This window comes from Cryptomeria japonica, chromosome 3, assembly GCF_030272615.1.
Source record: "Cryptomeria japonica chromosome 3, Sugi_1.0, whole genome shotgun sequence".
NCBI lineage: Eukaryota > Viridiplantae > Streptophyta > Pinopsida > Cupressales > Cupressaceae > Cryptomeria > Cryptomeria japonica.
The window spans coordinates 284109989-284182077 of NC_081407.1; the positions used below are offsets into that span (position 1 = coordinate 284109989).

A 72089-nucleotide genomic window follows, 5' to 3' on the forward strand; every position below is an offset into this window, starting at 1 on the left:
ATGCATATGTGTATGTATTTAAATATATGTATATATACATATATATGTAGATGTATATATTGATTTCACTAGCTTTAAACCTGTGAATTGCATTTGTTTGAAAGTTTCTAAAGCTTTTTCAACAAATCCTTTTTCTACATATCCTGCGATCATTACCAGCCATGAGATCACTTTTTTTTTTTTTCAGAAATACTGTCATGTTTTGTCTATGCTATGATGGATGTCCATCCCTAAAATTTGGATTTACACCTACCAATTGCATTTTCTTTTCTTAATCTTATGACAATTACAGTGTTTAGGCTCATTTTCTTTCCATTACACTTTCTTCGAGTTTTCAGCCATAGTGTCTATTTTTGGACATTATTCATTATAGCAGTAATATTGTGATAATTATTCATTGAGGCTGTAGTATTGTGCAAATCCTATCACAGTATTACTTTGGTCCATTGTTATTGTTGCCGAATTGAAGGAATGTGCAACCATTCTCTTCTATATCACTTTTTAACTATAATTGTTCTTGGGATAGTTGAAGGATTCCTTCTACCCATATGATTAAATAACATTAATTTCTATTTTTTTAGATTGAATGGTGACCTTTTTTCCAATATAGGATTCATGCCACAAATAGATGTACTCTTAGCTAAGTAAAATGCAAAGATGAATTGATTCTGAAACTAGATATTTCATCTACATGCTAGACTGATGTTCCACATTTAATTATATGATTTGTATCAAGCTTTTGTAGGTAAGCTTATTCTCCATCCAAATTTGGGTAAAGCCTTCCTAAATATAGATATGGAATCCACTAGCTTATCTTCAAGATTTAAAACTTCGTCTATGTGTGGGAAACATATCGAACATTTGTTGGAGGCAATGTTTGTTCATTGTCTTCTTTCAATGTGCGAAGACCAACTATTGGACACCTTTGTTAATAAATTATTCGATTTCAATACAAGGAATGCAAGGAGTACTAGGATTAGTCTTCCTGCAACTGTTCTTTTGCTTGATTCATTGGCTTTAATTAAAACTCTGTCCTACAGCTATTCTTTTGCTTGATTCATTAGCTTTAATTAAAGCTCCAAAGAGTTTCCAAGAACACGTTTTGGTTTTAGTTTCTAGAGCTATTGTTGTTGATTCCATACCCACTTATGATGAATTGCCAATAGAATCATCACTAAGCCAATATGTATAAATATTTTTGTTTGTTGTTAAGCTTTACAGAAACCATTCTTCCCTTATGGATGCTATTGATGATTATGATAGACTAGAGGTTCCTGCATTATAATCCTGTCTAATTAAGCATATGAATTTACAAATTGAGCTTGGTGTAAGTTCTGATTCTTTGTTAAATCTAATGTGAAATGAAGATGATTGCATTCGCCAATACAAGTTCTTTGGTTTCCATCTAAGTTTAAGTTCTATAAATGTGAAGGTAAAATTGCTTGCAACCTCTTTGTGTCCCAAGAACAAATCCAATGATTTTGTACTTGCAAGGTATAGAGATACACGTACAGAAATGATGGAGCAACTTTCTCCACCAATTCTAATTCTAGACTAAAAGTTCTGAATTTAGACAAATAAATCAATGGAGAAGATTTAAAACAATATTTTGGATTACATTTGCTTTGGTTACACAAATTTCAATGTTTCTTAGTAATTATATTGTATCTCAATTTGGGCTCCCTTGGCAAGATTTACAACTTTGAGTAAGATATAACCATTATTTTTTCTTTGAATGCGAAGTTCAGATCTCAAGTATAATTTAATGCACATTTTAATTCTGCATCAAAGACTCTTTTATAAAGTTCACATCTTTACATATGGTATAACACATATTTTGATCTACCCTGTTTCTGGATGCTTCTAAATGTAACTTTCAATTCAGTATTAAACACAAAATACCTACTTTTCGAGTAGAATGCAAACATGACACAACATAGGTATCTTTGGTATAGCACTTGGAATTAGAATGAAAACAACATTTTTTTGATGTCTTTTTTTTGTTGTTCATTGGAAGAGTAGTAATATATTCTATGCATGGGCATTAGGTATAGGGGATTTGCTACACTAATAAAGACAATTTATACATTTTGCCATTCTATAGCCTCCAAAATATCATTCAAAATATATAATACTATCAGCATAACCTTTGCACCTCCTTTTGGTGCAAGTGCTAGTAAACTATATTTTCCCAAAAGATCTTTAACTCCAAATCATAAATAGAAAGGAAATATAAAAGATGGAACCATGAAATTTAAATATTTATATCTATACAAGATAACAAATGGAGTACATTAATAAAATGCTAAAATGAGACCAAATGGTCTTGGCTACTAGTTTTGTTTCTAAATGAGCTCTGCCCTTTGTGACCAATTATCCAAAGATGGATTTCCAGGAATCGCAAGTTGAAACACTGCATTCGTTCACAACAAATTGGAAAGAATGCCTTCAACTAGCCACCAGAAACATATTCGTTGCCATCTTATTGTCTTTTATACTGTAGAACTTACAAAAAACTTGCCTGACGACCTTCTTAATAAGGTGAATTATTTTGGCATGCTACATGAGCACCCAATAACCTCTAAATCTCCATTGAATACCTGATTATGTGCAAGATCAAAGCTCTTAAATTCACTAACAAGATGTGTGGTGACCGAACTGCAGTCCTTAGCAATGACATAAAAAACATGCAGGAAATAACCAGCAAGCAAGTAATTAAAGCATTTCCCATAATTGATACATTTTATATTATTGAAAATGGCGAGAGTGAGACACTTACAATATAAAAGATAAAGCATTGTAGATTTTTGACTTCATCATCGCATAAACGGAATTAGCATATATTCTGCATAGAAAAGCTGTCCAAAAAATACAAATAAAGTATATTAATTTTAACTTAAATCATATTGGGAATCATACTGAGACTTATCCTTTTTTATTACTATATTTAGTGAGAAAAATGAGTGCTCGGCAAAGCATACCTTCCAAACAAACATATAAAAAGAGGTTATAGCTGCTTTGCTCTTCAGGTCTAGAGATACTGCTTGAATCCAAAGAACTGTAGCTAGTATAGAGTGACCCAAAACCTATGATGGAAAATTTCAAATTCAGCATAGGCTTTTTGAGAGCCAAGATAACAAAAGAACAAAACAACTTTTTTTTAAACCATAATACATACCATCACAAGTTTGCTCCACATAAATGAAGAAACACCACCCATAACGATAGCAACACCATATGCAGCCTGCAGTAAATATATACAAAGCCAAAAGACCTGTTCCAACACCCAAAGTCCAGGAACCGATCTAAGCAACATACAAGATTAATGTTCTAGATGTGCAAATTTAGCATTCTAAATAAATAAAAATTTACACACCCGCTCCTGACCCAAACGAACACTGAATGATTGAATGCCAAAGATTCTGTCTCCATCCACGTCTGGTATATCCTGTTCAAATAAAAGAGTCACGATTTAATAAACATGTAGAGCCAAAAAATTTAGATATTAGTACCAAAAATTCAAGACTGAATGTTGCGAACTCAAATTGAAAGTAAGACGTCAAAATTCGTACATTCCAAATGTTGAATATCTGTGGCCTAGAAATAATATTTCAGATTTGCCTAGCAACACAAATGCGTAGTCATAGTGACACTTAATTTCTCCTTTATTATTTTAGTGCAGTTGTTGCATTTTCATTTCATTATTTCACATTGATATCAGAAAGTGGTATTTTAGACACTCCAAATGAAATAAAATGGCATTACTAACTGTAGTGTCGCAATTGCACCTAGTGCATTTATTACACTTTTGCATTGACCCCAGTGCATTTATGACGAGAATTCATAATCGGAGTTTTACCATTCCGATATCATGAAACCTAAGGATGGAGTAGCACTAGCCACCCCTGACCTAGATTTGGGTTTAATTTGGTAGGAGGACAGCACGGCGCACAAATGTTCCAAGAATATCTCAAATTTAAACAAGCATATTCTGTATCAAACCTTTGCTGACATGTGTACCTTGGCTTGTGCGCATCCGAAATGGTCGTTCCCGTCCATGCTGAGCAACAAAACCCTTCATTCTTCCTCATTTTTGCAAGAAGGCTCACTCTTGGCTCTCTTCATGATGATGATGTTTAACGCTATATATTAGAGGTTTCCATGAAATTCCAACCATTCATCCAATACAAATCCATCTGCCATCCATTAATATTAATAATGAGTGTCAAAATTCCGAAGCAATTGTGCAAATCAAGCACTAAATGCCGACCTCTCCAAGACCTTTTCAAGCATCAATATTAAGTCGGCTGTGAAGAACAAGGAGTAAAGTGCTCGGCAAGGAGATAAAGAAAAAAAGAAAAGAAAATTTATTTTACCTAAAGCAAGTTGGCCTAAAATGAAGGTGAAGAGACACAACATTCACACGAATGCCTATAAGAGGGAGCTTATTTTTTTATCTCATTTCAAACATCATTCAATAACAATAAGTGAATTTTGCTCCAGACTTCCAGCAGACCAGGGTGAATTTTACCAAGGGCACGATTTTGCAACAACTTTTGATCATTTCATTGATCAAAATATACTTTAAAGAAGGGTGATTCTAATTAAGAGGGGTTTTGAACTCAACTTGGAAGGATTTTCAGTCCATTTTTGAGGATAATCTGGACAGAATTGTGTGAAGATTTACACACCATCAGATCTGTGGCTATAGCTATTCAGGCTCCAAAATGTTATCGTACGTCGTGTTATATGACATTCGCGTGTTATTGACCATCGATAACGCGATTAATGGCTGTGATTTTCACAAATGATTATTAAAAATAAATAACACCAACACAAATTATTTTGAATCTTTGATGAATTATTTTGAATATTTAAAGTGTTATTTATTTGAAACACCCAAACACAAATTACTTGGTTCAAATAAATAACACTTTAAAGATTCAAAATAATCGAACCATATTAAAAATGGGACCCTTAGAATATTCAACCCACAACTTGGCAGGATGATGTGGCATAAGTCTGATTCAACTGCTGACATGGACAGGTAAGCAGCACTAATAGGCACACAGCCAGCTGATGCAGACACCCAGGTAGGTCAAGCTGGTCAAGCTGGTCTAGCACACAAACAAGCAGCTCAAATAAACTTTGAAATTAATCTGACATCAATGACACAAATATCCAACATTCTTCTTACTCTACTCTTGTTTCTACTATTGTTAACCTTTACAAATGAGAAAACTGAGCTTTATATAAAGGTCTCATTACAATGAATGGTCCAGATTGATTCATAATCAAAGAAACGGGACTCGGCAAGGCCAACTCGGACTCGGACTCGGGACTCGGCATCAGACTCGGCTCCAGACTCGGCTGGACTCGGGATAGTGAAAAACTCAAGAAATTTAGAGATTTTTAAATATTTAAAACTTGTTTCAGACACCCTTTATTGAATACACCTTAAAGACACAATAACATCATCAAACTCGGCTCATTTGATTACATACACAAGTATACATCAATCACATTAGCATAAACGCAGATTGTAGCTGAAGAAAATAACAAACATAGATATATAAATATTGTCAAATGTATACAATATTACAAAACTCATGGAATAAAAAATCCATGTCATCATATGATCATCATCAAATGTTTCATACAAATACCAAAGGTAAATACAACTACAAGTCTATGGCTCAGAGGAGCCTGCACTCTCCGGCCCCAACCCCCTGCGAAGGCGTCTGAGGTAGGTCCTGGATGATTCGTCTGCCATAGCCGCTCCCCGTGACACCATGCCATGCTCACCAACATCAGGAACATCCGTGTCACTATCTGCCTCTGAATCTCCTGTCTGTGCTCGTGCTCTCCGCTCCTCCTCTGCCATGGCTACAGTCTCAACCTCTATATCTACCTAGTCGATCCAATCAATGTCAGACTTGGAGGTTAAATTTTCTCTACTTCTATCGACGCAGTTTCCCCCATATTTTTCGATGGGGGTTTGGGGGCAGCGCCCCTTGCGCGCTCCCTGTCGCGATACAGGGCGAGGTCGAGGGGCAGCGCCCCGCGAGGCCAAAAAAACTTATTACAAGTCTGAATTAGGGTTTCTTTGAGAGTCTTCCTTAGGGCCTGGTTTTGCTCTTTTTGCTAATTGGGTCTTGCTTGGTGAGTGAGTATCATTCTTGAAGGTCCAAGCTAGGTCAAGTTGGTGAGTGATAAAGTCTGGAATGTCATCCTGATCTTCAAATGCCCTGAAATTTGGCTAAGTCTGGAATGTCCTGATCCTGAAATTTGACTGAGTCTGGAAAACTGAAGAATCCTCCAAAAACTAGATTTTGCAATATAACTCCTGGAGGCCCGAAACCACTCTCAAACATCCTGACAGTATATATGGAATATAACTTAAAGTATAAGAAATTTCTTCTTTCTTATACTTAAATGTTATATTCCATAAAATAATCCTGACGGAGAGACCAAAATGTCAAATTTCGCCCTTCCAAAAAAACTTATTACTTTTTAAAAAAACTTTTTAAAATGTTTTTTTTTTTGTCATTTTATTAACCCAGCCAGTAGCCGAGTCTGGGGCTCAGGACTCGCCGAGTTTGGCGATTTTGAGCCAAAATCGCCAACTTGGCAAGTCTGGCGAGTTTACTCTCCAGACTCGGCCGAGTCCGAGTCCGAGCCCCTGGGACTCGTTTGGCCTGACTCGGACTCGGACTCGCCGAGTTTGGGCGATTTCGGGCGAGTCTCGTTTCTCTGTGAATCATAATCAATGGCCAAGATTACAAGATGAAAACCATAATTAGGGTTTGTTACAACAACTCCCTTTTGGCCAATGAAATCATTACATGAAATTTGACACGTCACACCGTGAATGTGAGCCAATAGAAAATGAGGTTAGGTATCTCGAAACTTTGTGCCTCCATGGGTGAGTTAGGTACATTGCATCTGAACATGTTGATGTGGAGCCTCTTGATTGGTGGAATGATGACTAGGATGCCACCTCAATTTGCACTTGTAGACTTGATACATCATCATGAAGGAGTGTTGATACCTTGGGTAATTTCTCTTGATACTCAACATCTCCAAGCTAGGTGTGATGATGATGGGAAGCATCAACTTAGTCAAGTCAACCCTTTACCCTTGCTTGCCTATCTTGCTTTGATCAACCATTCTTCCTCATGTCACCATGATTGCAATAAAACTTGGAATGCATTTTGCTCCTCATGTTGTAATGCTAGCTTTAAAAGTCATATTGTTATAAAACTTATCTTCATGTGGTGGTTATTGTTGTATCTTGATCTTGATGTTCTCTTGAAATGGGAATGCTTCTCTTGAATTTGATCTTCTTGAATTCTCCATGTGATTGGTCCTTTGTGCTTCCTTGAATGCTCATCTTTCCTAGCCCTCCATCTTCGTATCAAATCTGGAAGACAAAGAAAACACTTCGATTAAAAATGTGAACAACAACCCTAGGTTAAGGAAATGCGAGATGATTCACGGGATTCACTTCACGAAATCCTTCAACATTTGGAAATAACCAGTGTTCCATGGGGACGCGTCCCCCCCCTTTTTGGGCGCGTCCCCCCGTCAAGGACGTCTCGGGGACGGGGGGACGGGGACGCGATGTCCCCCGCCATCCCGCCACCGCCACCCAATCGCCGCCGGGACGTGGAGACGTCTCTGCGTCTCCCAGGGAGACATGGAGACGTGGAGACGTCTCTTGTCTCCCGCGTTCCCACGCCTAAACAAACCGAAAAAGCCATATTTTAAAAAGCATGTGCCTTTTGGGGGGATTAAGGGGTAACCCTAATTGGACGTGGGCCCCACCCAACCCCCCAAAACAACACAAAAGCATGTTTCTTTTAGATTTAACTCTCATTTTGGTAAACTGATTTTTTTTTCCAGCAAGCTAAAGAGGAGGAAAAACTTGAAGAAGACTGATTGAAGGGGTGAGAAAAGCTGATTGCAAGCGTGATAGGAGCTAGAAGAAGCAAGAAGAAGAGAAAGAAGAAGATTCTTCTACATTTTGGAGAGATTTTTCAAGCACAAGGTAGGGTTTTTCAACTTTTTCTTGTTTTTTTTTTTGTTTTATAAATTTATTTTCTGATTTTCATTGTTCTATGTCATTTTTGGATTTTTTTTCCCTATTCATCTCAAGACTCAAAATGAGATTTGATGTTGAATCTTGAGGGCAAAATGATTCATCATTTTGCCCTCAAGATTCAACATCAAATCTCATTTTGAGATGAATAGGAAAAAAATTTAAAAATATATTGTTAAACTAGGCTAATTTTTTTTTTTTATTATTTTGTGAAATGCAGTGTCAATTTCACAATGAGCTCCCAAGGCATGAGTGAAGTTCATCATTTTGCCCTCAAGATTCAACATCAAATCTCATTTTGAGATGAATAGGAAAAAAATTTAAAAATATATTGTTAAACTAGGCTGATTTTATTTTATTTTTATTTTGTGAAATGCAGTGTCAATTTCACAATGAGCTCCCAAGGCATGAGTGAAGATGACATGGAAATCCATTCTCATAGTGAGAATGATTCAGAATATGAACCTGAAAATGAGGGGGGTGACCATGGGGCTGATCCTGGAGCCCAATCTAGTTCTATGGCAAGTGCACCAGCTAGTACAGGTTGCCCTTCAGAGTTGTTGGCACTATATGCTAGGGGTCATTTTGATCCTAAGTCTCCTCTAAAACAGTTTTCTTTACGAATATCAATACAAGGCACTGCATCACATTCAAGTGGGGGAACAAAGGAAGTGGAAGTGCAATATTTGTGACACAGAATGGTTCAGTAGCATTAGTAGGGTGAATGCACACTTTCTGTTTTGGAGAGGAAAAGGCGTGAAACATTGTAAGTTTTTGGAGGAAGCCAAAAATATACCGTACAGAATTGAGTTTAACAGGCTTTGGGGGGTTCCAGATGACACAAATATTTCAATGCTTACTACTTTGTCTACTAGGGCAGCACTTCAAGGCAACTAGAATGTGCCACATACTTCTCATGCTTCGCAGACGGGAGGAATGATGTTTGGATCTCCATCCACTTCCACTTCTGCCGCCAGGCTGGGAAACGTAAGTTGCAGACACCACAGAGCAACCCCATTGCTGATATGTTTAATGTGCAGCTAAGAGATGAGATAAATGAATCCATTGGCAAGTTCTTCTTTGCCAATGGCATTCCATTTCATGTTACATGGTCTCCTTATTATAGAGAGATGATGGCTATGGTGGCCAAGGGAGGACCATCTTATGTGCCACCAAGGGAGACGAAAATGAGGACCTCGATCTTGGATAAAAGCTATTCCAAGATCAATATTTTGATGGAGAAAATAAAGGCATGTTGGGTGGCATCGGGGTGCAGCATAGTTATGGATGGGTGGACGGACATTAGCCATCGTCCACTCATCAACGTCATGGTCACATGTGCAGAGGACCCATACTTCCTTAGAGCAGTTGATTGTACAGGGCATCGTAAAGATGCTGATTTCCAGTTTCAGGTCCTCAGGGAGGCTATTGAGGAGGTTGGGCCACAAAATGTGGTCCAAGTAGTGACAGATGCAGCCCATGTGTGTAGAGTAGCAGGGAGACTCATTGAGGCAGCCTATAGACACATTTGGTGGACCCCATGTTGTGTGCATGCCATGAACAATGCACTCAAGGACATGGGGAAGATAGACTGGATTAGAGGAGTGGTCACCGATGCGAGAGATGTGCAAATGTTTATCTGCAACCACCACACTTCACATGCACTCTTCAGGACCTTCACGAAGAAGGAGTTTTTGAAACCAGTTGAGACTAGATATGCATCCTATTTCATTCTCTTGGAGAGAATGATTGAGTTGCAAGAGGCATTGCAACTCATGGTTATGACTAATGAGTGGAATAGATGGGCTAAGGCCAAGACAAAGCAAGGGAGAAGGGTGAAGGAGATAGTGAAGAGTGATGTGTTTTGGACTGATGCGAAATACATTGTCTCTATCATTTCTCCAGTATTCCAGGTGATCAGATATGGGGATGGGGATGCACCTAACCTTGGAGAGGTGTATGAGTGCATTGACTCTATGCTTGACCAGATGAGGGTTGCTGTGCGAGTGAAGGACCCCTCTTTAGCATTCTACAATGAGCAAATCCAGCCTATCATTCAGCGTAGATGGGACAAGTTGAACACTCCTTTGCATATGGTTGCCTTTGCCTTGAATCCTAAGTGGTACAAGGCTAGATCGGGTAGACTGACACCGATTCAGGATGATGAGGTGAAGGCGGGTTTCTTTAGGTGCATAGAGAAGATGTCTGATTCCAGAGATGCCGGCACAATGCGCACTGAGTGGGGAAGATTTGCCACTCTTAGAGGTTATTCAGATGCGGCAAAGATGGATATAGAAAACATGGCACAGGAGGACCCACTTTTATGGTGGAATTGTCATGGCCCGAAATCTTTGACCACCACTCTAGCCATCCGTCTGCTATCCCAGGTTTCCAGTTCTTCAGCTGCTGAGAGGAACTGGTCTACATATAGCTTCATCCACTCTCTTAAGAGGAACAGACTTACCTCTAAGAGAGCAGAGAAGCTTGTGGCTGTACACAGTGCTTTGCGTCTCATGGACCGCAAGACACTTGTGTACAAGGAGAGTCCAACGGCACGATGGGATGTAGAGCCAGAGGAGCCTTCACAAATTGATGAGGATGATCCTACCACTTCAGATGCAGGGCTAGTTGGTGTGAGCTTGAGGGACCTTGATCCTCAAGAGTCCAGCAGTTCCAGTGAGGAGGAGTTCGCAGATGATTAGAGGCCTCCATTAGCTACATTTTGAGTTTTCAGTTTTGTCATTCTGTATTTGACTCTAGTCTCTTTTGTAATGCTATTGCTACACGTATTTGTATTTGGCTACTCATTGTAATGATGAATCATGTAATCATCTTTATTATTATAGACTTCGCAATGGCATCAGATATTCGTATTTTACTATTTTCATTTTCCTTTTTCGATATTCATATGATAGAAATGAGAAATCTCCAATTTGAGAATTTCATTTGTCAAATTTTATTTACTTTTAGCAATTAGTTATGTATTACTAATCTATAAGCAATCTTGGCATTTCCTATAGTTTCATTTGAAATCTAATTCTTTTACTGTTATACTGTTATACATCTTTTCAAAACTAGTTTTTCAAGTACTATATGTATATGTATAAGTAGATGAGCACCACCACCCCGCCACCCCCCCGCCGCCGTCCCCACGTCCCCCCGTCCCCGACGCCCGTGGAACACTGGAAATAACAGTAAGGAGCTCTGGACATGATAATTCGAATCTGGAAATGCACTTCGCTGTGTAGAAACTCCTTCATTTCGTAATTGAATTGTTGTCTTGACATCAAAACTGAGCTTAGGGCCTCTTGAATCTGATCCTTATGTTTCTGTTTGTACTTCCCTTTTCAGATCTGATTTACCTTTAATTTCTAATGGAGGGTGTCGGCAATTTCTTCAGCTGTTCGATTCTTTTTTGGCAGGCCACCTGTGGCTTTTTTTTTGTGGTCTTTATTTGTTGGCAGGAGTAATGGGTCTTGTGTCAGTTCGTGGAGTTTTTTTTTAATTCTTTTTCTTCATCCGCATATGGAAGAGACTGCAGTTGATGCCGTTATTCCTGGAGGATAATTTCTTTAAAGATTTCTGTGCATTCTCTTCTAATAAAGGCGTTTATTCGTATCATACTTTCCAAGCTGGTTGGAAGTTTTTTTGGGGAAAAGACGTGCTTGCTGGGCCATATTATGAGACGCGTGAAGAAGCTGGAAGTGTTGTGCATTGAAAAATCCAAACTTGGTAGTCGTATTTCTGAAGATGGGCATTAAATTTCTGAAGCCGTTTTTTTAATGACTATCGTGGGAGCTAAATTTCTGAAGATGTGATGTGAGGAATTGTTTTTGAAGACAAACAGGTCATCGAATTCTATCTTTGCTGAATAAATCTTTGAGAGTCAGTTTCATGGCTGAAATAAATGTAGTTGAAACGGTCTGATGTCATATCGGGCTTTCATTAAAACTATGCAGTGTGTTGTTTCAAATTTAATTCATTTAAAAATGGAGAGGATGTTTTTACCATCGGTTTTGAAAAGAAGGGAATCTATTACTTTACTGCGGATTGGAGTCTCCTGGAGTGGAATTGCTAATTACGGAATACATGTCTTCTATGTTTAAATGCTGAACAGAATAGTGTTGAATTGTGATGGAGTTTTATATAAAAATAGGTTTGTTGTTCAAAAAGCTGCTGCTGGGGAAATCATCTGGAAGAAGATACGTATGTGAAGTCTGAGACAGTTTTTTTTGTTTTTTTAAACTGCATATTCTTCCTGAGTGTGCATACGACTCCTTTTTCATAAGTGAAAAGACTGCAAATATACAAAGGCAGAATTGTGGATATTAAGTGAAAAAAGTTGTAGGTTACAAATAAAAGGGATTTGTTTGAAAGGTCTCACTTAGTAATTTGGTACTGCTTACTGTGTGCTCAGATTTCATAGTAAAATCATACAGCAGAGAGTGGCAAGGATTCAGACAAAGGGCTGAAGCAAATTCCGTTTTCTTTGATATCTTTTTGTAAGAGAGTTGGTGCTCTCAAAAGTGTTTGTTTGGTAATCATTCTCAGTTGGTGCTGAGTAGAGGGTTGGTGCCCTCCTGATTTTCTTGTAATCTGGGTTGGTACCCATTTTAAGTAGGAGACGTGCATACATTGGGAGTGTGTATGTAGGAGAATTTCCACCTTTTATGGTGTGATCTTGTTGTTACTTTATCATATCCACTTATTGTGGGATGATAATTCCACCTTTGGTGGGTGATCCACCTCGTGTGGAATATTTTACCATTTCTCCTACCTACCCTTACATCTCATTGAGCCACATATCATTGTGTGCTCTCGTCTCTTAGCCTTGCCTTTATAAGCAGGCTTATCATACATTTTTTTGTATTGATGATCCAGTTGATCTCTTTTGCATCTTGATAGGAATACAATTTATTCTTGTCATATTTTATTTCTCTTGTCATTGTGCTATCTATTGGTCTCTTTGATCTTGGTTGCTTCAAGCATAATCTCACATGGTATTAGAGCGGTTGGAGCACCATTGCATAGCCTTTGGAGAGATTTTATTGTGTCTTTGAAGGAGGTCAAGAGGCAGATCTGAGGAGCAGCATCTTATAGAGGCGTCCTACACCAGATCTGACCTCTCCATTACGTCTAGGTGGCCATTTCCATAAATTTTGACTATAAATTTGCCTATATTGGGTGAAAATTGCATTTTGGGCTGTGGAGAGAATTTTTAGCCTATTTGGCTGTACAATACGATTTAAAAAATAAAAATAAAAATATTTTCTGCAAAAAAATTTAATTCCATATTTTAGTTTGCAGTTTTTTATTTTTTAAATTGTAAACGTTTTTTTTAATAAAAAATCAAAAATTATATTATTTGGGGGTGGATTTTACCCCACCCCCCGTACCGTACGTAGCCTGCGTGTTTGCACCTCCTGCCACCGCCGATGTGTACTTCCCGGCAGCTCCGTGCACTGTCCGCCAGTGACCACCACCTCCCTGGCACTGCCCCAACGGTTGTTGGCAGTCTTTCGTGCTGCCAGCATTCACCGCTCCGGCAACCTCCGACAACTTCAAATACCGGCCCTCGCCGTTGTTCGGCCAACTTCCTTTTCCGGCCCCCACTTGTTCTCCGACTCAGTTGGACTTCTCACGCCTTGGCCGCAGCTTCTCCCCGACCGACAGCTTCTTGGGGCCCACGTGGCATATGCACATTCCTCCGCATCACGTCCACATGGCAAATTTTTGATAGCTGCATTTGCAGTCACTCAACACGCGGCGGACATGTGGCACACTAGTATTCCTTCAACCTGCAAGCTCAGCGACATGTCATCCTGTCACATCAACGCCCAGTTGGTGCCACATCACCAGCCATGCGGGACTGCCACATCGGGTTCCGTACAGTCCAATCATCGTACGTTTGTCACGTCATCATCCAATCAACGCAATCAACACAACACATCAGCAAACCATACTACCATGCCATCGGTTGTACTTTTGCCACGTCAGCATGCCACGTTGTTAGTCCGTACGGTACGGACAAGCCAGACAAGGGGAACAACTGTTTTGTGACAATCATACGACTGTCAATTTTAAGCTAGTGAAATGATGATGTCAGCCTGCATCATCATTTTTTGAAAAATTTTACCCCTCACCATTGAGCTTTTCAGTTTTGCAGTTCAACTTTGGAAGGCCATAACTTGCTCATTTTGGCTCCTTTTTTAGTGCAAGTTTTTTTAAAATGGGATAATTTTTCATGTACTTTCATGTGGTGGTGTTATTTTCTGATTTGGATGGACAGATTTTTTAGAAATTTAAGGTTTTGGTGACTATACCTGTCCAATCTTCGTTTCTGCAACTTCAGTGGCTTTGTTTGGGCTCATACAAACTCCTTTTCAGGTGCCGTTTTTTTTTAAAGTGCATGATTTTTCGTTTTTTTTCATAATCTGCTATCAGTTTGTAGAGATTTTGAGTGGAGTATTTTCAGCATATGGTCTTTTTTGGCCAATTTGGCACTTGTATTGCATAGATCTATCTTTTTGGTCTTTTGCATTGTAGTTCTAAGCCTATTGGGGCAATTGTAAAACAAAATCATAAGTCCACTTTGCCATTGTTTTCAAGTGGCCTATTGTACACGCACTACATATAAAGTGCCAAAATCATCATTTTTTTTATTTTTTTATTTTTTATTTTTTTTTGGGGGGGGGGGTACTTTGATCATGTTCTTTCATTTTGCTGATATGGGTTCTCCTAAGTCTCTTCTCTTAACTCCACATAATTATGCTACTTGAAAAATTGATGCATGGAGTAAACTAATTGAAAAAGGGTTAACTCATTACATTGATGGAACTATTGTTGCTCCCGCTGATCCTAAGGCTGATCCCAATGGTCACTTGGATTGGCTCACTAAGAACATCATGGCAATTGGTACCTTAAGAAAGTATGTATCAAAGGATCTCATCTTTCATATTGAAAAATGTACTTTAATTAAGGATGCTTGGCAAAAGTTTCAAGACTTGTATGGTCAAGGTGATGAGATAAGGGGATATCAAATTGATAGTAATCTCACCATGTTAGATCCCAAGAATTTTGATACAATACAAGATTATGTCACTAAGCCAAAAGAGTTGAGGGCACAACTCAAGGATTGTGGCATTGATAAGAAGGATACTCAATTGATCTTCAATTTGATGGGCAAGCTTCCACAAGAATATGCAACATTTGTTTCTAGTTTCCAAACCCATAGGATGACAATGGGTTCAAACTACACAATGCCTACATTTGATGCTTTCACCGACATGTTGATGATGGAACAAACTAAGTTGATAAGCATGGGCATTCTTAAGACTTCTAAGTCTCAAGCATATGTGGCAACTCAAGGGATCAAAGGAAATCAAGGAAAGGACAACTCAAACAAGAAGAAAGGGCAATCAAAGCCTAAGGACAAAGCACCACCTTCTCCACAACAAGGAGATTCATCCTCTTCCAAGAGGGAGAGACCAACTTGTGCCTATTGTAAAAAGGTTGGTTATGAGGAGCGTCGTTGCCATTCTAAGAAGATTGATGAGCTCCTACATATCCTCAAAAAGAACAACATTGATTTGCCTAATGCCTACAAGAAGGAGGATTCATCACCTTCCACTTCCTCACAATCAAAGGGGAAAGGGCAAGCATTTATGGTAGCAACAAGTGGGAAGACTCGCTCTTTGGGGACAAGAAAAGGACAAGCTCTTTGTGCTACTACAAGTCATGATTCAGGGAGATGGCTTCTAGATTCAGGGGCTTCTCGTCATATGGCATCTTTGCAGTCTATGTTTTCTACATTTGAGCCTTGCACCATGTCGTAGATTTTGATGGGCAATCATACATACATGGATGTGATTGGGAAAGGATCTATTGCCATTGGGGATAACTCCAATGATGTGTTGTGTGTACCCCATTTGACAAACAATCTTTTTTCCATCTATCAAATCACACATGGGGCAACAAAGAAAACTGTGGAGTTCACACCTGAGTTAGTTATCATTAGAAACTTGGAGAGTAGAGCTATCATTGCGACTGGGGTTGTGGATCATGCATCTCAGTTATATTCCTTTTCAGATTTTGTTCCTATTGATGAGGATGATTTTACATATGATGAACACACTTCTTGTGATGATTCTGATTTTGAGAACTTTGGATACTTGAACTTGGGGATTCTCACATGTGACCCCGTTCTTGAGACTTGCCTTTCATCTCCTCATATTGATATCACATCACCTATTGCACCTAATGATGCGGATAGTGTGACAGTTTTTCCTTCTTGTGATTCAGTGCAACAAGATATACCTTGTCTTCTAGCTTCAGTTCATTGGGATGACTACTTGACAGACATTGCAGGTTTGTTTGTGGAGTCCTACATTGCAGATTTGGGAGACATCATTGATGATATTCATCTTCTCTTTGATGAAGATGATCCTTCTTCGATTGTTGCGAGGGAACACTCTGACCGTCTTGTTCATTCTCTACATGATCATTCTTTCGAGGTTGACATGATTGCGGATTCTTATGTACAACAATTGTAGGAGGTCTCTTTATCCTTAGAGGAGACATGTGAGTCTTTGGAACTTGTTCTAGATTCATCTCCACTAGATCTTGGAATGCCTTTTTCAGCAGTGTGGATCAGTACACCACCCTTGAAGGGGGTGACTTTCAGCATCGACATGGGGACACTTGAGCAATTTTCAGAGACTTCATTCATCATGAGATTTTTTCCTACATCTTACCTTCATGATTGGGGAGACTTCATGGATACACCTTTGGTTTTGTTTCTTCCTAAGGGGAGGAACGTTTTTCGACGTTCATGGAGCAGTTTCTTCATTCAGTTTTGAGCTTCTACCATTGGTGCAGATTCTACATTGCGGGGGGGCTAGTTAGTCTCTCTTCTTCCTTTTCTTCTCTCATATGGGGGGGACTTTTTCCTCACCTGGAGTTTGGTCCTTCACATGCTTCTTTGAGAGTTCTTTGTATAGTTTTCATCTCTCTTTTGGGGGAGGGTTTTTCCCCATTGGGTTTTTCTTTCTTTCCCCGCTTTATGGGAGATTGCATTTGCATTTGTACATGGGTACCTGTTGACGTGTATTTTGTACACAATCATACACAGAATAAAATACCGACAGGCATCTTATCCTCTCTTGAGAAAATAGTCTCTAACTGCTGAAGATCTGCAAAAAGGATCAGTTAGATGGACTCCAAGGTTCTTTTAGTGGGGTCTCCACGTGTGGACAAGCTTTTTAGTGGTATGATGTGATTTGCTGTTTCCTTCAAGGCGTCTTACGGATTCAAAAGCTCGAAGACTTTACTAATCTAAAGGAACTTTCAAAAAAAAATGAAAAAGATAGGGTTTAAGGAAGTCTAGTCTAACCCTATGAACGACTTAGCATGAATGAGATTTGGCAAGACTCAACTAACTTCAATTTTGCCATAAGGTAACAACTCAATTGAAATTAGTGCGATCTTCTAAGGTAATAATGGTATTCAATGCATCAAAGACCGAGGACACTACTATGAAAGTACATCTCCTAGATGCAAAAATGCTTGAAGGTTAAGGACTCAAAATGTTTTCCAGTCGACCACGCAAGGCGTTCCTACAATCAGCAAGAAGCTAGTGGTTTGGATAGCGAATCCTACCAAATATCAAATCTCACACTTAGTCTTTCAAATTAACAACTACTTTGATTGAGCGTGATTCAAGTACATCCAACAACCATGAAGATAACTTAAGAAATTTGCAACAAAACACCATAACTTCAATATTTTATTGATTTCCAAGTCATCATATACAACAATTGCTTGAATTTCTTTCTTCAAGACTCAATCTTGCTACAAAATAAAAATTGCTTACAACTCTAATCTCTCTATTTCACTCTCAACTCTATTCTCTATTTTTCTATTGACTATTCTATTACAAATGAAATGGAAAATGGGGGTATAAATAGCATCCCCAGTTACAATGAAAGGTCCAGATTGAAAGTAAATCAATGGACAAGATCATGACACCTAAACCCTAATTAGGGTTTGTTACAAATGACCTCCTTTTTACTGAACAATATTAAATACATAGCCAAATATTAAATTTGGCACAAAAATCTAGGAGGTATCAACCAATGAGAAATAAGATGTCATGTCATCTGTAACAACCTTTCATCTAGAATCTTATTCCCTTTCCAATTCTCTTTCTTAGCATATGCAATGAATTTTGTCACGATCCCTTCGATTTCTGTGCTTGGAATCTCGGGAAGATTCTTGATACTCTCTTCTAAGTGGATAACCTGATCAAATGCATCTAGAAGAGCTGTGTCCCAAGTAGGTTCAAGTTCCTTCGTTCTATCAATCAGGAGCATGGTAGCATACATCTGATCATATTGCTCATCTGTAACATCTGCGTCTTTGCGAAAGATGATCTTGATTCTATCTTCAAATTCTTGTAAATCCACATCTGTCTCGACCTCGATCCTTCTGCCAAGAATGGTACGAAGTACCTCAAATACTCTGTCCTGGATCGGATTGATCACCTCCTCAACTTGACCACATCTAACACTGATGTCCTCAAAGAGAACACTCTTTATATGAAGTAAGGTTGACCACTGAAACAAACTGTGAGAATCACCTTCCAAGATCTTCTCTTGTGCTAAAATTCTTCTGGATGTATGTCTTATAACTTTCAAGACAGGGATGACAACGTCCTTGGTATGGGCAAATGCAGCTACTGTTGCCATCAATCTGTGGATTATCTCAAGAACTTGGATAGCCTGATGGGTGATCTTCGACATCCTTGTAACAAACTCAATGGCCACCGTGTGAGATCTATCCATCCAACTACATGTACGCTGGACCATATTCCTGAATCTTTCTGCTTCATTGATTGATTGAAGGGGCAATGCCTGCAATGGTGATCTAACTGGATCCTGACGTCCCAAAGGTTCATTGATGTGACTGAAATATGTCCTCCATGCACCGACCTCTTTCTCAAGCTTTCTATTCTTTTCTACTTCTTCTCTAAACTTATCCTTCAATGCCTCAAATGTGTCGGTGGCATCATCTAAAGTCTGCTCTGCTGTGGATGGTCCTAACTCAATAGTCTGTATATGATAGTCCTCTGCTAGGATCTCACCCTCATATTTGTCTGCTGCCGGTGTAGCTATCTGCAGTTTTCTAGATCCAGTCTCATCTCGAATCATCTTGGACATCTTTATAGCCTTCTTCTTCTCTGTTGTCATATGTGAACGTCCCACGAGGCTCTCTAAATCAATTGCACTGTCTTCATCCTCAATTACGATCACCTTAGTCAATCTTTCCTTCAACCAATCTGGGATATTTGATCTTGTCTCTTGAACTTGAATTTCTTTATGTACTATTTCTTCTTGTCTGGGAGGAGATGTTACTTCGTTATCATTATCTAAATCATAGTCTTGGAGAGATCCATCGGATGAAACATGCTGTGCCTGTTCCTCTTCCTGTCTATCATTCTGTACCATCGATTCCATGGATTCTTCCACTTGAACTGTTCTATCCTCTGGCCTGGAAGAAGTACCTGGTGTTTGATCTTTGTTAGCACCTTGCTTTTTCTTGGAAGGCTCTTTCTTTTCTGATCTTTCCTTTCTCTTTGAACCTCTCGAATGGAGATTGCCCTCACTGGCACATCGAAGGTTACCTTCACCTGAATTCCTAGGATTAGGATTGCCTTCACTAACACTGGCTCCACCTTCGGCTGGCTTTTCTTCCAAAGTAAAAGACATGGCTATGCCTTGTTCTCTCAACTTCTGATGTTGAACGTCTACCCATCTGCGAGTACAAGACAAGACTGGTGCCATCAATTCATCTAAATCCACGGCCTCGGGCTCATTCCAATTCAAACTTATTGTTTTGCTTTCTCTATCATATGAAGATTGGATGTGCCTGCCGTTGTCCAGAGCTTGGTCGGCCACTCTGTAAATCTTACATTTCCTGATGAAATCCAAAGGCAATCTAGAATGTATCTTTCGTTTCACTTCGAGATCATCTAGGAGATTCATCATAAAATCTTCAATCTGGTACTCATGTCTAAATCTTCTACCGACTGTCTCCTCTAAATGTCCATGTGGATCAAAACTATTCCTCCAAGCAAAAGATGAAAAAGGATACAAGGCTAACTCCCTCTCTGCGTCATCCATGGCTGAGACATTGGGACATACCTCAACTGAATTACCCAAAATAATAGGTACCTGAACTCCATTCTGATGTCTGTGTCTGAATGCCTTCACATATGCTGCCAACTGCCTTGTTACTTCAAGTAACACAATCCTGTCTGTCGGGTATCTCGGCAACATGTATGGAGGTAAAGGACATCCATACACTCTAATGTAAGTGAACTTGGGAAACTGAATGAACCAAGCACCGTACCTCTTGATTAACTCCTGGGCATCCTGAGATAATCTGTTGTGAATCCCTCCTTGCAACGTCCTTGTGATGTTCATCGTGAAAGTATCATTGATTAACTTGTAGTTCTTCCCTGGTGGATGATGCAAGTAGGTATAGGATTCACAAACTCTGACCTCGCCGGGTCCTCTTCCAATCACTCCTCTGTGAGGTAGTCCTGCGTACTCAACGCTCCTGATTAAGGCATAGATGACGTATGAACTCATGTGGAAGGACTTAGTAGCCCTGAGTCTTCTCAACTGTACGTCTAAGCAATGGCTAATTATCCTAGCCCAATGTATTGTACCCTTTCCTTGAACAATCACCTGGATGAAGTAAAACATCCATTTCTCAAAATAGAAGGCATGAGGTGCTCCTGTAACTCTGTTGAGCATGGTGATCAAATCTCTGTACTCCTCTTGGAAATCGATCCTGTGTGGTGTGTTCGGTACTTTGCTCAGACGGGGACGACTCTTAAGTAGCCAGTTCTTGTTGATTATGCTTAGGCAAGCATCTGGATCATCATCGTACACTGATCTGGCTCCTTCAATGCTCTTGTATATCATGTCCCTGTGCTCTGGAAGATGGAAGGCTTCACTTATGGCTTCCTCTGAAAGGTACGCCAAAATGTTTCCCTCATTGGACACAATTGTCCTGGACTGTGGATTGTAATGACGGGCACACTCGATCATCAACTCGTGACACCGAATGGCTGGAGGAAAACCGGCCGCCTTAATGATGCCACTTTCTATTATTCTCCGGGCGACAGGTGATGGCTTGCCGATGTAAGGGACCTCTCGGAACTTCTTCGTACTAAAGTTCCCCAAGTTTGTATCTCCAATGTTGCTCCACTTGGACACGATCTTGGTCTCCACTTCTTCAGTCTTCTGATCTTCTTTCATGAGAGCCGAGCGACTGGTGGATGCTCCCGCCTTTGGGGTCGCCATACCTACACAACATTTCATTATGAGAAATAGATTTTTGCAATAAATAACGTAGATAAAAGAGATAAATTTTAGGAAACCTTATGATAAGTCTCTAGAGTTATCCTTTCCTAAAATACAACGACTGAGCCAAGAGAAATTCAAGATTCAAAATTTCAAAATTTGAAATATGACGATAAAGGAATAAAGCAATAACAATTAAATCGCCATACCTCGATAGAGAGATAACTCTAGAATGCAAAAAACAAAATTTGCCTAGGCAAAATTGAGGTATAAAGATAGTCTTCAATATGATCTCCTCAAAATTGACTTCGCCACCTCTGGATAGAATGTGATCTTCACTTATCGCCTTGGACGTGGTCTCAAATGGATCTTCAAGTTCGCACAAATAAATCTCCAAGTCTTTAGCAAGTTCGCCTTAGGCGTGGTCTTGGATGGATCTTCAAATTCGCACCACCTTGGGAATGTCTACGCCACCTTTGGTTTGCAATCGCACCACCTTTGAATGTCTAAGCGCGCCACCCTTGGATGAATGAAACTCGCACCACCCTTGAATGTCTAAGCGCGCCACCCTTGGATGAATGAAACTCGCACCACCCTTGAACACACTTCGCACTATATTCGCCTCCCTTAATTCGCATGTAGAGAAGGTAAAATAATAATGTAGAAATGATAACTTTTACCCCCCTTATATAGCGCTTGCATCCTTTACCCCTTAGGCCGACTTAACAAAAATAAAACCATTTTAAACGATTTTTAAATGATTTGCAATGAAATAACAAGGCCGACCTCCACATATGAGCGCTCAAATCGATTTTTTATTAATTAATTAATTAATTATTTAATGCCTTGCGTTTTTTTAATTGAGGATTTCGATCTTAAATAAAGGCAAAATAATTAATAAGTGTCTAACGCCATATTAAATGCCAATTTAAATAAGATTTTCAATTTTTAAATCGATTTAGCATTTAAGGAAATTCGAATTGTTTAAATTTGGCGCCAAAGATATGAAAATAAAAGGACGTACCTCATCGCTTCTGGTCCCTTGGAGAGGGACAGGAGCGATCCATGATTTTGGTCTAGATTCTTGCGTTTTTAACGTTCAACTCCTTCATTTTCACCTCCCAAATCGATCATCTGGTGGTCCTTCGAATTTGAATGCCTCTCTTGTGCGAGCAAATGCATCTTATGATCATTATCGCCCTGGTCTTTGAAGAAACGTGAGTGTTTTGATAGGATCGCCTTGGTCCTTGTCCAAAGGACAGGAGCGATCTTGATTTTTTTACGTTCAATATGCATTTTTGACCTTCGATCCTTCATTGTGATGTTCTCCAAACGCCGTCCCTTGTCTTGCTTAACCTCGCCTTGGTTCGATTTTGGAGGAATATGAGCGCTTTTGATAGGATCGCCCTGGTCCTTGTCCAAAGGACAAGAGCGATGTGAGGCCTTTACACCATTTGGCGATGTTTGGACGTTCAAAACTCTTGTCTATCACCTTGTTATCATACCATGGACCCTCCAGAACATTGCAATATATTGTCCTTATGTGAATTTTGCATGAAATGATCAATACATCTAATATCGCTCTGGTCCCTTCCTGAAGGACAGGAGCGAAGTTCATTATTAGGTGCTTGTTCTTGTTTTTACCAACTTGCAATTATCTTCATTGCGTGGAATGATGTCCTTTCGACCCTCTTGGTAACTCGAAACTTTTTTGTCTTCTGAAATCTACGCCATTATGTAGGTATCGCTCTGGTCCCTTCCCAAAGGACAGGAGCGATCTGGGTTATAGAGTGCAAATCCTTCCATGTGATGACCTTTGCAACGTTGCGCTTGATGGAAATGCCTTGAGATGTCTTCGCCACCCTTCGTCTTGACTTGGATCGGCCTTGAACCTTGGAGGGACGACCTTGAACTTTGGAGGGACGTATCATCACCATTGTATCGCCCTGGTCCCTTGGAGAGGGACAGGAGCGATCCTCCCTTTGTGGCCTTCATCTTACTTTGCCAGGTTCCAAGTTTATATTCAACGGAGTCGCCCTTCTTCACTCTATCCGCCCATGCCTTTACATTGTTTGTAACTTTGCAAGAAAAGCAATTATATCAAAAATCGCTCTGGTCCCTTCCTGAGGGACAGGAGCGAACTAGGCATTTAACACTGTTATGGACGTCCCAAAAATCTTCAATTTATATTCAACGCATTCATCCCATGTTCTCCTTCGTTTTTGAACGTAAACTTGCCTTGACCCTTGTCTGGATTTTGCAAAATGGAGGAAATCGCTCTAGTCCCTGGGAGAGGGACGAGAGCTACAAGGTACCTCGCCCTGGTCCCTTGGAGAGGGACAGGAGCGATTTAGTCAATATAGGTCATTTTCCTTCGTTTTTGCATCTCAAATTATATTCATTTGGCAAAGCATCTTCCTTCGGGCGTCCTCAAATTGTTAAGTTATCAAAATCTTGCAAGGGCAAAACGAAATTTGAATCGTAGCTCCGGTCCTTTACTGAGGGACAGGGGCGATTTTCTTCCTGGAGGCCTTTCTGTGCTCATGAAAATCTTCAATTTATATTCAATGGAAAGATCTTGTCGTTCTCTATCACTTCAAACGTAAAATTTGTCTGGACTCTGCAAGGATGATGAGATATTTGAAATTGAGCTCCCGTCCTTCACTGAGGGACAGGAGCGATTTTGCTCCTACAGGCCAAAATAACAAGATTTTTCACATTTTAACACTTCACGAGGCGAAAACAAATCAATTCCAATGCCCAGGATCAAACTTCAAAAAAGTCAAAATTTGGTCAAAATATTCAGTCAGACAAAAATTCATATTGACAGTCATCATTTAGACAAGTTTAAGCTCTGCATGAACATTCCAATTGAAAATTAGACCATTTTGGCGAATTCATTGCATTCAAAATTTGCATTCTAGAAAAGAAGCTCAAAAAGCTCTCAAAAAAATGACTGGATTTTGGCTTGAAAAGGCAAAATTTAAAACCCTAAGGCTTGGCCCTAAATCCAGACAACCAACTAACTAACAAAACCCTAAAAACGAAAGCGAAAACGAACAAAAAAAACAAGCAAAAAGAGGGGGTCCCCATTTGCGATGGGGCGATGTGTGAAATGATCACAACAGTACCTAACATGGCCTTGTAGTCGAGACCCATCTTGCATTGCTTAGTTGCATTGTAGACTTAAGTGCATTCCCCTAAGTTGCACTTAAGGGGGGGTGTTGGTGTAATTATTTATTCATCTTGGATATAATTACACTTTACTTAGATACATGTATAACATTGTAGTTTGCATATGAGACACTTAGAGAGATGCGCATACATTGGGAGTGTGTATGTAGGAGAATTTCCACCTTTTATGGTGTGATCTTGTTGTTACTTTATCATATCCACTTATTGTGGGAGAATAATTCCACCTTCGGTGGGTGATCCACCTCATGTGGAATATTTTACCATTTCTCCTACCTACCCCTTACATCTCATTGAGCCACATGTCATCATTGTGTGCTCTTTTGTCTCTTAGCCTTGCCTTTATAAGCAGGCTTATCAAACATTGTATGTATTGATGATCCAGTTGATCTCTTTTGCATCTTGATAGGAATACAGTTTATTCTTGTCATATTTTATCTCTCTTGTCATTCTGCCTATTGCGTCACTAAAAAACCTTCTAATTTTTGTCGATTCTCTGCTCTTCCGCGACCAAGAACACACAGAAGACATCGCGCGACATCAATTATAAGACATTCACGGGTTTTTTCACTGTTTTGAGGGTTATTTGTGGGTTTTGTGCCAATTTTAGGGTTGTTGATATTTCATGATATTTGCAGTTGATTATACCTATGATTTAGTCGCAATTTGAACGAAAAAAATAATGGAAAATCATTGACCAATTTTTCCACGATTTTTTGTGGAAAAAATTGTGCCCTTGCCTAAACCATGATTAATCGCAATCAGTCATGAGTTTTTCGGTGACTATTGCTTCTTTGGTATTAATTATAAACTATAGGGGTTCGCTCCTTCCTCGTCAAAGTGCCATCTATAATATTGCATAATAGTATTAATTTTAAAGCTAGTTTACAATATTAATTATATACTTGTTCGCAACAAAATCCATGGGGTGGGGTGTGCAAAGAGCTTGAGTCATATCAAAGCCACGATTTAGAGCAGATTTGCCAGCTGCTTCGACATTTCTCATATGCCCCGCATAATTTAGGCTGATTGAGACCCTTTTAAATTCGGTTGATGACCGCCATTGCTCCTCTCACTCCTTTATTTAGGGATTTTCAAAGGTCAGAAAGAAAACTAAGGAACAAAATAACAAACTATTTCAACGTTGATTCCACATTGACTCTGATTTTGTCTCGGATCGGCCCTATTTCTGAGCAACTTGGTAATTTCACAAGTTTTTCTAAGGTTTTGTGAGTTTTTACAACGATTTTTTCACTTATTTTGCCATTTTTGGGGGTTTTAAACATGATTTTAATGCGATTTAAATGCGAAAAATCGTTGAAAATTGGATCAACAATTGGTTAATGATTTTTTCATGAATCGAGATTTTTTCAGGGAATGGCTTCAGGATTTAGGATTAATCGGGTATAATTGCGATTTTGGCAGACTATTGCTTCTTTGGTCCCCAACATGGGCAAATGAAAGTGGTGATGTGACCCTCACTAGCCAAAAGCACATATAAGTACACAAGGCACTAAGAAAGGCATATACCCCCATGTTCATCCAAAAACATGAGAAAAAAAAAGGTCAAAGAAAGGCAAGAGATCTCTATTAGTAACATGGGTCTAGGTATGTAATCTCAAGGTCTATGATGGGGTAAGGCACTATGCCCCTAATGCAATAGTGGTATGCAAAGGTAGCATACGAGTGGGGAAGGCAAAATCCTCACACTTGAAAGAGGTGGCTCTCAAATCATACCAAAGCAATGTAAGTGCAAATGATAAAGGGAAAAGTGTGATGCCCTCTAGTGTGACAATGAGAGTTCAATGTAAGATGGGGAAGCCATGATATCCCCAATGTAAAGATAACTCTAAGATTGTCAAAAAGCAATGCAAGGGCAATATATAAGAGGTAAAGCATAATGCTCTCCAATGAAAGAAGATAACTCTATAAAAGTATGGTAACACAATGCAAGCTCAATATGTAATCTTTGAAAGCAATGTGTGGCAATGTAGGATCACATTAGGTAATCAATGGTCAAAGGATAAAGCATAAGCATCATAGGTAGGTTGTCTAGGAGGCAAAGTTGCAATTGTTATAAGTAAAGGCACTAAAGCATGAGGATCACAAACAAAGCATCATTGTAAGCACAAAATTTTATGACAAGCGTGTAATTAAAGGTAGCAAGTCAACATGAGATGTCAAAGTGGTAAGGTAAAAAATTCATTATCAAGGACAAATAGGTATGAAAAGGACAAGAATGCATAAGAATGAACAAAAATATAATGTAAATGAGCAACTCAAGTTGATAATATAAGCAAAGGCTATGGCAAACAAAGCATATGGCTGGAGAAGACGTAGACAATCAATATGTAAAACAAGAGAGAAGGAAAGGCCTAAATACCCCTGAGGGGGGAGGAGATACATGTAAATGTAGAAGGTGAAATGAGCATGTGACACAACAAACAAGGCATCTTAAGGCCAACGTGCGAAAAAAAATAAGAAAGCAAAAAGAAAAAATGAAAACTAGGCTTTAGGTATATAGGTATATATCAGCTCATGAATCACTGAACAAACTCTGGAGGTTCAACCTTTACCTTCAAGCACTCATTGTCAAATATATCATCGGCATCCCAACAAAAATCTTCAAATTGTCTACATTGCTCTCGTCCTTCTTCATTTCTTGTTTTTTCTATAACATGCTTCTTCTTTATATCCCCTCATGCTAGATACAAACACATGATCCACTAGTTTCATATTAGGTACTCCTTTACTTACCCAAACTTTTTGCTTCTTTTGTGGTTGTGGTGGATTGATAGGCATTTGGAGTAGTCAACATACAATGTCTATTATTATGTTTTGATAAGATTGGTTACCCAGCTATGTATTAATTGTTCGTATTAAGTGTTTGTTGGTGTTGGATAGTTATAAGCATCAAAAAGTTGACACTTGTGTTCCTCTTGGCAACCATTGGATCGTTTAAATAGATTGAGTATCGTCCAGGAAAGTAGCATGATCTAGTCAGGTCGATTTTGATCCTTGGCTGGCCATCCCCCTTTTTATGTAATAATTTCATGTGTGAATAAAGATATATTTTACTCTTGTATCTAGTATATATTGTCATCTTTATTATTAATTCATGTATCTATTTTATCAAATACAGTAGGAAACATTTGGTGTCATTGCCTTGAAAGAGATTGGTTCATATTTGAGTGATTCATGTCCTTAAATACCAATAAAGGCAAGAAGAGCCCACAAGATGGTCAAGACCATGAGATCAAGCAATCTTTGAAGATGATTGAGTAAAGGGAATTAAGGAAAAGATTACAAGAAACACTCGAGGAAAATACAACCGAACGGTTCCCAAGTCAAAGCCCTTCGCTAGAACGTAATCAAGTTAAAAAGTCAAGACAACCTTTGGGGCATTGAAAGGTTGCCAATTGAAGGAGAAGAAGTCAAGCCAAAGGTGTATAAAAGAAAATTTGACTGCAAAACAAGCATACAGAAGGCTGAAGCCAAGGCAAGATTTGAGGATTCCTATGTGGCCGAGAGTGTGATAGAAGCACTATAACGTTTGAATAAAAACTCCCTAGCAAGCAGATTCCAAACTAGGTTTGAATTAAAATAAAACAATGACAAGCTCTAGTTGAGAAAAGCAAAAGTTGCCCAAGTTTACACGCAATGGATCGGAGGATCTCTTCAGGCACTGTAAGACTTGTGAAACAATTTGGACAACAAATGGACAAGATGATAAAGCAATTTGGCTACGATCTTCTCCAACCATCTTGTGAGGTGTAGCAATTGACTAGCATACAAAAATTGGCCAAGCCTCCATAAAAATCTAGGAAAGATTAAAGAAGGCCTTCAAAGAAGAGTTTAAATTGCTTCATGGTGATAATGAAATAGTAGCAGAAATTTACAATACAAAATAAGCTAAGAACAAAAACATACAAGCTTATAATCGTAGACTTAAAGAATTGTTGGTAATATTATAAATAGAACTAGCAGATGGTCTAAAAAAGTAGTAGTTCATTGAAGTTCTACTTCCATCATTAAGAAAAAAGATGAAGGTAGTACCACCTTGTTCTTAGCTGAAGCCCACAATTGAGCAATAGACATAGAAAGTGAAGATAAAAATATTCTCTCGCACCAAAAGAAAAACAGAAGAAGATGGAAGCTTAGATGACAATAGTATTAATGAATCGAGAATGGGACAAGCACACCGGATGGACATGCTCTGAATGATTAAAGAACTGAAGACGAAGAAAGAAGCTAAGAAACTATGGTGTACTAAGTGCAAAATTGAGGGGCACACAAAAAGCAACTATCCTAGAAATATGTTTTGTGAGATTTGTCAGGTTATGGGCCATTCAATAGAGGAGTGCCCAGACAATTTGAAGACTAGGAGCACACAAGTACTCTTTACACATGGAGAGAAATAAACTTCATCGAAGCCACAAAATGCATCTCTAAATGGTTATCGAATCAAAGAGGAGAAAATGAAATACAATATGTGACCCCAAATAATGCTTGATCATATAGTGCCGACAATGTAACAAATGGCGACACTTTGCAAGAGATTGCTGAAACAAGCAAGACAATGTAAAATTATTGTTCAAATAGTGTGGGCCTGGAACCATGAAGACACGGGATGTCCAAAGCAAAAAAGGCTATGTACCCAACCCCACGTATAGAAAAAGAAAGACTTTGTGAAGCAAGGGCCAAAGTGGAGAATGTTATGGATAATGAATGTTGCCACTCAAATGCAAATGCAAATTACGGTGACAAGTCAATTAAAATCTAAGATAAATATTACAATGCATTTACTTCAAACACTTATAGTAGTTAAAGTAGTGGATTTATTACAAAGTATCACTAAACTTCAAAATGCTATTGTATTGAGGAGATTGAGATGGTGCATGCTACAGCCCCATTGGAATATGGTGAGAATGAAGATCCAATAATCGAACTTCCACTATTAGGCGACCAAGTGATTGATCCAATGTTACTAACAGTCAACATAACAAAGAAATCAACAATGGTGGATATGGAGATCCTTGGAAGGAATCTCACCAATACACAATGGTGGCTTTGGTGTGAACATACTTCCAAAAGACACTTGGAGAAATCTTGGCAAGCTAACCAATTGGCCCCCAACTTTTTAATTTGTGGGTGCCACACAACAAGGTATTAAGGTACTTGGAGTTTTAAGGGGACAAAAGGTAATTATTGGAACACAAGCATTTTTGTTGAACTTTGTGGTCATTTCATTCAGGAGAAAAGCATGTGATACATTATTGGATCGAAGTTGTCTGGTAGCAACCAAAGCTGATCACAATTGGCAAAAAAATACAATCTCCATTGAAAAAAGGGTCAGAAGTATGTAATTGATTTAAAGAACCCAATTGTAAGTGAAGAAGTAGCTTCCTTCGATTCGTCAAATTTGGACTTTGAAGAAGAATCGATAGGGAAGCATGATTTGGGTTTGATAATGTCGAACAATGAAGGGATTTTGGAATTGCAGTCATGCTCGAAGGATGAAAACAATTCTCTCTATGGCCTATTTTACTAGCAAATGGAGGACTATAAGGTATTTTTATCAACGTGTAATTTGTTCAAAGACACAACTCTTAGTGAATAGCAACCAATGAAAAATGATTTTACAAAGTTGGACAGTTTGTATGCAGATGTAGTCAATGCTTTGCAAAATACAACAATTGTAACAAAGGTATCTGACTTTATAGAAGAATGTAAAATTGTGAACAATAAATCTCAAAAACCAAGAGCAAAGCAAAGTATTTAATGTGGAGCATACAAATATTGGTCAAGTCAAATCAACTTCGCAAAAAATTTACAAAAAGAAAAGGAAAATTAAAAAATAATGAAATAATGGAGAGGAAGAGGCAAAAATATTATTTGACAATTGAAGGAGAAAATAATAAAACGCTTGATCACATTAAAGTCCCGATCACACAACTTGACTATATTAAATGGTTAGATTATGTCATATAGTCAAAACATTTATTCACTCAACACACCATACAGCACCATCAACAAAGGCATCCAAACAGTAATTTCTTTTATAGTACAGCGGGTATCTTACATAGTACGACAACCTAAGTATTTTTGGCATTATTCAGGGAAAAGTGAATTATATAGTGACCTCAATACTCACACAATATGATGGCCTTGCAGCGTATGGCACATCATCAAAAAACTTCTTTCAGCATACAACTTCAAGCATTATTTCCCATAGTACAATGGTTTAGCCTACAGCCAATTTCTTTTTCCATTGTACAACAACTTCTCTAGTGGCATGTGGTTCAAGTCATACACCTAAACCATTCCTTCCATCGGCATAGTGTATGATGAGAGCACAATGTACGACAAGAGCACATGTGCGAAGGGTGATGTTGGCATTGAGCGAAGCGAGCAACACTGTACGATGTCTTTTCCACCACACCATACAGTAAGTTTATAGTATATGGTGGGTTGTTGTGCATCACATATGGCCTTCCCAGTATCTCTTCATTGTACAACATTCTCAATCTCTTCTCATTGTATGACATTCCCACTATCTCCTACAACATTCTCAGTGTCTATTCATTGTGCAGTGTCATGCCCCACCTAGGATTAATAAAAAACACAACACAAAAGTGGTCGACCAAAACAATAAGAAGCTGAACTGGGGTTTAAATGCAAACAATCAAATATGATCACTAGATAACTGTTGGCTGACTCTAGTATTATGAAATATACAATGACAAAAAGGGTAAATTCTAGGCTAAACAACCTCACTATTGTTGAAAATTGTCATTGATGTCAAATAGACCGTCATTGATATGCAGTCCGGTCTAGGAAGATTTTTCTAGCAATATACAGTTCGGTCTAGGAAGATAATCAACATCAAGATATACATATCAAGAAGGCTTAAGTAAAGAAGACAATCATTGTCCAAGAATGGTCGATATTGATATTACAAGACGAGCAGCAAAGTATGACAAGTCAAACACACAATAGTTGGAGTCTATGATAATATTAACAGCAACGCCAAATATGAATAGCAATATATGATTGACTTCACAGCAATAAAGATCATTATGAAGCGATCCAAGACAAAAACAGACAAAGCATTTACTAACAAGAAGGTTGCCAACACCAACATCGAAGAGATACAACTTAGTTCACTATTTACAAAGAAATCGATCATGTTAAGCAACGATTTAATTAAGGAATTAACTAACAGCAAATTATCAAGTGAAACAGTGTGTATGATATACATTCCTAACAAATGCAATTGCATTACATGAAAGGACATAATTGGTTGGTAATGCATGTTTATTAAACAAACATTATTATATTGAAGGTTTATTCTCTAGGGCAGCAATTAGAAAAAGAAAAAGACATGTCTCTTCTCGTTACATCCCACTTGTGCCCTAGTTGATTTTGTGCAGTATTTACATCCTGATACATGTTAACCCTAGTGCATTTTGATATACTCGTATGATGTATAATGTGCCTAGTTTTATGCTTTAATTGATGGATTTGTTCAGATGATTATACATATGTGAATAATGATAATTATGTTTTCTATGCAAATTTGATGTACTTTGATTTAGTAAATTGAGGAATTTCAGTTAGCAATATGATATCATGTTTCACTTTTATCATGATTTATTAATTGTCAGAACTAGACAAGATTGGATCTAACCGATTTCCATGGGCCAAGTGTGTGCAGGAGACCGTCGTTCTCCACAAAAGGAGGGAAAGTATCATCAGCTCGGGAGGTGAAAGGATGGAAGAACTCAATGTCGTTTGGAAACCCTAGCCTAAGCCAGGTAAACCTAGGTTGATCTTGTTGGACCTTGTTAGCCAGTGTGTTAGGTAACCTGGTAGGTCAGTGCATAGAATCTAAGGTTTGTCGCTTCTAGAAATAATTATTAATTATTAATATTAATAAATTATTTCGTTAATTATTAATTAAGTTGACTAGACTAATGTTACTTTTATTATATAAATATATATATTTATGTATATGTGTATATACGTAACTTATATATCCTATACGAGTACCTGGGTACAGTAGCACGTATACCTGATCGTATACCTACTACCGCAATCAAGTATTCGTAGGGGGTATAGGTCGCATATATATAAATATAAATAAATATTTATTATTAAATTTAATTATAATTGCCTGGCAAGTTTTATTTTAATTAAATAAATTATTATTTTTGCCAACTTTAATTGGCAACTCAATAGTTAAGTAAAGGTTGTGAGAGGGGGAGATATGAAATTAACCTCTCCTATAGTTGCTAGTTAATTGGCTTGGAATATTTTAATAATGCCAAGAGGGAAATAAGTTTTTGATAAATCTATTTGCATCACTCCACCTTACCTTATGATTTTATCGGGCATGAAGGAAGTATTAATTAAAAAAAAGTAAAGGAGATTTAAACGATTGTTATTTCTCAACCTTGATATAATTTTTATCGAGCATATTGGGAGGGAGAAAGATATTTCTTTTCTTCGAGCATTTTGGCGTGAAGTGGTGGAAGCTTCTCTTGGAAGCCATAATGAAAATCACGTGAGGGAATAAGCATGCCCCGCGTGACTCCTTGGGGGTTTCGATAATCCTGCCTGGTATTAGGGCGTGGGATTGAGACTGCGTGGTATATAAAACCCGAAAGGAAAAGAGAGGAGATTATTCTCGGCTGGCTTTTGGAAAACAGCGGAGGGTAAGAGTAGTTGTGCGTTTTTCTGCCATTATCAGCATTGTCATTTCACACTTTTGAGGTCTTCGGCTGGGTTACTGTAATGTCCCTACTAGTTAGGGATCATTGTACTGCAAAACAGATTGTTAGAGTACAACAAATATATATATATATAACTAATCTAACTTGCAATTTAAAATACTTAATTAACATAATCACAATTCTCATCTAATAAAAAGGATACTAATGCCATACGGAGATATGTCCTTAGGCAGCCGTGAGGTGCGCCTTCTTGGAACCCCTCTTGGTTCCAAGCCATCTAGGAAATCGAAGGTGAATTCGATTCCTGTCTTGGATGTAATTTCTTACATCCAAGCCATCTAGGAAATCAAAGGTTAATTCGATTCCTATCTTGGGTGTAATTTCTTATACCCAATCCATCCAGGAAATCGAAGGTTAATTTGATTCCTGTCTTGGGTGTAATTTCTTACACCCAAGCCATCCAGGAAATCAAAGGTTAATTTGATTCCTGCTGTAATGTCCCTACTAGTTAGGGATCATTGTCTTGCAAAACAGATTGTTAGAGTACAACAAATACATATATATGTATATAACTAATCTAACTTGCAATTTAAAATACTCAATTAACATAATCACAATTCTCATTTAATAAAAAGGATATGAATGCCATACGGAGATATGTCCTTAGGCGGCTGTGAGGTGTGCCTTCTTGGAACCCCTCTTGGTTCCAAGCCATCCAGGAAATCGAAGGTGAATTCGATTCATCCAAGCCATCCAGGAAATCGAAGGTGAATTTGATTCATGTCTTGGATGTAATTTCTTACATCGAAGCCATCCAGGAAATCAAAGGTTAATTTGATTCCTGTCTTGGGTGTAAGCCATCCAGGAAATCGAAGGTTAATTCGATTCCTGTCTTGGGTGTAAGAGCCATCCAGGGAATCGAAGGTTAATTTGATTCCTGTCTTGAGTGTAATTTCTTACACCCAAGCCATCCAAGGAAGACCCTATGTCAATTCCTTGCCTTGGATGATGCATCTCATCATCCAAGTCCTCAGAGGAGACCGGCCAGATCCGTCTCTTCTTGGATGAACTTAGTCAACCAAGCCATTAATATGCATATAGATATTCAGTATATACTGCCTACCAGGGATTATCATAATCCCTCCATTAGGCTAAGGGAATTTCTTCCCTATAGCCTCCATCATATAATCACATTAATATTACATTTTATAATTCATTACTGTTTTCCATTCCATAATTTATGTCTTCATTTACATATTCTTTAATCTTTCTAATGATCCTAAATATACATACATATTCTACATAGATACCTATCTTTATTTACATTCATATAAGTAATCATTAGAGATATATGTATTCATAAAAATGCATTAATATATGTGTGTGTGTGTGGCACACACGTCCACACACATATATACCTTAAGACTTCTTAAACCCTCTTACCTGTACACAGATTGTAGCCTGCGGTTGGAGTTCGCACTGTAGATGTCGCCTACAGATTGGGAGGCATACCACCAAGAACACAAATGTTACTTCCTGTAATTTGATAACAATTCTGATCTGATCTTATCAATGGTGATGTCACTAGATGCTTTTGATTCCTTCCCTTTATGTCTCTCAATTTGAGGGAGAGGTCACACCTCTTCATCATGCATGCCCTTTGGCAAGAGACATCCCCTTTCACCATTAGCACCCTTTGAAAGAGTGCAACTCTTCATTATTTTTACCATTTGAAAGGGACACAACCTTTCATAATCAGATCTGCACTTATTATTTAAATCAAATCTGCACTTCTCATTTCCAAATTATCCCACCTCTCAAATGAGGTTTTCTTCTCCCTTTTATATATCATTGTTGAGGGAGTCACAACTTTTCCTTTCATGTCTTTGACTTTTCATTAACTTAATTAATTTTTAATTAATCATATTTAATTATATCATTTTATATTTTAATTTTATTATTATCATTTATTATTAAATTCTATTTCAAAGTGGGGATATTACAGTTACTTCTTTTCTCAGGTCATTCTATCTCCCAGACCTGCAATTTCCTCTTCCTCTTTCAGTTATTTGGTTTCTCGGATAGAATCTAGAAGGAAGAAATGTAGATATGCGTCTTTGGTTGTAAGGTATAGAAAGTCTAAAAATATTTCATGGAATTCTTACGGGTTAGAAACCCTTATGCATTATTATGAAACATAATGTTGTTATTTCAGTTCTCAGTAAATAATTTTCAGTTCAAAATTAGTCCATAGAATTTTGAAAGGGGTTTCAGGTAGCTGAAAATGAAATATGTAAGGAGGTATTTTTGCATACATATTTGTGTATATAAATGGGAATATATACACAAATATGTATGTAAGGAAGCCTGCAGGTCTGGAACTTACTATTATGCCCTTTAAAACATGTTTGAATAGAGAGGAAAAGAATTAAAAACTCATACCTCTGTTGGGTGAAGGTTTAACTTGTATAAAAGAAATTTCAGGCCTATTCTCTGCTGAACCTTTATATTAAACAGATTTGTTCACTGTTTGGAATATTAAGGAAGGAAGGAATAATGTCATTACTGTTATATATGTTGTAAGTAGAAGCATGACCTTGAGAGAGCAATTTATTTTGAGAAGGCAAGATATCTCTATTACGATAATCCTGCTGTTATCTTCCTAGAACAAGGAAATTAAATCTTCAGCAACCTCCTTAGAACAACTGAAACTAAACAGCAAACTGTGAATTAATTTTATAGACTCCCTTGTAAATCAGAGTTAAACTACAGTCTGGAATAATACGTATGTACCATTCTTGGGCATATACTGGCAAGTATGTACCAGTGTGTTAATAACTGGTAGTACTTGCCGTATATGCCAAGGTATTTGTACTCACGTGCCCGTGTATACGTATCTTGGCATGCACTGGTAATTATTTACCAACATAACGGTGCAGATTTGTATCATTCCAAGGAAGAGAGTTCTTTTCCGAGTCAACCTGAAGAAGATTTTGACCTCTAACCAAGCTTCCAAAATTTCTTAAACTAAGAGGATAAGTCAGCACTTAGATAATCTTATTTTATTAAAAGCAACCTCTCTAGTGTTAGGAAATTTATCCATACCCTAGCCTAGGAAGGCAGTGGGTGGAAGAGCGCGATTGTACATGATGCAGTAGCATCATCATCTGGAGGTTACTCCCAAGTGACCGGACAGCAGAGACATGTCCGGCAGGTTAAAATCCATACTTAGGATTTGAACGTACAATTGGCGACTCCTATGCCCCTATTTCCTAAGCCAGGGGTTCAGTTGAAACCTGTTAAAACATAGTAGTTGTGCGAGGAAGAAATGGTTGATAACACTTGAAATACTTATACTATAACTATTGAACGTTAATCCCAAGATGGTCCTTAGACTTACTTTCGAGTTCAACTGAACTCCTTAACCCAGACTTTGCCGAGAAGGGTGAGATCATTAATAGCGCGAAAAATCATGCTTACAGTGTAAAACCTTGGCCAAGGTGGTGTTGCGTAACACATGCACTAGTCTGATCTTTAGCACTAGATACACCCTTAGTCAGAGCGTCATACTAGTAGGGAGTTACCCTTAGTGTATGACCGACTAAGTGTGTAGGTCCTAACACCAAGTCTCAGATGGCATTGAGTTCTCATATTCCTTTACCTCCCTACGAAGGGTCGGGCCAGTCTAGTAGGATATGGCATGGGGGACTAGATAGTCCGTGGTTGGGCGGAAAAGCGCCCTAATGATACCTTCCCTCCCCACCAGTATCATGACAGAGTTTGAAGTTCAAAATTTAGCATCAGTTGAAAAGTACTCTCTAAACACTATCTCTCTTTCTTTTCATGCAAGTTAATTATTTCTTAAATATTACATGTATGCTTAATTTTGAGTTCAATGTACTTAATCTTCAGTTATCGTTATTCATGTTCCTGTTTTGAAATTTAAAAAATATATATATATATCCATCTTGCTATACTTATGTTAACAGCTATTTTTGCAACGGTTAGATTATTTGAATTTAAATTTCTTTACAAATTTTTTAGTCTGTTACACTTCTAAAGAGGTATCTTTTCCGAAGGGTATGACTTGTAGAAGAAAAAGATATAAATTGAGATAGAGAATAGGAGTAAGAGGGTGTGTGGTATGTGTGAATAAGAAGAGAACAAAACAAATACATACACCAGATCGAAGAAGATAAGAAGAGTAATAAAGCAAGAAAAAGCAAACAGCTTCATATACAATAATAATAATTTGCAGATTCATATATTTATAAGTATTGGGTATGATGCTACATAATCTTTATCATGTTAATTCCCTCATCATATCATAATGCTTAGTATTCAATACATTACTTCTAATGTTATCATTCCTATTATTATTGCTAGTATATATGTGTACAAAATTAATTGTGATAAAGATTACTTTAAAGCTTTCATCCAATCTGCCGTCCCATTATGGAGGAGAGAATGTAAATAGGAGGGATGCAAGTAGCACATGATCCATTCAAGTAGATCAACCCCGAGTGAGGCTGGGAGGCCGAATGGTGGGTGTCATTCCATGCTCTTGGGCTTGATGGATAGGCTCAAGACGCATTGTATGATCTCCCAAGGGGATCCATAATGTGGATGGGTTGTTGGGGAAAACCTTAAAGGAATCCACATGCATATGATGTAATTAGCAAGGGTAAGTGAGTTTATCCTATAATTTTATGAAATTATATGTTGACAATCTTTCATGAATAACTAACTTGTATGTAGGATCTCAATCAAGGGTTTAAGCAAGCAATTGTGCATTCCTAGATATAATTTATCCTTTTTCAAATTGTGATTCTAGGGTAAATTAGAAAAGATCCCAATAGGGGACATTACATGCACCCCTTCGAAAGACATATTGCCTATATCGTACAGCTTGGTGGCATCGTCAAGCAACTAGAATTCTTCATCACATTACAACACTCAAACACGATATGACAATGTTCATAGGTGGTCAATCACACAATATGACATCTTGGGGAGAGCATACGACAAGCAATTCGATTCCTTGTTGACATCATACGTTGGCTAAACACTCCAAAATCTCTATTTTTTCACTTTCTTAGCATTGCTTTTTGCCTGTTAAAAAAATCACAAAAATAATGTGCACCATGGAGATATGTGTGGTTTTGAAGGTCTTAATTTGAGCTCAATGGCAAGGGCTTCATCCCTCAACCCTGCCATGTATTGCAACAGAGAGCACCGAGGGCATTGCCCCAAGACTTGTGAGGGGCACTCCCCCTTGACCCCTGCAAGGAGCATTGCCCCCAAACCCCTATTGCTCTCATTTTATTTTCCAAGTATAATCCAAGTCCAAGTTTGCAAAGTACACTTCCAATTTTGTTATAGGTCCTCGTTTACAATATAGTCATCAATTCGGAAAGTCTTCCCTAAGGTTACTTGGTGATAACTTGTCATCAAGAAGACGACTTTTTATTTTGGGAAGGGATGATGTAGTTAACATACAAGGTCTATTATTATGTCTCAATAATATTGGTTATCCAACTTTGTCTTAATTGTCCATATTAAGTGTTTGTCTGCTTCAAGTAGTTATAAATGTCGGTTGGTTGATGGTTGTGTTCCTCTTGGCAATCTTTTGGTCATTTAAATAGATTGAGTGTCATCAAGGAAAGTAGTATGATCTAGTCGGGTCAACTCTAAACCTTGGTTGGCCAGCTTCTATCTTCTTCTGTATAATTTCATGTGTGAATAAAGATATGTTTTACTCCCATCCCATATCTAGTATGAATTGTCATCTCTATTATTAATTCATGTAGCTATTTTATCAATTAGAGAAATAAACATTTAGTACGCCACAACTTCTTGCTTCAGTTTCCAAGTGATCTTTTGAACACATAATTATAGTATTTGTGGTTCTTTTTCTTTTGTTTCATTCTTTTACTCTTCCTTTATATCATTTTTTTCTATTTTGGCATATGATGCTCAACTTTTGGCTCTTCAGGTTTTTGTGGAGTATCTTCAACAATCCATCTCTTTTTGATTCTCTTGGTTTGCTACTTAAAGAATTTTATTTGATCTATGTCGTGAAGATCTTTCTCACTGCTGTAGGTTCCTTGCAAGTAAGCATGTGTCTAAGGTAAAGTGCCTTAACTCCGCAAAAAGTTGATATGCATCTCTATTAACCTTGATAACTTTACTCTCATGAAGAAATCATACACATTGATGCACCACAAAAGATACAACTCATTATCGAAAGTTGAGATAACATGACATAACACAATTAATTCTTTGGGTCTAAATGTAATTGGTAGTATAGTATAGCCCAAAGTGCAAATCAATAACCCGTTAATCATTTTTGATGATACATTATAATGTGCACAAGATTTTCATTCCATATGATTTGCTACTAAGAAGTCTTTCATACATACATTATATTGATTTGTAGAATTTTGGGAAGTCTTCAATGAGTGAACCCTTTATCTTTCCAACAACATACAATGGGCCATAATTTTTAATTTGTGGGATCTCCTCATCAAAAAACGTAATGAGTGGAGAAGTAGGAGATGAAGAAGATGTAATGATAGCTTCAATAGCTCCCACAAAAGCATGCTCATGTGATACAACCTTACATTCAATATCACCCTTATGTGTGTAATGATGCACCTCAACATTATCCGTGTGATGTGGAAAATGATTCATATAGATTTCCAATCAAGTATTTATAGGTGCATGGTTTCATAAATTAAAACCTCAGTTTCATTCTCGTAACTTTGTGACAGCATTTTTTATCAGAATATGCCAGCAAGCAAGCAATTAAATATCATTTCAGTTGCATTTGTGAGCTATATCTAAGAACATGGGGTCAGTAAACTTTATATCAGCATTACTGAGATTGATTTCAGTTGATTTACATTATGCATATGTAGCAGCTGTTTGCTTATGTTTTGTGAAATCACTTTCCTTGTGTTGTTAATGATTTGGCATTTTGTCAAATGTTCGAAACATGAAATTGAACAAGCTTCTGCACTTGACACAGGCAGTGGTAGTGGCGATCCAGTTGATTGTGGTTCAAATGAAATTGAACCAAATGTTGATATTGACCTTGATGCTTCTAATGAAGAAAAACATGACTATTAAAATCAATTATAATTTGAATTTTCATTGTACAATGACATCTTGAGACTCCAGCATTTTCATTTTTGCAAATTATGAATGAGGTATCAAAATATTCTATTTTTTATATTTATTTGGCAATTATGGATTCATGAGTATCACTCTTCTCATGGTTATACATTAATATAGTTTATATTTTATGATTTTGATGTTTGAACATATATATAATGCATGCATGCATAGCATGTATGTATAATGTATGTACCCGCATCCAAGCCAATAACTTAGCTTTTCCATTGTACAGTTTGAATCAAAGAGACACAAATATTTAAGGCAATGGATATGTAACAACCTCAAAAGCTAAAGGCCTGTGATGTAGAGGGTTGTATGCAATAAATACTTCTTGTTATCACAGATTTCCTTCTCAGCATTTACCATCTATTGCAATAATGTATACAATGTAGTAGTAGAGACTACTATTGTGTTGGGTGTATTGGAAAATGAAATAAGGAGTAAGGTCATGGTCATGGATGGATAGATCATATGATGAGAAAATGTTCTCATGGGATGCGATGGAAAAATAGTATGAGTCATAACTTGGGAAGGGGGAATAGTCTGAGTCATAACTTGGGAAGAGGGAATGGGTATGAATTGCGTGGAAAGTATAACACTAGTGGCTATGGTAGAGATAGGAGTTGATAAGTAGGAACGATGTGAGAAAAAGTAGTAGTGATAGGTTGAGTGTGGTAAAGGAAATAGGAATGGAGGTGTACTACATCATTTGGAATGTAGGTATCACAAGACGGGTATAGTTAGGAGGGAGGACATATAGAGGGTGGAAGGTGGAGAAAGGAAACATACTTTGTGGTGAGACACTCGTGGAGGTGAGGGTGGCATCATGTGGATGACTAGTGGTAGCGGAAGAGGTAATGGACCATGGCAGAAGATGAATAAATGGTGGAAGGAGAGGAGGTGGATGCATCGGACAAAAAGGCAGACGAGGCAATCTTAGCACTTATTGCTTTCATTGCATTATTCCAGAATATGAACAATTTATATGAATATTTTAGTTAATGGTCATTATAGAATCATAGATTGATGCATAAAAGTTTGGAGCTTTTCAATTCAAGGCTCCTCATTGGATCCAATGTGGTACCCTAAGCCTCTAACTCACCGAGAACTAAAGGTTAAATGGTTATGATAAAGAGGCATATTTTCAAAGGGATGCTAGAAATAAAGTATTAGCACTCCAGGAAAGCAAGATATATCCCTTACAAATAGGTGATTGAGAAGCAAGATTCATACTCAAATACAGGTCAATAAACTAGATTAAAATGTATAAATTGCTGGCTCAAAGTCTCCCCTTTGTAGGAGAGCTAGAAGCTAGGAAGAACAGCCTTGGACGTATTCATATTTTTAGTAAGGTTAATCACAAGTTGGTGAAGCTTGCAAGCCCAAGAAAAGGCATTTTAATTGAAGCTCTTAATGTTCGGAATTCCTCACTGATTGTTGATAATCTTTTGTTATTTATTTACTTTTCTCATCTAGATATGTCCCTTGATCTTAGAGGCATTTAGTATTCAAGTCAAGCAAATTGAATATTCAGACCTAAACTCCTTTTCAATTAGTAATATGTCAAATATAGAAAAGAAATAAAGAGGGAAGTTTAATTCATGTCCAAAATGACCAAAGTCCTTTTAACTACCAATGCAGGTTGATTGTTACAACTCACAACAAGTAGGGCATATGACATACGACATTTCATTTAGAAATAATATTCAAATACATAATTTCCAAAGATCTGCTTGGACCTCATACACTTTGAATACTGTTTAATTTGCTATTGCTCAGATCCTAACAGGGCTAGACAAGTAATGATCTTGCTATAATAATGTTCATTAATTAGGGATTACATGATTCATTATGGGTAGAAGTGAGTGGGTATATAAAAGTTAAAACAACCATAATTCCACAGAGAACTTTCCATCAAGATAGCTCAGCTTCTATGATTATAAACACAAGCACATGCTATGTTCAGAATTTTCTTTCCTGGTTGTATAGCCATGTTTAACACCATGTTACCATATTAAACTACTTTTATGTTTTAGAGCAAGAAATTTTACCTTAAAAAGAGCTATCACAACTGAGAAGAAGCACATGAAAGCTGTAGCAAATATCAAAGGCTTGGTTAAAATTGCTGTTCTCCTGTATACAAAACTCTGAAAAGTTTGAACATGAGAATTTTTAGTGGAAAACTCCAGGTACCATCTCTAACAATAACATACAATGCTTTCTCGAATATGAATTTTCAACCTTAGAATACTTGAAAGATCAGAAAACGCTAATGAGCATTTAATGTATCTCAAGATATTTTGAAGAATTTATAAGAGAAATCATTCATGTTTACCTGCATGTGCAAGTAAAAAGCAAGTTGAACTACAATCGCTCTCACACATAATATGCAACTTGCAGCAGCAACAGCAGATCGTTTCCATCTTAAAAATGGAAGCTAATACAAAATTAAATTATAAAGTTAAGGCAGAGAACAAAAATGGTTTATTCCAATCAACCATTAATGCTGGTTCAAACTTTGTCTAAATCCTGCCATAATTATTGTCATATGTGGATGAGTAAAAAGCTTCAACTGTCCACGCCAGTTATCAAATGTCTAATGGATAGCAAAATTAATACAAGTTATAGTTGATATGTGAATAAGAAATCTCACATCAGTTGAATACGCAGTTCCAAGGACTAGGCTGACAGAGAGTGCCCAAAGTAAAGGTGCTGATCCAACTATTACTCCAATACCAAGACTCTGCATCAATAGATATTTTTAAGCTTTAAACTTGTTAAAAGCATTTCCCAGTTACATCTGATCTATAACCACCTCAAATGTTAGTTATAATATGCTTCTCATTCTCATTCTCTTATGATATGTTGGAAGATGACGTAGTGGATAAAAACCAGCCACAAATTACAAAGGTAATATATATATTTTTCTCTATCATTTCCACTTTAATCATTTCTAAAGGGTGCAAGGCTACTATTTTATTAAAAAAGCACAAAACCATCATACACATGCAAGAACTTCCAGGCAGACATTTGTTGAAATGATAATGACTGCATTATTTATGACATTATACACCAAGAATGATATTCCAAATCTCAATCAAGCTACAAGAGTACATAGTGTTCTAAATTAGTGTTTTGGATTTCAAGAAAATTCAAGGATACCACTATTAAAAAAGAGTAAACTAATTAGGACAGACCCAATTCTTAATCTAGGCCTTCAATGTTACAGAGGCAAAACACAATTACTTACTGTCCTACATACCAAGCAAGCAAAGGCTGCTACGATCACCACACCAGTTCTCAAAGAATATTCACCAGAAGCAAGTGGAAGGTATGGCTTGTTGATCTGCAAAATTAATAAAATTACACAAAACTCTGAAACACACTCTGAGGTAGAAGAAAAATATGAAATCGGCATCAAATGCATTGTATGATTAAAAACCAAAGGTCAATCATCCATACAATGAAGCAACAATATCCAGTGGATTCAAGACAATGAAATTCCTGACCTTGTCAATTTCAATGTCATACAGTTGATTCAACCCCACAATATAAATATTCATGCAAAGAGCTGGTACTACCGCCTGCAATAAGACACCCCAACTGTGCATTATATAGACAAAGATATGGTGATGGCTTGGAAGATTGGAATACATAAACTGAATTTTTTTAAGATATGAAATAGTTTGCAGCAACTCACCTGTAAAAGTCCAATCCAAAATGCTGGAGAAAAATCTGACAGACTTTGAATAGCCAGAAGAGAAATAGAAACTATTCCTATTACCTAATGAATTAAGGCAATTGACATAATCAGGTGTCAAAGTTAATTTATGACCCCAATAATCTGGTTAGCAATAATATATTGCTTGATAATGTGCTTAGACACAAAAACTGATTACAAAAGAAAATATCAAAATAATTTTACAGACCCTAGCAAAAATACAAGCCATAAGAATCATGTAATAGAGAATCTTGGAATGAAAGGAAAAACTTTAAAAACATGAACTGAAATAGTAAAAAACAAGTTGGGCAAAAAGCACAATTTTGAACTTACCGTTCCTATAACTGTGTGTGGCCGTGAGAAACGATAAAATGCATTGAATATATCCCCCACTGTCTGAAAGCTATCTTTTTTCTTTAAAGGCCAAGAATCATCAGCATAGGCATGGGTATTGAGAGGCTTTGAAGTAGCATATATGATTAACCTGTTTTTGTTGTTTCGATAAATAGTTCCAGAATTGATGCTTACTGGAGAAGAAATGAAGTCAGAACAAATAGGCTGTGTTGCTGATAAACTTCTGAAATTACACTGACTGAAAATACTTGCATTACTTAGTACTGCCTTTTGTGATGATGCTATAGATCCTGTAAACCAGAAATTTTAATTTCGTTAGCTGGAATTTATTGTTGATTCCTTCTATGAATCACATCTCTTCATATTCAATACAATAATTTTTAAAATGTTCTACAACACTAGCAAATAGATGCTGGAAAAAGGTTAGACAGTTCCATCTCGTATATGGAATTCCAACCACTGTACATACAAATTTTGAAGGGGTGATCTCAAAAAAAACATGTTGAAATTCATAGCATTATTTTTCTCAACTATTCAATGAAAAGTTTCATCAACAAGAATAGACCACAGAAATGAAGTTCAAACACCTTAAAACATATGCAAGCTAATATAAATAAACAAAACAAATCGGCTACATATTGCAAGTCCTTCCCCCGCCCTTGTCAAAATGGGTTGTGCTCCAAGCGTCCTGTACTGCACTGACCTTCAAGGAAACAAACACAACCTTAGGCTAACTTCTCTTGGAAAATTCACAGAAGATGTGAACATTTCAAATATAACGATCATATTGTTACATCACACCTACTATTAATTATCATCCAATGTGACATTTAATGAGATTCACCAAACTTATCCCTTGCCAGCTAGCCATGGTTCATCTTCAAAGAATTGCTAGATGACTTATACCTCAGCCTCTTGATGTTGGATTAAAAATAAGAAACACAAGATTCTTCGGTATAGGTAGGCATGCTACTAATATGCCAAAGGTGTTACTACTTATCAAATTGCCATTAGTTTTTTATATTCAAAGTCATACTATATTCTAGTCGGTTAGTATTACCGAATCATGTAGTCGGTACACACAGAGAAGTCGGTAGTAACAGTCTAGTCAGTTACAGAAGAAAGCAGTTACAAAACGCAGTATTCACCGAGCTGTTTACGGAGTATTGTTTCATGGCTACCAAGCAGTAAAGTTAAATCATTGAGTTGATATTCACCGAGTGAAACGTTTTACCAGATACATTGAACCTGGACATGCACATGAAAACGTGTTACAAGATCGAGGCACATCTAACCGTTATTACATTGGAAATTTCACTAGAAGATTGTGTATGATTGCAAGGTCAATCTAACCAATGAAATATTTTGTTTAGTTATTCATTCGAGGAATCTTTTTTGTAAGATCGAAGCAATGAATTAGATCACCGCTGTAAGAGATCTATTTATATAGCATGGGAAGAGAGAAGTGTATGTATATGTGTGTACGTATGAAGGAAGACTGTCACAGAGACACGGAGAGGTCACCAAGAAGGTTATCAGTGAACAGTCGAAGAACAGAGTAAACAGAAGGGTTTACCGAGTTACTTTATGAGTTACCGAAGTATGCTATAAGCAAGGTAATCTTATTCTGAGCACATAGTATCTGCTATAGCATTTCAGATGTACAGTTGTAGATATTTGTAAAGTCTTATTGTAATATTTTGAAGTTGTAAGAGAAACCTTTAACAGGGTAAAAGACTCTAACCAAGTCTATAAATTGTAAATCCTCTAACCAAGTGCAGCATTTATATAGTGTTGTAAAATCCTTTAGCAAGGTAGATCTAACAGATCTTGTTACTCCTAACAAGGTAAGCTATCAGAAATAGCTAAATGTAGCTCTAACCGAGCAATCTTTATTATTGCAGTAGTGAAGTTGTGGGTGCCATCCCCACCGCAGTTTTTCTCTCTAACTAAGAGTTTCTGCGTAACCAAAATATATGTGTTATGGAGTGAATCATATATGATTGTTATCTATTTGTTTTAACTTTATTTTATGTTACTGCACTATTTTGTTTATGCATAACGGTAAGGTTATTATTGAAGAAAAGTTTTGGAGTACTGATTCACCCCTCCCCTCTCAGTACATTAGCTTTCCATATTGGGCCTAACAATTGGTATCAGAGCTTGAATCTTGGAAAAGGGTTTAACTACCTAAAGAGAAAGATCTTATCAATGGAAGGCTACAAACAATCTCGGAGGATTGTGTATCTACAAGAAGAGCTGGATAATGCAAATCAAGTGATTGCAGACATGCAAAGGCAAATGCAAAAATCTCTGAAAGTAAGGAGAAGATTATCTGATGACTTGTAGGATTCTCAAGAGTTAGTGGAACAAATCGAGACATCATCTGAGAACAGTATATCTGAAGAGACTGAAGAAATGATTGGAATGTTGAAAGAAAAGAACAAAGCATTGGCTGATCAACTAAAAGCAATGAAAAGGGAACATGAACATTTCAGTACACAGATGACTGAAAATCTAGATGCATTAAGGATAGCTGAGGACAAAGCAAGAGATCTACAAAGAGAGAAACATCAACTTGAAGCTCTAGTATCTGATAAGAATGATGAAATCATAAGGCTAACTGGTATTCAACAAAATATGACAGATCAACTAGGTTATGCACATCATGAAGCAATTCTAAAGAATGATGAAAATCAATCATTGAAACTTGAAGTATCAAGGTTGACTGGTGAACTTGAAACAGAGAAGAAATCCAAAGAAACATTGGAGAAAAGTTATGAAGCATCAAAGATGTTGGATGAGCAACTGAATACAAGACGACCCTACAAAGAAGGAGGACTCGGTTACAAAGGAAAAGAATCAACCGAGAAAGGAATTCATACTACCGAGAGAGGAGAATCATCAAAACAAGCTGGAAACAGGAATAACATCAAAAGGAAGAAGCCTATTTGCTACTACTGTGGAAATCAAGGTCATACTGCCAACATATGCCAGATCAGAAAAGGTAAGCAATCAAATATCACTAAGTCCAATGGATATTGTTACAATTGCAATAAATATGGTCACACATCTAATCAATGTAGGACAAAGTCTGTTAACAACTATCAGAAGGCAAAATTCAAAGGGTTTTGTAGAAACTGCAATAGATATGGACATAGTACCGAGAAGTGCTGGTCTAAGCAAAAGAACTACATGCGGTATCCACACCGAGCAAACACTAGAGGTTACCGAACTCACACAGATCCTTACCGACAATATGCAACAGTACCATGGGATTACAATACAAGGATATGGTGCGAATGTTGTGGAAGATATGGACATATTAGTGCCAATTGTTTTATAAGGTTTGGAATGAACAACCGAAGATCATGGAGAAATCCTGGTATGGCATGTTTTCATTGTCACAAAGTTGGACATTTAGCTGGAGATTGCAGAGATCAACCTAGAAGAGACACTGAAGAGATAAAAGAAAAATTCAAGATGATTTGGAAAAAGAAGGAAATTATGTCAGATGAAGAAAGCACCTTACCTATCGAGTTAGGTGCACCTATTTCAAATTAGTTAGGAAAAGGTATGAAGGGACTGCATTCTCTAAAGGTTAAATCATAACAATTCCTATTCTATTATGTACAAAATTCAAAATCTGCATAGTTAAGATGCAATTAGTCAGTTTGAAATTCTATTAAAAATACTTTACAAGAAACCTGTCAAGTCGGTGTATACAGGAAACCTGTCAAGTCGGTTAATAAAGGGAATTTGGTTACTCGATTAAAACGAAAAAAAGGAGTCAATCGGTAAAAGGTGAACCGAGTGCATTTAATGTTTTGACCTAACTTGCACGGAGCCCGATAAGGTGTTTTTGAGTACTTGAAAGTATTTTCGCGGTCATTTTCATTCACCAAGTTTTCGAGAAGCAGAGCAGAGCAAATCAAGGCAATCAAACTTCATTCAGAGCGAATTTCAAGGTATTTACATCAAATCTATTCACACTGTTAAGCTGGTTTCCGATCTAGTCAAATTGCTATTATCTACCGAGTGTGAAGCGTCGGTCGTTTGTAAACCCTAAGGATAATTTGCTAAATTTTACCCGAAACCTTCAATGGCGCCCAAGATCCAAGATCCAGTAGTTGTCAAAAATGTGGAGAAGCCCTCGCTGAAATATTCTTTAACTCCCAAAGTTGCCTCTGAACCGGATGACAAAACTACATTTTCACTCATCCCGGATCGAGTCTTGTTAGTTGAAGATGTTAGATTCTTCACCAAATGCCATGTTGAGGAACTCAGTCATGTCGAGATTAGTGACACATATGATGAACTTTGCACTGATGGCAAATTGGATAGCAAATTTGAGCATATCAAAATCAAGGGAAAAATTGAAGCCCTAGTCTATCCCCGTGTGTTCAAACCCCAGTGGGTTAAGTTTGTCTTGAGCAAAGTACATGATGATTTCATGTGGCTACAAGAGCAACCGTTTAAGATCACTAAGGAAATCATTCATCTGATCACCGGGTATCCTATCTATGATCATGCACGAGCACAGAAAATGATATCACAAAACGAGCTAATCAGTCTAACTGGAGTAGAATCTGATTACCGAGGACTGAAATTGAATAATGTCACTGATGCAGAACTCAAGTTTGCAATTAGAGTAATTGGTTACTGTTTCTTCCAATCTGCAAGGGAAAATAGTGTACCATGTGCTGCAGTTGACTTGGCCTACAAAATAGTGAAGAAGGGAATGAAAGTAGATTTATGTGAAGTGCTACTGAAGAACTTGTTTGAGAACCTGAACACAATAAGGAAGCCGAAGAAGAACAACTCGGCAAATACACTAAAGTTTGGTTCACTTCTTGTATGCATGTTTTTCTACTTTGAGAAGTTCTTTCCCTCAGTCGGTAAAGTAGTATGGGAGCTACACCGACCTATCACCCATCAAATCAATGACTTTATCAAGAAACTGGGAGATAACTTTAATGATATCATGGATGACTATTTCTGCAAATTTCAAGAGAAGATGCACAACAGGTACAAGATTCCACCACAGCTGGTAGAAAAATATAAGGATAATATATGTTTGAGGTAGACACTGATTATTGTTATGTGAATGCTGTTGAACCGAGGACTCAATCTTTGCCACCAATGGGTTATGAGATTGATTATGATATAACATAACAACAAATTGATGCCTATCTATCATTGCCAAGGCATACTACCGAGCTGAGGTATGGAACCTATGAAGAGGTGAAGGAAAAAGTAAAAATGAGCATTGTAGTACCTAAGGCTACAAGAAAAGCTACAAAAATGATAAAGGTTTTATCTAAGAAATTTGGAGAAGAATCCTCCTCTACACTTGTCAAAGGCAATCTTGCCATTACCGAAGAGGAATCAGAAGCTCAAGAGGCAGCAATAACATTAAGTACAGAGTTGCCTAAGGGTAAAGTTTTGAAAAGAAAGAAACAAGACATTTCAAAGGCCCTACCGACTCCACCAACAAAGAGACCCAACACTAGAGCATCAGCTGCATCACCGAGTAAGAAACAAAAGAGTGTTACTGCACCCAAGGTAACCAAGACCTATAAGAAATCTACTCGGAGACTCATTTTGGCAAAAGAGTATACAGAATTTGATGATGCGAACAAATTTCAGATTGTAAAAAGCAAAAAGGTAAATATTCAGTGTTGAAATTTTTTGTGCCAATCTTAAAGAATACGGTGGATTTGCAGGATTTAGATATGTTAAGTATGAGACTAGGAATAATAATGAGAAGCGACAAATTGAAGAAGCTGTCATCTGTACACTTCTAAAGTTTCGGCTAGCTCCATTAGAACTAGTAAAGTCACTTCCGAGTGAATTATACTTACATATTGATAACAAATGGAAATATGCAATGGACTCAGAGAGACAAATAAGAGAAAGAAGTCTAGTCCATCTATTCCCTGATATGTCTGTAGCAGAAATCAAGGAGCATTTGACCACATACAATTCTAAATTTCTTGTCAAACAGAGAGCCTTAAAATTGATGAATGGGCTATACATAGATGTGGAAAATGAGACAAAAGCCAAGTGGCAGGAGATCTTCAAACAAAAGGATGTCGGTGAACAATCTCAAACTGAAATTGTTGATGTCACCGAGCAAGATCTAGATGTCACCGAGCAAGGTCCAGACCCAGCTGACACTATTCAAATTGATGAAGATGTAATGGATGAAGCAGCACCGGAGCAGGAAACGATTGAAGGCATTACCTATGCAAAACTTGTATCTAGTGAATCTGTTTTAGAACAAGTTCAGCCTTATCCGCCGGTGAAGACACCTGTCTCAACCGAAGCTCCTAAGGACACAGAGCAAGGCACCGAAGGTAACAAATCTGAAGCAGCAGAAGATACAACCAAAGATCAGACATCTCAAGCACCGTCGAGCACTGCAAATGTTACAGCTGAGACCCCTTGCACCGAGACACCCAAGGACACTACAACGGCTACAGGAACCGACCAAAGTGTTGCATCTACCGAGCAACCTACCGAGGGTCAGCAAGCCTCACAAGCACTTGTCTTAGTGCAACCGACCAAAGGAAAAGAGAGGAAGGTGAGAAAGCATAGTTTCAAATTTGATTTGACTAAACCGATAGTGTTGCCCAATGTAGACATCTCCAAATTGAAAGGGCAAGCACTCACTGAATTCGGTGAACTATACAAAGCAAAGGCCGAATAGGAGAAGCAATTGGCCATACAGAAGAAGAATAAAGTACTTTAGAATGTTAAGACACTACTAACAGAAATGCTACCTTCAGCTACAGTATCAACTGATGCAGCCATCCATATTCAATTGGATGAACTCCTAAATTAGATTGAGACATCTGGAGTAGATGCATCCGAATACTTGAGCAAACTAAAAGACAAGGAGCTAACTGCTAAAATGATAGAGGAAGTACAGAAATCCATTGCTGTTGGCAAGGTAAAACTTGTCAAATTCATTGCTGAGTTGTCCCCTCAACTCAAGCATATTCTTTATTTATTTTAGAAACTGTGTACATTTTCCTTATTCATTAAAGATATCAAGAATAAAATTGATTCAATTGAGAAAGAGATCACCGATCTCTCAATTAAGTTGACCACCGAGCCTAATTCAGTTCAGAATTTTTATACAAAGCTTCAACAGCTCATGGCTCAACAGTTAGAACTCAGGAATGAAGAGCATAAAATCAGGATGGACATAATGACCCTTCAGACATTATTTCTTCCTCATCTCTCATCAGTACAGGAATAGATCCACAGAGCTACACACCTATCAACTACACAAGAGGGAAGCACTCTTGATGGCTTAATATCACTATTAGCTGATATTCAAGCACAAAATTCATTAATGGAAAGTGTAAAGGATTCACTCTCAGTCGCCCTCACCGATGCCCGGACCAAGTATAAGTCTATTTTTGATCAGTTACCGCCTCCGGATGGAAATTAAGTTTTTGATGTTTGTCAAAAAGGGGGAGTAATATTATCATACTACATAGAGGAAGTAATACCCAGCAAAGGGGGAGTAATACTATATTTGGAGAGTGATACAGTTTTGAGTATTGTATACAAGGGGAGTATACCGAGCAGAATATACAGAGCATTCAGCGCACAAGCACAGAACAGAACCGAACATGCAAAATTCAGAGTTATGTACAGAATAATGATAAGGGGAGTATATCTGCATATACTATTTCATTGACTATTGTATATATTGTCAAGTGTAGTCATTTTGCAAGTATATAGTTTTTGAGTTATGGAAAGTAGTTTTTGTCAAACATCTCAACTAATGTCAAAAGGGGAGATTGTTACTACTTATCAAATTGCCATTAGTTTTTTATATTCAAAGTCATACTATATTCTAGTCGGTTAGTATTACCGAATCATGCAGTCGGTACACACAGAGAAGTCAGTATGAACACTCTAGTCGGTTACAGAAGAAAGCAGTCACAAAACGCAGTATTCACCGAGCTGTTTACTGAGCATTGTTTCATGGCTACCGAGCAGTAAAGTTAAATCACCGAGTTGATATTCACCGAGTGAAACGTTTTACCAGATACATTGAACCTGGACATGCACATGAAAACGTGTTACAAGATCGAGGCACATCTAACCGTTATTACATTGGAAATTGCACTAGAAGATTGTGTATGATTGCAAGGTCAATCTAACCAATGAAATATTTTGTTTAGTTATTCATTCGAGGAATCTTTTTTGTAAGATCGAAGCAATGAATTAGATCACCACTGTAAGAGATCTATTTATACAGCATGGGAAGAGAGAAGTGTATGTATATGTGTGTATGTATGAAGGAAGACTGTTACAGAGACACAGAGAGGTCACCGAGAAGGTTATCAGTGAACCGTCGAAGAACAGAGTAAACAGAAGGGTTTACCGAGTTACTTTATGAGTTACCGAGGTATGCTATAAGCAAGGTAATCTTATTCTGAGCACATAGAATCTGCTATAGCATTTCAGATGTAAAGTTGCAGATATTTGTAAAGTCTTATTGTAATATTTTGAAGTTGTAAGAGAAACCTTTAACAAGGTAAAAGACTCTAACCAAGTCTATAAATTGTAAATCCTCTAACTAGGTGCAGCATTTATATAGTATTGTAAAATCCTTTAGCAAGGTAGATCTAACAGATCTTGTTACTCCTAACAGGGTAAGCTATCAGAAATACCTAAATGTAGCTCTAACCGAGCAATCTTTATTATTGCAGTAGTGAAGTTGTGGGTGTCATCCCCACCGCAGTTTTTCTCTCTAACCAAGAGTTTCTGTGTAACCAAAATATATGTGTTATGGAGTGAATCATGTATGATTGTTATATGTTTGTTTTAACTTTATTTTATGTTACTGCACTATTTTGTTTATGCATAACAGTAAGATTATTATTGAAGAAAAGTTTTGGAGTACTAATTCACCCCTCCCCTCTCAGTACATTAGCTTTCCATATTGGGCCTAACAAAAGGTAATCGCTTGATATATGTTGTATACCACAGTAGAATATGATGCCACATTAGAATCATTATTCTATATTTTTAATTCATATCAAACTCTAATAGAAAACTTCTATTTTTTACTTATATTAATCTTCCAGCTTATATTGGAATTCTAACTAATAACTGCAAAAAAAATTACAAATAGGAAAAATAATTATACTGAATTCGTTAAAAAACTTACATTGGAATTCTAATTAATATTGAGAAAAAATAGTAACTTAATTACTTGTCGTAACAGTGATTGTAGCAAACATATTGAACTATTTATAGCAAAAAAATGAATTTTTATGTTTTTATGAGGTCTATATGAATGGAGATTTTTATTATTTATAGCATAGAAAAAAATGAATTTGTAGCAATGTATATAAAAAGCAGTATATATGAAAGCGATGCCCAAAGAATGCAGTGCCTTTTGACCTTATCTCATGTTCTATGTTATAATCAGGTGTTAGAACAGTTTTATAGTGTTTATGTCTGAGTCAATTGCATAGACTATTATCTTGAGAAAGTGATGATAGATTCTAGCTTTTCTGAGATGGCATTCTCATAGTTTGTTATCAAGAAGTATGTCATCAGTTGCATTTATATGGAGAGCACATTAGTATGGGAGCCCAACCCGCCAGTCTTTGAATGTGGATCATCATTGCGATAAACACCCCAATTTTCTGCTAGACCATGACCAGCAGATGCCTCCCACAGAGATCTGATTTATGTATGATGGTATCCCATTTGTCCATAAGATTTGGTTTCTTTTTTCTTTTCTTTTTTTTTTGAAAAAAGAGGGGTAAAAATTTATTCAGAAAAACAGAAAGTACAAAGAAGACAGCCAAAGGCCCACCAAGCCCAACCACCAAACAATCAGACAAAGGGCCAAAGAGGACCCAGAAAAGAACACTCAAATAGGCCAGTCCTCAACAACAAGTCTATCCAGCAACTCTAAGTACTCAGGGGGAAGGAACCTCCGATTATCCACATCCCATCCATCCAGGCCCTCAGAGGCCCATTTAGCTAGACAGTCAGCCACCTTGTTCCACTCACGAGGAATGTGACAAAAAGAAATCTGATCAACCAAAGAACACAGATTCAGGATCTATTTGACCACTACAGCTAACTGCCAATTAACTCCATCCAACTGTCAATCATTCGGCAGGTCAATCACAATCTGGGAATCTGACTCACAAACAATTCATTGCCATCCCAATGAGCATCCCCTTTCAATTGCTTGAAAGATAGCAAGGGCCTCCATAAGATTATTAGAATGCTGCCCCATATAGGTGGAGAAAAAGAACACAATATTACCACCACCATCATGCCCAATTCCCCTGACTCCCGCATGCCCCGCGTTCCCCCTGGAAGACCCCCGTCAGTGTTAACTTTCAAAACACCTTCAGGAGGAGGAAGCCAGCGACCCTCCCTATGAATCCTTTGCTTAGCACAACTAGATCTCTTAAAAGCTGAACGAATTAAGCCATTGTCCACCAGCATCAAGTTCCTAACAACATCCAAGTAAGTCATTAGGATCAACGGTAACTGAAAGATCACACTTAGCCGAAATAGTTTCCTGGAGCCTGGTAATAAACTTTCTCCATAAGAAGCTGCTACTAATGCTAGTCCCCTGAAAAATGTGACGATTCCTTTCCAGACAGATGTTCCAGATGATAAGAGAGGGGCCAATGTCCCAAGCAAGGTTTGGTATCTTTAAATACTTATTGTTTCTCTAGATTTTTTTACAGTTAAACAAAAAAAAAGGGACAACAGTGCACCGACTACAACTAGAGATATCTAATCATGTGTTGCCCATTCTGCAGCTAAAACCATGAGAGAGAAATTCTACGAGTCAATAAACAAGGCATTTATAGAGAATCATGGAGTTAAAAAATCTTAAGCAGATTCCATTAAATTGATTGGCAATTACAAGAATGCCATTCAAGACTTATCGACTGTAGATCTAACTGACATATTATCTACTGTAACTGTCTACTGCGATTTAGAGATGCCACACCGGAACCAATTGCAAATTTGAATAAAACCACTGTCAATTCAGTTAGCAGAGGAGCCAATTAAAAAACCTTAACAGTCTTAAGCAGAAAGGGGAATGTAATCTGATCTGAGATGGATCATAAGAGTTATTTAAGTTCAGTTACCTAAGCCACCAATCTCAATTCACCAGTCAATTGATTAAGTATGCAACTTTAAGATGCTCTCCATACCGTTCTAAGATAATTTAGCAGCAAAAACAGAATGCATAGAACACGGTATAAAACAGATGCTGAGCATTTCAGGGGTGAGATATACACTCAGGGGCCAGTAGAGCATGTAAAAATGTGGACACCTGACAGGTTTAACTGCCAGCCACTGAAACAGTCAGACGTATTTGTCTGCAGCTGAAAACATCTTGTGCAGAACAGGGCATCACGGAAAGGTCAGCTAGGGATAAAACCACTATATCCAACAAAACCAGTCCCACCCTCCCATCTTGCATCTCCATTCCCCTTAACACCACTAGTAAAGCAAGACAGCATGGCCATCCACAAAGGAAACCAGGGATGCATCCCTAGGACAATTGGGGACTATCAGACATCCATAAAGTGGGTTTCCATGTGAGTGTGTGTATGACTGGGGGCTCTCAGACATCTGTCAAATGTGTCTTTATGTGTGCGTTCAGGTGCATGCACGTGTTTGTCTGCATCAGTGTGTGCATGTGTATCTGCCTCTGCATCTGCCTGTGTGTGTCTACAAGTGCATGTGCATGTGTGTGTGTACATTTCTAATGCAGTTTAGAGACTTAAAAGAAAAGAAAATATAATCAGACTAAAATAAATTCAAATGAGATAATACACAAAATTATGAATAAGATATCAGAAAGGGCCCCGATCTTCGTCAACATCAAGGAGACGATAGAGAACCAATATTATGCAGGGAATATGGTTGTCAAAAATTGAATTCCTAAACTTCTATTTGAAGACAAAAAATGATGTACTAAGCTAGTTTCATGACTATCATGCAATCTAAAAAGAAAGCATAATAAAAGTCATACGGTAAATAAATTGGTTGGATTATATATCTATATGGCATAGGCCTTGAGACAAATTTTCTTTCCCTGAACCAACCACCACCAAGTGTCATGCATAAAAGATTAGATGTCCTCAAAGAATTTGATCTCCACCACATGGTTGTGTGGCCTTCTCAAATCAATGTCCTCATCTTTTTCCATCAATGCTACCAAAAATTGATAACCAATTCTTAATCTAGTCGTAAGAACATAAATACCACTTTAAATTATCCAAGGATCACCAAAATGAGGAAGTTGATAATTATCTTAAATAGTGACATTGTCCAAGACTTGAAGAATCCACACGTATCTTCTTAGTGTCATTTTTCTTTTCCATCAACAATACCAGAGCATAAAAAAGAGACCTTGAGGGCTACATTAAACCTTTATTTTCCCTTCTATTCTCGCATAATTGAATTAGTACAACACTCTAAAGTAGAACAAATGTCTTCTTCTAGCTCAATCTAAAAGAAAGCATTAATGCATGCATCAATCAATGAGGTCTCTTGAATTTCATTCTTTCCGTGACCAGTAACTTATAAAGCCAATACAAGTGGAATGTGCAAGAGCATGGTATAGAGTGCTCTATAAGATGTATCCGACAAGATTATACCATCTAACTCTCAAGGATGGGATTGTTAATCTATGGGCCAATTGCTATATCATAATTATCATAGGGGTCTTTGTATCTTCATTGTGTAACATACCATAAGGGGTTTGTAAATGAATTTATGGTATAGCAAATATTTGTGTACGACAGATATCAGAATATAAACCACTTAACCACAGCCCAATGTAAGTATAGCTGAATTTGTTAAAATGGATCGATGAGAAAATCAAAAAATTACAAACTTATTCTGTAAAGATCCCAAAAAAATGATCGGGAAAAAGTGTTTGGCTGATAAAATCTGTTAAAAAAATTGGGAAAGTATTGTTCGCATTAATGAAAACAAAAACCATGATAATTTCACATTTGAAAATCGAAGATGAGTAAATATTCAACTATTGAAACACAAACTGAAGATCAATCAATGATTACAGCACACAAAGAACATGCCAAGAGCTCCTGCTCTTCATGTCAAGTCACAATAGACAAAAATACAAGCATAGCCCCTAAGGAAATAAATATAAGTTATCATCCATCTTGTTACATCTTCACAACTGTGCTTGGACAAGTACAAACCACAGGACATAAATTGTATAAGCACACAAAGATATGAAACTAAATGAAATAGCTTGGAATGCATCTGCATTTCTCGAGAACATGCATTCAGAGCATCACCCTTCACTTCCGAAATCAATGTAGCAATGAAAATTTTAAGGGCAAGTGTGTTTCTAAATACTGCTTACAGGCACCACACTAAAAAGCATCGATAACAGGAGGATTAAAAACATATATATAAAAGCCAACAGAAAGAAATGCCCCTATTAACGTTGCACATAGACTTACTGCTTGTCCCAATACATGAAATTTCCTTTGTCGATCTCAATAAGCCTGCATTCAAAAAACCAAACAAATGGGCTGTTGAAAGAAATTGCGTTTTCTACAATCTGTGAAACTGAACAAAACCAAATTATTTGAAGTGGGTATTATTGCTTGAATTCTATACAGTCTGTGAAGCTGAAAAGAGATTTTCTCGAGTGGGTGCTCTCCGTACCTAGTTTTTGTCTTTGTACAATGCTCTCTCCACCACAAAAGCTCAATCCACACGATTTAGCCATTCAATACAATAACGTATAAAAATTCAAATAGGTGGTCTCCCTGTATATAAATCCTATAGCTCTTCTCAGACTTCTCGTTGGCTTAAAAGAGCTCTCTACAAGTTATACAGAAGTATAGAGAACTATGTACTAAATAAGCCTTTCATAAAGCCCACCGTGGAATTTAGTGAAGTTGTCAGAGTCACAAGCGAAAAAAAAAGGTTTAAGAGTGGGGTTTTATGTGGCCTGTGCATGCTGGGTTTTGTCTGCCAATTGACAAGGCACTTTCGATACGTTCTGTATTGTTTGTCGTTTTTTTTTCCAAAAACCGGGTACAGTACAATACAATAAAGGATCCATCAAATTTACCCAAGCTGGTGAAAATGGTCCCTATATAGAATTTAATATTGATAATACCACTTACTAATACTACTACGAAATCTTAGAGAGTACTATTTAGTGCTAGTGCTAGGAAAATGACCCTTGTAAAGTGGCGTATGTTTCTCTCCATGATGGAATTTGCATTTAATAGAATGGGGACCAAGAATCCATTTATTATTAAAAAAATCATGTATAAATTTATCAATAGGTTGACATGTATAAATTTATCAATTATCAATGGGTATTTAGTTTGTTGGTAAAGAAATGTTCTTAATGAGTCCACTAGAAATCAAGTCTTACTAAGTGTAAGGTTCCGAAATCATAAGAGATGAGGTTGGGATCGTGTCCCAAGCGAATTTGACAAAATGGATACTCCTCAATCGTGAATAGGCTCTGCCTAAGACTCATGCTCCTATATCAAGAAGCTAAAAAAATGATTTTGGGATGAAAAATCTTCTATTAAAAAAAGGTATGGAACAACATGTCATAATTGTGTACATAGTTTATCAATTATTTTATAAAGATAAAACAATTTCTTAATTGACAAATTTCTATACACTGTTATGACATAAGCTACATACTTTATTATCTCTATAAAACAATTGATAAATAAACAAAAGAATTGTTATAATAATATTTAGACTACTATTTAGATGACTTGATATTCAAGGTCCACGTTTTATTAACTTTAAATATGTAATAAATATTTTTTAAAGGAAATTAAAATAACTCTTAATTAAATGAAGCATTTAAGATATAGATGAGTTGATATGAAATTCAAAGAAGTACATGGATATTTGGCATTGGAATAGTTTTAAATCAATTTCATCATTGCAAACAAATGTACATAACTTTAAATATGTACATTAGATAATAAAATGTTAAAAAGGTTGGAAGTGGGTGGTAAGAAGATGTTTATGATCAATTAAGAGATCATTAAGGGCATGTGGAACATTGGAGGTTGTGCATTCATCACCACAACTACAAGTTTCTTACATCATCTTCAACATTCGAGATAGAAGTTTATGGAATCAAGAAAATCTTTGTTATTTTAAATATTTAAATCACAAAATTCTTTACCACACAATTGAAATAGGAACTTTAACAAGAGTTAAGGAGGTCAAAAGAATAAAAGAAAATCTTAACAAAAAATTAAAAGACCTACATTCACAAATGTACATAAATATTTTAATGATACTGTTGGGTGAGTATTTTGTAATCAAGTGATTGATTACAAAATGGTAGATTCAACCATTGCTATGTTGAGATTGTATCTCTCCTCCCAAAAGGGAGGCTGTCTTTTTGTGTTATTTTAACAACTAGTATCTAAACTACATTATATTCACTAACTTATTCAATGGGTGATACATTCATCTTACCCTCTTGCTTCGGGATATATGTTTTTTCTATTCTCTTATTTCAGAATAGACTTTCTCCTTATTACAACTTAATACTAATTTGAGCCATAATGACTAATATCCAATATAGTCAAACATAAGAATAACTAAAAAGTTTACCATCAATCTAAATAACTAAGAACAAGAAACTAAGGCAAGCTCAAAGTCTTTCGTTGCTTCCACCAATTGATCAAATGAACAATATTGTGATGTACATGTAGCACAAAGTCTCGCACACACAACCCAATTTTTACATACTCTAAATTGATAACAAAAAATAGCACAAAGTCTTCGACTATTATCAATTACACAACAAGATCTTCAATCAGAATAATGTAGCACAAAGTCTACAAAATGAGATTTGATTGTCTTCAAACAAATGCCTTCTCCACAATGCACAATTCAATCGATATAAGATAATGAAATGAGTATGACATAAGAACAATCTCAAAGTCTCAAATTACTCTTCAAACCGGTAGAGTTTCGATGCATATATTAAAAATGATTATTTACAATGAGACTCTCTCCTTTATATAGAGAGGATCCTTGAGCAAAAATAAGGATCCTACAACTACTTTGACTTATTCAATAATACAGTTTGATTTGATTTAAGACTTGTACTATCTTTACATGTAATTTCATATATACAAAAGGACATGAAAAATTTTGATAACAAAATGCAAACTAAAAACTATAAAGCATAAAAATCTATTGTGTGTTTGGAGACACGTCTTTCTTCGTCAGTGTTCTTTTTTGGGAACTTTTTGAACTTTTGAAGTGCAGTGTGCATCTCTAATTCATCAGGTCCCAAGGTATGGCTAGAAATGGTGTGAAATCGTGTAACATAATCCTCTATGTTGATATATCCTTTTTTTTGCTTCTTTAAAATTGTTCCCAAATTATCTCTAGTCACTAGAAAATTACCAATTTATCAATGGATGATAAGGTGAACTCTTCTATCTTGATCTCGTTTTGGACCAATGCATTGAACTCTTGGACAACTAAGTATATGGGAAGCAACTTATGATTTTCATTAAGTAATTTGCAAGAATTCAGGAGGCCTCGGTAGTGATATATATATTGGCAATTGACACTCATCCGGTGATTTCAGGTGACTTTCGGTGGTTGATTGTTTGTTCAGGGTTGTCATTGATGGCAACTCTTCTTGATGGTTCGATCTGGCAGTCGTGACTCGTCTTATTTGGAAGATGGAGGTAATTGGTAGGCAGTTAACTGGTAAAACAAGGTATTTCAGTAATGTTTTGATCCAGAATGATCTTCGATGATTGCGGTGTTTTTGGTGATTATTTTTGTGACCTCGGTGATTGGAAAGACCTTTAGGAACCGTGTGATCATATTATTTTGTCTGGTGCTATGTTTTGTTCGAGATTGAAGTTGACTTGATCTACATGTTACACTTATTGAAGCCGACTTGAAGTAGATTACTTTTGTGGTGAGATTGGATATATAAGATCGATTTGGCGATTAATTTTTGGTATGTTAGAGATGTGGTGATCTGTTTTGGTGTGATTGGGCATATTTTCACATGTGCATTTTGCTTTCAGACCAACTGGTAGCTAACTGAGACAGAAACAGAGTATTCAGTAGGGCAGAGACAATTAGAGATTCAGAGCCTAAGCAAAACTCATTTTTGCATAGTCAGATGTTGATTAAGAGTTTATTTCATTGTATTTACTCATTGTAAACAAATTGTAAGTCAGTGAGACTTCCCTAAAGGTTGTAGCCTTCCGGGCAACTTTATTTGAGCACTGAGCTCTAGGCAGTGAGCTTGAATGCAAGTGCATTCCCCATCTATGTAATATTTATGTACTCTTGGCCATAGTATATGAATACTGTGGGTTCCAACCCCACCGTGGTTTTTCCCTTTTCGGGTTTCCATGCAAAAATTCTGGTGTTGTGGATTTGTGTATTCTTAGTTGCACGTTTATGTTCTTTTTTGCTATACATTGCTTATCGATGGATAAAGAATAAGTTTGTGGTTTTAACTTCTAGTAGATCACTAATTCACCTCCCCCTCTCAGTGATCTCTGATTCTAACAATTGGTATCAGAGCCTAGTTCCTCTAAGGAAGCTTAACTGCTCAAGGAAGATTTGGGAGATTGATTCAAAGGATTCCCGTTTTCGGAGACAACTCAATGTGGCACTTGAGGATCTTGATGCAGCTAGAAGTGAGGTTTGTACCTTGAAGAAAAATCTAAATGTTGTTGATGAATTCATCAGTGAGCTGAAGGATCGAGCAAGTATCTATAGAGAAAAGAGGAAGTAATCTATAGAAAAATTGAAGGAGAAAGAAGATCAGGTCATGGAATACCAAGAAAAAGCTGATGAGGTTAACAAGCTTGAGAGAGAGAATGTTGCTTTGAAGAATGAGATGCAATCCATTGTGATGAGATTGACTAAGGAAATTGAGGACCAAAAGAAGAATGAAGAGAATCTAGCACAATCAATGAAGGACATAGATGATGAATGCTTCATGCTTACCTATGAGAATGATCAGTTGAAGCTTGAATTGACATAATCAAGGAACAATGGTCAAGAACTTGAAAGACAGGTTGCTACCTTGAGGGATGAACTTGCTACTGTCAATGAATACAAAGACAAATTCAAAGCTAGTTCAACAAGGCTTGATGAGATGCTGGAAAGCCAGAGACATGGAAAGGATATGCGAGGTCTAGGATTTGAGAAAGGTGAATCCTTCGGATCTGGACAAGGCAATGCAAAACCTAATTAGAAGAAGAGCAAGAATCCTTCGGTAAGACAACCTAATGCTCATAAATTCAATGGTAGATTTTTTACATGCAACAAATTTGGTCAAATGGCGAGTCAGTGCAAAAGTAGGATGAATAATAGAATAATGAACAATAACAATATGATGAACAACATGAATAATGTTCCTACCTTTACCAGTCAGTGTTTCATATGCAATAATTTTGGACACAAGTCAAATGTGTTTAGAGCAGTAATGAATAAATTTCAGAACAAAAGATGCTATGCTTGTGGAATGTTTGGACATATATCTAATCAGTGCGGGACAAGACATAACTAGATGAACTTCAGACCTATGAAAAATAATATTGTTTGCAGAGCATGCAACAAAACTTGTCATATTGCAAAATTTTGTAGGAGTAAAAACAATGCTTTGGTTGACAAGAACAAATCAGATGAAAAGGGAAAGGAAAAAGTAGATGAGATCAGAGATCAGCATAAGAAGATGTGGGTAAAGAAGGATGAATCTAAGGCAGATAATGGATTTGTACCTGAATCCAGTGCAGAATCTTCATCCGGTAAATAGGGCTTTTAGCCTTAGGGGAGGCAAATCAATGCAAATCTTGCAGTACCCCTTGATGAGATCTGTAGTCGATGGATTATAGATGGTAAAAACTGAGCCTCTGTTGATATTCAGAACTCAAATGGTTGATTTCGACATCTGGTAGTGAAACAGGGCATCCGATCGAATATTCGAGGTGCATTTATTTCAAAGTGAAATTAGGGTTTGCAAAGTTAAAAGGGCAAATACGAGAATCATTCTTCACTTTGTGAATAGTATTTTCGAGCTGAAGAACAAGGCGATCAAAGTTTCTAGGCGATCAGAGAGCTAAAAGCAAACCGACAAAGTGATCTAGGGTATCCGACAGTTGGCTAAGGTATTTCTCGAAGGGCATTTTTATGAGTCTGATTTTCTGAGATTTTAAAATGGCATTTGCATCTTCCATTGCTACTCCACTGGTGGTTGAGGCTAAGGACATGACTCGTCTTATATTTAAGAAACACCCCTACAAGTCCATGGAAGATGACCCAGTTGGAGCATTTTCTTTCATTTCGCACAGTGTGTTGCACGTCAATGATGTTCGAGCCTACATTCACTGCAAAATTGAAGAAACTGGCTCTAAGGACATCCTAGATTTATACACTGACAGAATCATGGATGAGTGGCAATCCCAAGCCAGAATTTGTGGAGCTGCAAAGAAAGGTTTTCACCCAATTTGTGAACTTTATGACTTTTGATGAGAAGGAATGGGTAAGATATGTGCTGAGCAGGATCCACGCTGAATTCATGTGGCTAGAGCAACCGTACAAGATCACTGTTGATGTGATTAGGGCAGTCACCTGTTTGAATCAAACCAGTGAGAAGCCAGGGTTGCGAAAGGTCACGAACCCTACCGTGAACAAACTAACCGGTGCAAAGTTTGACGGGCGATCAATGAAGATCAACACAATAAAAGAGGATGATGTTAAATTTGCCACAATGGTTATTGGTTACAAGGTGTATCAGTTTAACAAACTGAATTTGGTATCTGGCACTAATATCCATGCAGCTTATAAAATGGTCATTATGACCTGTGCAGTGTGTTATTGGAGGAATTGTTGATAAATTTGAAGAAAATTAAACAGGATAAGAATCATGTCTTCAAATTTTGAATTTTGTTGAGGTTGAGCCTGCAAAAGAAAATGATAAATCAACAGAGGCAGAGGATGGTGCACCAAGTGGTGACACCAGTGCACAGAAGGCACATAAAGAAGTCAAATCTGGACCTGTTGAGGCTAAGAAGAAAGAAGAAGTGAAACATGATGAACTGGATGGAGATAAGGGTAAGGGAATGGAGACTCCGATACTTGTGGCAATTGACACTGCAAAAACCCAAAGCCTAGGGAGTTTTCCACAATTCAATATTAGTTTTGATAAACCCTTCAATAAAATGTCTCTAGCAAAGAGAATGATAGTTGTTGTTGCTCTTTAGGCACAAGCCAGTCAGGAGTTAACACAGTCAGAATCTGAAGAGAAGAGACTTATTGAAAAATCGGTTAAAGTGTTGGAACAGGTGGTACTGGAACTGCAACTTGATGCAAGCACCAATTCATCCGGTAAGCTTCAGAACTTAATTGGTCATATATCCACCCAGTTTGATTCTTTAACAAAAGCGTCAACTCGACAAGCTATGGATAAATTTAAAGATGCTAAAGTTCAAACATTTTTGCAAATGATTAATAATGATAAGGCCCAACTAGACAAAGAGTTAAAACTAATTGATGAGGCCTTAGTGGAAGGCGGTAAAATTTACAAGTCTTGTTTAATTTTGACCAATTTTACTACTGAGATAGACAAGCAGATAGAGAATTGTAGAGGACAGTTGGCTCAGATTTCTCAAGCCTATGATCCCACAGCTAACTTAACTAACAATATTGAAGGACAAATTTTGAGTATCACAGAGCATATTAGGAATTTTGAGAAGGAGAAGGAGAGGATGATCAGGCGAACAGGTAAACTCCGGAACTTAATTAGTCCCCGGTTGGGCACCTTAGTGTATCATAAGATGGATTGCATCCAGAACATGTCTCAGGAGACTCCTACTGAGATTACAGCTAAATAATTTCATGCTTATGTTTTGAATGGTTTTGTTTCAATTTGCAGAAGTTACGAGTAGGTTCGAACACATATCTTGGGTTCCTCAAGATGCTATATGCAGATATACTGAAACATGTATAGATTTAATCCTCTGGTAAATGTGTATATATGTACAGGCAATTTTGATGCACACCCTGACTTTGGAATTGTTGTCAAATGGGGAGAGATGAGGTGAAAAATGTACAGACTGATTGTATGTATGGAGTGTACAGTCCAGTGTAATGTAGATTCATGGATTATTGATCCAAGGGAGAGCCTTGGAATTCCTTTTTCCTTAAGAATTATTTTATTCTTTCATCCGGTGTACAGGTTTCAACACTTAGCCATTTTTCACAGGTGTTGCCATCAATGCCAAAGGGGGAGATTGTTGGCAATTGACACTCATCTGGTGATTTCAGGTGACTTTCGGTGGTTGATTGTTTGTTCAGGGTTGTCATTGATGGCAACTCTTCTTGATGGTTCGATATGGCAGTTGTGACTCAACTTATCTAGATGATGGAGGTAACCGGTAGGCAATTATTTTGTCTGGTGCTATGTTTGTTCAAGATTGAAGTTGACTTGATCTACACATTACACCTATAGAAGCTGACTTGAAGGAGATTGATTTTGTGGTAAGACCGGATATATAAGATTGATTTGGCAATTGAGAAGCAGTTTGTGATCATGTTATTTTGTCTGATGCTATGTTTGTTCGAGATTGAAGCTGACCTGATCTACACATTACACATAGAAGTTGACTTGAAGGAGATTGATTTTGTGGTAAGACTAGATATATAAGATTGATTTGGCGATTGATTTTCAGTATGTTAGAGATGTGGTGATCCGTTTTGGTGCAATTGAGTGTAGTTTCATGTGCGCATTTTGCTTTCAGACCAACCGGTAGCTGACTGAGACAAAAATAGAGTATTCAGCAGAGCAAAGACAGACAGAGATTCAGAGCCTAACCAGAACTCATTTTTGCATTGTCAGATGTTGATTAAGAGTTCATTTCACTGTATTTACTCATTGTAAACAAATTGTAAGTCAGTGAGACTTCCCTGAAGGTTGTAGCCTTCTGAGCAACTTTATTTGAGCAGTGAGCTCTAGGCAGTGATCTTGAATGCAAGTTCATTCCCCATCTATGTAATATTTATGTACTCTTGGCCATAGTATATGAATATTGTGGGTTCCAGCCCCACCATGGTTTTTCCCTTTTCTCATTTCCACGCAAAAATTTCGGTGTTGTGGATTTGTGTATTCTTAGTTGCATGTTTATGTTGTTTTCTGCTATACATTGCTTACCGATGGATAAAAAATAAGTTTGTGGTTTTAAGTTCCAGTAGATCACTGATTCACCCCCCCCTCTTAGTGATCTCTGATTCTAACAATATCAACCTCCTTTTATGTACATTCCCAAATTTTTTTGTGCAAGTCTTTTATTAATTGCTCGAGAGTTTTCATTCTATGTTTTCTTGCCTCCCTTTGTTGTATGTACATCTTCCTAGTGGGTATTACTCCATTGTACATCAGTACTTCTAGCTTTAAGTCCTTTAGCTTTGTCCAAGCTTCAAGGCCCTTCTCTTGTGTATCTAATTCTTGTGATAACAAATCAAGTGTTTGGTCTAATTCTGACCTTGCACTATCCAAATTATTCAATAATTTGATGATGAACTCAATAGGTGAGTACCTTATGAGAGAATTATGTTTATCCATGCACTCACTGCTCTTCCCTATGCTCCAATGCGCTTATCTTGCCTAATGGCCCATTCATCAACTGATATCCCCATGGGTTCAACCACCTCAAAAGATTGAGCGATTTTGACCAGCACAACAATGAGTTGTTCCACCTGAAGCTTGAGTTTGTCCTTGATGGCCTTGTCCCTATCATACCTCTCAACCAATGCTTCAAGCATAGCATATGAATCCTCTTTTGTACTCTCACGAGTCTGTTTGCCAACCTCAATTCTCTTTATCACATAGTCAGATGCTTGGAATTCATTTACAGGCTTATCTTGTGGTGGCACAACTACCTCTACATATTTGTTGCTAGATTCATCTACCCTTACTCTTGAAAGAGTTTTGGACTTCTTCATACCCTTTGGTTTGGTAGGAGCCAACTGACCAAATTCAAAGTCATCTAGGGAGATGTCTTGCTTTTTCCTCTTCGAGGTCATCAATTCTAACCAAGGGGGAAGGGTAGATGATTGTTCTCCAACATTCATAACCAAGTCTTGTGAGATAGGAGGTTGTTCTTGAATAGTTGTGGTTATGATGGGAGAGGTTTGTGTCATGATTGTTGGAGGTGCTTTGAGAAGGGACGCATTTGGCAATGTTTTAGCAATGAATTTATTAAAATCAATCATTGTGGCCTCAAGCATGGTGGTGGAAACTTCAAAACAAACTTAGAAAAGAGGACAATGAACCAAAAACATTCTCAATGTTCTCCTGGGATGAAACATGAGTGGGCTCATTTTCAATGGAAGAACTTTTAGTGGAAGAATGAATGGTGTGAACAACCACAACGTGTGAGGTTGGAGCAACTAAAGAAGTAGGCAATGTATGATCCATAGGAACAGAAGAAGAAGATATTGCAACAACAATAGGAGTGGAAACTACCATAGTTACTTCTATTGTTGTTACCTAAGGATCTTGCAGTTCTCCCTCCCCAAGTTGTTCTTCCTCTTCATGTTGCTCTTTCTCTTGACCTTCTTCTTCTTCCTCCATTCTTGTTTAGAAGATTCTAGTTCTACAGCTTGGGCTGATGTTTCTCCTTGTTTTCTCTTTTTTCCTTTGCCCACTGTAAATTTATACAAGCATTTTTGTTGATTCCTAACATCTTGTCTATTTTTGGTCTTGATCTCGGTCTTCTTCCCTACAGGCTTAGCAATGTCTTCCTCTTCTAAACCTATCTTAAAAGGTTTCAATTTTATTTCTTTCTTTTGTAACCAAATGTTGGTGTTAGCTAAGATAGGTTGAAACCTATCTCTTATGGATATAAATTACTTCAAAGACCACTGACTCTGAGGAAGAGAAGAGTATTCAATCTTGTTCTTCTCATAGATTGGATCAAAAATAGCTTCATCATCTTCCATAGTATCTAGAATATTAACAAGGTCCAAATTCTCTATTTGTTCAAGAGAGAGCTTGTTATAATCCAATATTTTGATGTCCTCCATTTTCCTTAATTTAGACCAGATGTCTTCAATTCTATGGACATGAGTATAAAGCTCTCTTGAGCTTGTCTTTCATTCCTCTATAATCAAAGTCATCTCTTTGCTTGAACCTTTTCATGGTCACCCTCTACATTTCTTACTCCATTTCTTTGGCCTTGTAGGATGTTTTTACTAAATAGTAGCCAATGGAAAGGGGGAACCCAAAATTGGTTTTGTGTGATTCTAATTGTTTGTCATGTACCACCATGATTTGTTTGCATAGCTCCATCTTAATGATTTTATCACTTGGATATCAGGGGAGCATGTAGGGTCAATCATCAAAGAGACCAACTCTGATGTAAGTGAAATTTGGAAACTATAGAAACATGCAACCAAACTTCTTAACAGTTTCCCAGGCCTCATCCAACACTCTTTTCTCCTCCAAGCTTTTATCGAGCATGCACTTGTACACACCAAAGAAAGAATCATTAACTCTCCAAAAATGTTTGATGTTTTTCTTGAGAGTTAGCTGGCAGTAAACTGATATACGAGGACTTGCCACCTATCCCCTTCTATGATTAGACTTGGGAAATGCCTCATAAAGACAACAACATACACCAAATAGGATGTCATATAGAACTTAAAGCTAGTAGTCACCTTGGATAATTTATCACATATAGCGTTGTTGATTTATTTCCCCCAAAACATCTTCTAGTGTCCTTTCCTAATGATATGGATGTATTGATACATCCATTCTTCAAAACTATGAGAATCCAGAAGGCCCTTAATTCTGCTAAGAAGAGTTATCATATCATTTACCTCTTCCTTGAAATTGTTGCGGTGCAATATTTTAAGACATCTTGAGGTAGTAGGCATGGGAGTAGTCAACCAAATTATATTTAAAGCCCTTTTACACATGTCTGAATTCCAATCATAGTAATCTTGTGTTGAATCCATGGTGATGTTAGCATAATTTGTTATGTTAGATTCTCTAAAGATCTTATCAAAATATTCTTCATCTAACCTTATCACCACCTTATCATTGACATCTATAACGCTTCTGCTTTGAGCATCAAAATGGGAGGCAGTCGCAAGGGAGAATTTTGGATCATGTGTGACTATAGGGAAGGATGCGAACAAATGTATCCCATTGTTCACCAATGCTCACATGTGGTCAGGCATTAGTTATTTGTTCACCCTCTTCAGGAACTCGGACATGTCCACATACCCTATTTCTGTATCTTTGATGTCTTTGACATTTGAGGTCACTGAGCTCTTTGAAAACATGTTTAAGTACTTTCGGTATATATACTTCATGTGTTTCTTGCTTGGTGATGGCTTTGACATTGGTAGGAATAGTTGCAACTATTATCAACTTGTCAGAGTTAGACAAATTAAGTGTTGTGATAAAAGTTACAAATTGGGTTTTAAAACCCGATTTGCACAAAGGGTGATTCAAAACTTGCAAATCAAGTTTTAAAACCCAATTTGCAACTAGGAATGAAGTAGTGCAAGTCATGCAAAAATATGGGATTCGGATTTCAAAACTTGATTTGTACCTTATTTTGTTCATGTTGCAAATCGGGTTTTGAGACTTGATTTGCACATATGGGTGAGTGCAAAGTGAAAAATGTGTCAATCAAATTTTAAAACCCAATTGAAATTTTTGGGAAAGAATTGTCTTGTTAATCGGGTTTTGAAATTCGTTTAACAAATTGTCAATTAACACAATGCAAGTTAGAGTTTGAATCCTGGCCTACACCTAAGGTAACATACCCCAAGTGTCGGGATTCAAACCCCGATCTGTAATTAGGGAATAAGTGAAATGAGGTGGATATGTGTCAGTTGGGGTATATACCTTGACCGACACACTTTGTGCAACTACTAGCAAATAGAGAGGGGGTGTTGATCGAGTTTTGTGGCCCAACCAACATGATGAATCATGTGTTGGTTGAGTCACGAAACCTAGCCAACACCCTTGTGTTGCTTTCAAAACAAAACAAAATAGGTGGGAAAGTCTAAGTTGAGGGTTGGGATTCCATATCCCGCCCCCTACAAAGAAAAAAAAAGGGAAAAATAAAAACCCTAGAAAATAGAATGAAGAAACATGAGACAAGAGCACAAGAAAACAAAAACAAGAATAAATCCCTGAGGATAAAAGTCACACAATGAAAAACCTAAAATCTGACAACTCGCTATGGGAGAAGAGCACAGGAGGTTAAGAAGAACACTGAGGAGTAGCAAAGACAAGAAAACGAAATGAAAATGACAACAAAAAATGTTTAAATCAACTTTTATAAACCTAACTCAAAGTCCATTAAATGCAATACGTGCAACAACATGAATGCATTTTGAGTCTTGAAACCCGAAATGCACTCATAAAGTGCTCAAGACTTGTAATATGGGTTTTGAAACCTAAAATACATGTGTATTTTAGGTTTCAAAACCCAAAATACAAGTAATTCTAACAAATAGGTGCACAATCGGGTTTTATCGCCAAATTTACACAAAAAGAAAAAAAATAATAACTCTTAAACTGAGAACTTGACAAAAATGAAATGACTAAAATTCATCTTGATTGGAGCAACTTTCGAAGAGATGAATCACGCATGAGGGTCCGGGACTAAACCTTGCCACGTAAAGTGTTCTTAGAGTCTGTGGGCTATGAAATAGACAAGTTTCATAGGGGTTATCCCACAATTTGACTCAATTGCAAATTGAGGATAACATATACCTACTTCAAATTACTTCAATACTAAAAAAAGTTGTGGTAAACATCACAGTTCAAACACTCGTCAAGCCATTGAGTTTGCAATCAATGTGCTTTCATTGGGATGATGTGCTCATAGGATGTGTGCCTTCACTAGACTATTATGCTCACAAGTTGTGGGCCTTCACTAGGTTGTTGAGCTCACAAGATTTAAATAAAGTGATCATACCTTGGGGACTAAGGCCCTCTAGTAGTGATCTCAACAATAAAACCATTGAGTAGAGATCCACTGTAAGTGGTCTCTTTGAACTCGAATCAAACTAAAAAAGATATAATAGTACATATATGTATAAACACATTAATAATTGAATACATGTATAGCTTTATAATTGTTGTGTCTATCTGTATCTATACTAGAGGATCTTGAAAATTACTTGTATCTATATCTCACACCATATCCATATCTAATATCGTGTCTATTTTCATGCAACTCTAGTTGAACCCATCTCATTGCCTTTCTATTTGGAGATTCCTTATAACACTTAATTTGATATGCATACATGTTGATACTTATACCAACCCCCCTTAATAGCTTTTGACATCCATGGACATCAATTTAATTTAT

General features: G+C 37.2%; 1 protein-coding gene across 1 annotated transcript; it reads right to left on the reverse strand.

Annotated features, from left to right (window-relative positions):
- Positions 1–2222: 2222 nt before the first annotated feature.
- LOC131029613 (probable homogentisate phytyltransferase 1, chloroplastic) lies at positions 2223–58782 on the reverse strand. The gene is made up of 14 exons (XM_057960169.2): positions 58378–58782; positions 58170–58214; positions 44632–44942; positions 44278–44361; positions 44087–44161; positions 43840–43923; positions 43231–43320; positions 42913–43014; positions 42629–42724; positions 3377–3448; positions 3179–3274; positions 2982–3086; positions 2780–2858; positions 2223–2600 (listed from the first exon to the last, which is right to left on the reverse strand). Exons 1-13 carry the CDS (start codon positions 58439–58441, stop codon positions 2817–2819), a joined length of 1266 nt encoding a protein of 421 aa, XP_057816152.2. The 5' UTR covers positions 58442–58782; the 3' UTR covers positions 2223–2600; positions 2780–2816.
- Between the last annotated feature and the right edge of the window lie 13307 nt (positions 58783–72089).

Coding starts and splice junctions, on each gene's coding strand:
- LOC131029613 (XM_057960169.2), bottom strand. CDS start 58,441: ATGGCTAAATCGTGTGGATTGAGCTTTTGTGGTGGAGAGAGCATTGTA. Junction 43,321..43,839: donor TAGCAGCCTTTGCTTGCTTG/GTATGTAGGACA, acceptor CTATTGATGCAG/AGTCTTGGTATTGGAGTAAT. Junction 43,015..43,230: donor GAACTGCGTATTCAACTGAT/GTGAGATTTCTT, acceptor ATTTTGTATTAG/CTTCCATTTTTAAGATGGAA.